The 61,385-nt window shown below is 41.8% G+C and overlaps 2 protein-coding genes across 6 annotated transcripts; one reads left to right on the top strand and one right to left on the bottom strand.

Moving 5' to 3' along the window:
• Positions 1–2,194: 2,194 nt before the first annotated feature.
• Positions 2,195–9,033, bottom strand: rchy1 (ring finger and CHY zinc finger domain containing 1). 3 transcript variants are annotated; one of them, XM_052067044.1, is made up of 9 exons: positions 8,921–9,033; positions 6,080–6,199; positions 5,567–5,682; positions 5,263–5,341; positions 5,114–5,158; positions 4,958–5,016; positions 4,810–4,839; positions 3,429–3,549; positions 2,195–3,263 (listed from the first exon to the last, which is right to left on the bottom strand). In XM_052067044.1, the coding sequence occupies exons 2-9, from the start codon at positions 6,134–6,136 to the stop codon at positions 3,075–3,077; spliced, it is 696 nt and encodes a 231-aa protein (XP_051923004.1). In that variant the 5' UTR covers positions 6,137–6,199; positions 8,921–9,033; the 3' UTR covers positions 2,195–3,074. The 3 variants fall into 3 exon arrangements, with proteins under 3 accessions (XP_051923004.1, XP_051923002.1, XP_051923003.1); XM_052067042.1 differs by lacking the exon at positions 8,921–9,033 and adding an exon at positions 8,620–8,888 and having other exon boundaries at positions 6,080–6,216; XM_052067043.1 differs by lacking the exon at positions 8,921–9,033 and adding an exon at positions 8,133–8,280.
• Positions 9,034–9,086: 53 nt separating this feature from the next.
• LOC127601608 (cytotoxic granule associated RNA binding protein TIA1-like) lies at positions 9,087–26,819 on the top strand. Of its 3 annotated transcripts, none has more exons than XM_052067025.1 (12): positions 9,087–9,243; positions 9,901–9,997; positions 12,726–12,824; positions 13,864–13,918; positions 15,398–15,485; positions 16,338–16,413; positions 17,766–17,874; positions 17,960–18,058; positions 18,929–19,013; positions 19,288–19,426; positions 23,303–23,451; positions 25,559–26,819. In XM_052067025.1, the coding sequence occupies exons 1-12, from the start codon at positions 9,218–9,220 to the stop codon at positions 25,695–25,697; spliced, it is 1,161 nt and encodes a 386-aa protein (XP_051922985.1). In that variant the 5' UTR covers positions 9,087–9,217; the 3' UTR covers positions 25,698–26,819. The 3 variants fall into 3 exon arrangements, with proteins under 3 accessions (XP_051922985.1, XP_051922984.1, XP_051922986.1); XM_052067024.1 differs by having other exon boundaries at positions 23,300–23,451; XM_052067026.1 differs by lacking the exon at positions 9,901–9,997 and having other exon boundaries at positions 9,097–9,243; positions 23,300–23,451.
• The last annotated feature ends 34,566 nt before the right edge of the window (positions 26,820–61,385 follow it).

Here is a 61,385-nt window from a genome sequence, read left to right as displayed (position 1 = left end):
GGAGCAGAATTTGGTTTGGCATCGTCTTGCTGAAATTAGTAGTGTCCATGGAAGACGTTGCTTGGGTGGCAGCTTATGTTCCTCCAAAACCTGTCTGTACCTTTTCGCATTAACACAGCCCCCATACCATCACAGATGTTGCCTTTGAACTTTGCATCCATAACAGTCGGGATGGTTCTTTTTCCTCTGGCCTGGAGGACATGAAGCTCACCATTTCCAAAACCATTTTGAAATGTGGACTTGTCAGAACACTTTTCCACTTTGCATTAGTCCATTTTAGATGAGCTCTGACCCAGGGTGTTGTTTATAAATGGGTTTTGCTTTGCATAGTAGAGTTTTAAGTTGCATTTCCGGATGTAGCGCCGAAGTGTATTTACTGATGGCGTTTGTTGGCCTTACAGCTTGCATGCATTGATTTCTCCAGATTCTCTGAGCCTTATGGACTGTGGATGATGAAATTCCCTTAATTTCTTGCAATTGTACGTTGAGGGACACTATTCAACTATTTTCACACACAGCTCTTAAAGGTGAACCTCACTCCCACCTTTGCTTGTGAATGACAACATGTGCCCCTTTAAGTCACAACAGCAACTCTGATTCCGAACAGCTTCTGGGATCTGTGGCAAGGTTGGTCATTGTATGGTTTTCATGTTTGTGCTGTTTTGGAGTCGACTAAGTCATAGAAGGCAGCCCGTTGGTTGGCGTGTCGACCTCACAGTGCAGAGGTACCGGGTTCAATTCCAGCTCCGATCTCCCTATGTGGAGTTTGCATGTTCTCCGCAGGCCTGCGTGTTTACTCCGGTTTCCTCCCACATTCCAAAAAACATGCATGGCAGGCTGATTGAACACTAATTTGTCCCTAGGTGTGAGTACGAGTGTGGATGGTTGTTCATCTGTGTGTGCCCTGCGATTGGCTGGCAACCAGTTCAGGGTGTCCCCCGCTTACGGCCCGAAGATGGCTGGGATAGGCTCCAGTGCAACCCGACCCTTGTAAGGATAAGCACATCAGAAAATGGATGGATAAGTCTTGGAATGAGCGTTTAATTTGGCAATGCATTGGTAGGTTTGTACATAATTTTGAACCATTTATAATTTGTATAGCTCTTTGGTAGCTTAGAGGTAGACTGGTGTGTGTGTGTGTGTGTGTGTGTGTGTTATCACATATCTCCACATAAGTGGCATAGTAGTAATGCATATGATTCCTAATTTGGCAATCCTTGGTTTTATTAAAGATCTAAAAAAGGAATAATTTGACACATTTTTCATTATGGTGAGGAGCGCAAGTATACACTATCCATTTTCTGAGTAAAAGTGCATATTAAAATTCAAATCTGAGCAGATTTACATTTGCTTAAATTACATTAAATGTATTTAAATGTCAACTAATGCTGAGGATGACAATAATTACACAGCTATTCACCCAGATGTCTGCCACACCTGAAGGCCTTAACCATTAAGCACTGCCTCTGGGCAGCAAGTCTGTATCCAGACCGAGGGATTTTTCTCCTTCTCTGCAGCTTGTTCTTTACTAATGAATAATATCTCGTACATTAAAATACATTTGCAGTGTGCCTATTTTACCCCTTTTTTACAAATATTGCCAATTGTATAGTTTTTGGCCTGAAAAAGCCACAGTGCTTCTCTTCCTTCTCCTTTACCCAAGTGGCAGCCAAAATCATTACAAAAGATTCGTGGTTCACATGAATACAAATACTCAACAGTAGAGCTTTAAAAGTACTCCATCTGTCCATTTTCAACACCGTTTACACCGAAGAGCGTCAGGTTGTTGCAGGATCCTATCCCAGCTGACTTCGGGCAAAAGGCAGACTAACCAACCCATGAACTGGTCGCCAGGGCATATATATCAACCACGAACACCCACATTCACACCATCACTGAGTGGGAACTGATCCCACGCTGCCCGCACACAAGTGAGGCGAGTGTACCACTATACCATCAATGACACAGTAATGCATTCATCAGACAAATCAAAATACAAGTTTACAACTTGTTGAGCCCATGCCATCAGTCTTTCGAAACACAAAAAAAGGTAGGTTACACTTAAGATTGTTGCAGCAGACTCGCTTTTCAAATATACATTTATTTTCAATTTATACCGTGTTTCTTAAATTCAAATTGTGTCCCGTTGAGTACAAATTACTCAATATTTATTCATGCACATTCACAAAAGAAATCCTTCAAAACAATTTAATATTTCACCAATACGGTGATCAAACTTAGCAATTATAACCCCCAATTAGAGCCCCCCCGTCATGTAACAGTAAGGGGAAAGACAGCGTACAATGAAATGTTAATGTACAGTTATTATTCATTTGGTTTACTAGAAAAGTGAAAACAGAGTAGCTCTCTTCTTACCAGCAGAGCAAGTGTGTCCAAACCCGGTGCTCGAAGGCCGCTGTCCTGTGTGTTTTGTCTTCCCGCTCCAGCACTTGATTCAGGACGGCAGCCCTTGAGGACCGGAGATGGACATACCTGCGTTAGGAGATAAGCGGCAACAAAAGTAACCGGGAACTGTACAATGTACCAGTAAATATTTACTCACAATTTTACAATATCCATCTATTTTTCAATCACATTTAAATTCAGGTCAAATGATTGCTAGAGCCTACAACAGGTGGCTCCCTGGACTGACCACGAGCCAATGGCAGCGTTGACAACCAAAATAAATGCAAACAAAAGTGTAAAATAACACTGGTCAACAAAGTTTTACATTTTTAACAACGGATGCAAGTAAACCTTTTTTTGTGCTGATCCCGACTCTGCATTTGGGGAAAAAGATACTTTATGCATTTTTAAAAATTGTCCAATAAGCTGTATTTTTTTTCTACAAAAACTCAACATCTGCTTTTAAAAATATTGATCAGGCCCTATAATATATCATCACTGTCCTGTGAAAAACACTTTAAATTTTACTGTTAATTGGGTGTCCACAATGCATGGTAAAATTCAGAAACTTTTAAATCAGCCTAAAAAATACATTTGGGATGCATAAAGCTATTTCTGATGACAATTTGCTGTTGAGCAGTGTGATATCGTTGTCATGTGGTTTGTGGTCAAGGTGACTCAGATTGATCATGTTGGTGCTCTGCATTTGTCTCTGGCTCATTGTCATTATCATGCTCTGGAGGCTGCTGGATGAGACCTCCATCCTGCGCAGTGTTGTAGGAGCCGCAGCCAGTGCACTTCATCCCCAGGATATGGAAAGGCACTGTACAGTGGGCTTGACAGTCGTTACACATAATCTTAATCACAGGGAAAAGAAATATACATTACAAAAAATATCCATCAAAGGAATGACTCAAAAAGGTTATGCTGTATTTATTTTTAATAGCATGTGTGTGCGGCATATTTTTGTACATATCGGTCACTTTTTAAACAGTAAATCATTTAAAACAAATGCACCGTACTTTGACAGTGGTACCCTGGTATTCAATGGGCATTGGTGACTGGGCAATCTCTTTGTCTATCTGATTCCAGTGTTCCTCCATGTTCCAGGCAGAGTGCATGCAAAGAGGGCAGCGATAAGCACTGCAAAGAGCAAAGGGTAATGCGTTATACAAAAAAAAAAACATTGACTGGAATGTACTACCAGTACTAGGGCTGAACAATTTTGGAAAATTATGGATACTTTTTCCCCCTTATAATTGCAATTATTTTTGTCAAGGTCCTTTTCTAAGGCATTTTTCAATAAATATCTTTATTAAAACAATATCAGCTCTTGTTGCATTATACGATACTAAGATAAAGGCAAATGAAGCATGAATATGAAAAACAGTTTATCCACTCAAATTACAGGTATAAACTTAATACTGTACTTTGACATGCAGTGTAGTAACTGTTGACCATGACACCGCAATTCTGCGACACAGGTGTGATGTAAATTTACCCTTAGTATATAGAGTAAAACACTAAATTAAGTACAGATTATAACAATATTGCAAACAAACATGGGGCTTTACCACTATCTACACATCACATGAAACATGAAATGAAATTGTCGACTACACTTCTTAATCACCCAATTTACCATATAGACCGATAAATGAATAAAACAGTCTTCCTCAACTGGCGGACCGCGATCCACGACGGACCGCCGACCTCCTCTGTCCGGACCCTCGGCAAATTGTATAAAATAATCAATTATAAAGTGATTTTTACGTTATACATTTTATATTTTTGGACTATAATCTGCGCATTACCGCGATCGCTTGTAAAAATTATCAGTTGTATTCTTTGCGTGCGCTAACAGATGTACTGCAGAGGACCGCAGCAAGGCGACTTGTGTGGATAATGTCTGACTAAATGGAGACCCTGGCTGAGCAGGGCAGGTTTGGTTGGGGGGGGGGGGGGGGGGGGTATCGACTTTGAAAAAATGTTCAGTCCACAACATCCCGGCAGACAAAATATTTTTTCGAAGGCATCCAAAACAGCCAATAGTTATATTTTCTAAATATGACACACATCAGACACCTGTAGTGTCTCACACACTTGCACAAAAATACACAAAACACTTACTACGTTTTTCTTTTGTTTAACCTTGCAAGGTGAAAAGTCCATGTTAGATTCTCACCTCAATGTCTCTTGAGACGGAAACCTCACTGAAAGTTAGCGACGGCCAGTGTTACAGCTTTGCCTTCTCTGAAACTTCTCTCCCTCCGCTCCCCCATACAGTAATGACCAGTAAATTGCAGGTTTGTTGATTATCAAATCGCAATTGCAATCAATTGTTCAGCCCTAACTTGAAAAAAAAAATAAATACCACGCAATTACAGTGCAGTACATACATACCTAGTTCTGACCATGTCATCGAAACAGCTCCTGGAAGGGCAAATGTTATTTTGTAGCTTCAAGTCACAAATGTTCTTTGCTGATGCTTAAAGTTATAATTAATTATTAAAACAAAGAAGAAATTGAATGGAAGTGTTAAGTGTTTTACTTATGAAGAAGGTGACCACAGGGAAGAACGTGCGCTCCAATTCGAGAAGTGTGGATATCCTGTGAATGCACATAAAATATGATGTCAGTAACTATCTATGAATCCACATATCCAGCAATCCTTTCTTTACTCTACCCATTGAATATATTTCTTTACCTCCATACACACCGGACAGTTCTGCCTGGAAACATTCTCAACACACTGGAATACAGAAATGATGAGAAAAAAAATTAATATACATTTCCTCATCACCAAAAGATATTTCTTATTTCAAATTGTTCAAGCAGATGCACGCTGATAATCACTTTGTGGTTCCCCAGCAGGTCCTGCGCTAAACACAAGTTGCACTTGTCACAATGGAAATACTTCTCTCTTGGCCCGATCCTGAAGGGATCAAAAGAGAGTAAATTCCACTGATCACACAAAAAAAGTAGCCACTAACACAGTGATTCCCAACCAATGTGTTGGGGCACATTAGTGTGCCGCGATAGCTCGAAAAGTGTTCCATGGGAAATTATTTTTAAAAAATAATGTATCTTTGTCCATCTTCTATTGGATGGTAGAACACATACAATTGACATGTGTATAACTTGATTTGTAACAACTCACCTACATATGCCACAGGGATGACAATGGTACTGCTTCTTATCCTTGTCAAACAAGTGACAAATGTCACAGTAATACTCCCCAAACTGCACGTGACACTGTTGGCATGCCTGTTGTGCCTAGCAAAGGGTGAGAGACTGGATTTAGACAATGCTCGTAAGAGATGCAATGCAATGAACAACTTGGTACAATAAATTTAAATAATAAATAAAAAATTGAGAGGAAAGAAATTTCATCTGTGCTGTATTTTAAACATACAGCACAGATGAAATTTCTGTCAAATTTGCTGTATGTTGCACATAGAGCACATTTGACAATAAAGTTGTATCCAATCCAAAAATGAATGTATGTTCAACAAAAGACACTTAATTTTCAAGTCCTGTCAATTTTGGCATTATCAACTCAAAATAAAATTCCATCTCCTTTGATTGTGCAAGTGTGTTGTACGGGCAAACTATAGCTAATGCGCTACAGTTCATCAAGAAAGTGCTCATAAAAAATTATCACGCAACTTACCTGTTGTAATGTTTGGCATTCGGAACATTGCACCTCTTCCACTTTAAATCTGTCCATCTGGTGGTTCTCCTCTGCATCATGGCACAGCCTACATACATACAGTTTACCACAGCAAGGTGCCTGGATGACAGAAAAATCTTCCTATTATAACCATTTAGTAGTAAGTACAACCATAATTACGCCTTAACTCAAAAATTTGATTTTAAAAAATATGTGATAAAATCAATTCAAGCTTGAAATGTGTATAAGAATAGAATACTTGGTTGGAATGTAATGTTTTAAAAACAAAATTAATGAACAACACAGTTTGTTCAACCAAATCCCTCCCAACTTTACCCGAATGAGTTCTGAGCATCCCTGCATAGGGCAATATGATGCCTTCGAAAAAGCAGTCAAGGTGTAAGTACCCTGGCTTAAACCAGTATATGTGATATGTGAAACATTTAACTTTTACCACTCAATACAAACACACTATTATCCAGTGCTGCCAAAATGAAGAAATGGCTTTCCCACGTCAAGGGTCACCTCCATGATATATACGTTTGGCACAGTTTTTACATTGAATGCCCTTCTCGATGTAACCGAGCCCTTCTTAGCACCGGCAGTGACTGGGATTCGACATGCAGCATATTACCTCTCACACTGTATGGGATTTGAACCCTTGGCCCCATGTCCAATAGCTTTGGAAGGAGAACGCCAATAGACATTTTCAAAGGTTTGTAAAATGTAGAAATGTACAGCATAGTTATATAATAATCATGTGTCCGACATCAGAGGCAAAGAACAAGAGCCTGCTTTTAGTGATCTACGTGACTAGCAAAGGAGCGTCAGACCATCTTCAGCAGGTAATTTGGGGAATAGTGCTATGGGCCGAGACACAGATCCGAGAAGATTGTCGATTCTGCATTTGCAGCATCCTTGAATTTTTGAGAATAAGCTTTGGAAGTACTGCAAAAACTGTGTATAGAACCAGCCAGTAGGAAAGGTCACAGCATCACAACGGTCTGCCTCAAGTCATCAATCTACTTATGCGGCAAATAGGCCTAACCTAACAATTAAAAACATGTAAGATGAGCATTGGAGCACGAAAGAGCGACAGCAGCACCAACGAAAAAGTGAATGCATGCATGAGGCATACACATGCTGAACGAAAGTATGACTTAACTTCATTCAAATACATGTCCAGTCGACTCAGTACACATCTTGCAATAATTATATTATGCATATTAACCTGATCAAACACATCCAGAAGGACAAATACCTGTAGTTTAGCAGTAAAGGAGTTCCCCGTCTTAGACATCCTATAGCGTATGTGCTAGCCAATGACCGCATCGAGATACTTTTTTCTGTTTTCTTGTGAAATGTCTGTTTCTTTATTTTATTTGCAACAAAATAAGATTGGACTAGGGAGAAAATACACCACAATTCAATTAAAAACAAAAATTTGAATTTATATTTTCATTATTTGTGTGTCGCAAAGTCTAGGTTGCAAATATTTGAGTACTACTTCACAACACAACAGTTCTTAAGAATAATGGGATATTTCAGAATAGGCCTAAATTAAATACCTTTATTTCTTTTATATTTTTGCACAACACTTACTAATGAGTAGCATTATGAATAAAAAAAACAATGGCTTACACCCTCTGTCTGAAGCGCTGGAACATTGCTTGGGTCTCAACTTTGTGAAAATTACGGCAACATCAGTGCTTTGCCAGCAATGAGTCTCTCCTTATCCGACCGATTCCATTGTTTTGTCATTGACATATTGAGCAATATCACACGGTATGAACCTAAAATAAAATGTTACCTATCTGAATATGAAGCACTTGCGATTTCAGAAGATTAAGCACCTGAACGTACTGATGAAACGCCCATTATTATTTTTTACAGACCTGCGTAAAGTAGCAAGCGAAGGCTAACAAGGCTCCCCGTTTGCACAAGTCAGCACAAATAATCATTGAATCAGGAGTGCATTCGTATATTTTAATTGTATTTGGTGTTCAAGTATGAGGTCATGAGGGGGGGGGGGGGACTTAAAACGCGAACTTACTTTTAATAAGCAGCTCCGCGCATAATGTTCACAGCCCACAAGCGCCGCCATGTTCAACACACCAGTTTCTTCTTCGTCTCTGGTGTTTAACGGTATCCGACAACTTTTTACTTATACTGCCGACCCTGGGATACAACCCGCGAGTGTCCTACTCCTGACTCAAGACTCATACACGACTCGTATGAATGAATGAAGAAGTCAAATGTATTTGACTAAAACGACAATCATACATATAATTAAACGAAAGTCTGCCGTGTTAATTGGTGATGTACATCAACGGGCGTTGCAAGTGAAGAAAGCAATGAAGTCTATATTCTGCTCATATTTAGTCATGCGATATAACTTTCCCATGCCCGCAGTGTAGCTTGGCGTCCTTGTAACAATCATCACTTGAAAGTGGAATACTGTACTCCCTCTGAAGACGCACAAACATTGGAATGCGCTAAACTGAGTATCAATTTAGGAGAAACGAAAGTTATGATATCACACCTTCTGATGATATAAAATTGATGTAAATCTCTTCCTGCTTCGCACTCGTGACACGCAGCCATTGTCTGCAATTCACTGGTGCCCGGAATATTCTGTTATTAAAAAGCTTCGAAGAAACTGTTCATTTTCTCCCGCCTTTATTTGGATTACCAACATTCTCCTTGTCCGAAATTCAACGAACACGCGGGAGAAAGAATGCCCCCAACGGCAACTAATCTAAAGTTGCCGAAAAACAATGTTGCTATCAAAGTTATAGGTTTGAATTTGATGGCGTCTGGGTGTTGTTATCTCCTTTTTACCGTGGGAGCGCTTGAATAAGCTTCGTGTCATCGCTGTCGGTGCGCTTGATTTTGTCTCACGAGAGAGCGCTGTTTGACGCTGCTGACGCCTCTCTTCCGCCATCTTCAACTTCCTATTGTTTGCATCAGACGGAGGCTGTCTGAATGTGCTGTGTGCGTGAGCCGCGGTAACCACACCGACATTTTCAGAGAGCTTCGGCGCTCCAGACTTTCCCCTTCAGTCGCAGAGGTCACTGCAAGCAATTTGTATGTCACTGATTTAAGGACTTCTCAGGACCCGACCACGAAACTTTGATAATGGAGGACGACCAACCAAAAACGTTGTGAGTACAAGGGCCTCGTCTATCTCCTGGAATGTGAAGGCTGCCATGTCGGAAACGTCTCCACGTTTTTAGTTCAGATTTGCGACACCGAGATTCAAGCACGGTCATTATTTTTGCTTGCATTATATCGTTGTGGCTTTTACATATACATTGTGAGATACCATAATTGAGGCTCCGGAATCAAGATTTTTGCACATTAAACCGAAGACGAGCTGATACTAGCTTGCGTAATGAGCGTTGAATTTTTGGATTTCATTTGTCATGAATCATAATTAACAGAGACCGGTCCTTGTAACGACATGGCTTTTCACGAGTACATTTATATTGGAAACATTGTCCTGTAAATGATCAATGAGGAGAGTTTCCAAATACCTTAGCGTGAGGCCCGTTTCTGCCGGCTATCGCTATCAGCTAGCTGAAAGCCAAGCCACGTCAACGCTCGGTGAGACAGCCCGGGACAACTCCTGTAAACAGACAATCCTGCGACGATTATCCGCATACTACAAAATGGCAACATTTCCATTTGAGATTCTTTTTTTCCACATCGCGGCATTCAAGTCAAGTTGACGAAAAGCTAGCCCGGTTCCTAGCCTTTGTTTGCATGCTACTTCCTGTTTGACAAAAACTTGATTTTGCACCTTTTAACTTCTCTTGTAGGTATGTGGGAAATTTGTCCAGGGATGTAACAGAGCCCCTCATTCTGCAGCTCTTCCAACAGATAGGACCCTGCAAAAGCTGTAAAATGATTTTTGATGTGAGTGTTGTCCTTGGTAATATTATGACGATGGAAAATGGGCCTTAACATGGGCACGTTAGGGTACACAAGTGAACAAACCTGTTTCTACTCCGACTGTTTATGAAAGGAAAATCTACAGAAGTCACAATAGTAACATGAAGCAGTCGAAATTATTAATATGTAATGACAATAGATTAATAAAGAAAACTAACACTGCATTTTTGGTGCAAAAAATGACGGTGAAACTTGAGTTGCAAGCGACCTTTTCACACGCTTTTTAAGTTGCACACGGTTTTTGTAAAGAATCTGCCTCTGGTTACATACATGTTCAGTTTTGTGAACTGTTTCAGCATGGATAAGTGATGACTCAGTGTTTGTGCTTCTCACGCTATTTGACTATCATTAGCATATGTGTCACTCATCGCAATATTTATGCAGTTCCCCCCCCCCCCTTTTTTTCATTTGAACTCTTAATGAGACCTCGGAATGACTTAAAGGTTACTGTTGGGTGTAAAAGTGCCAAAAATGTAAAACCATTTGCTACTCTGCAGTAGCAAAATGGAAAGCTGTTGTATGCGGCCGTAAGTTCCATTTAGATGACGATCAACAGCAGTCTAGATTTCTGATTAATGGTGCCAAAAAGGTTTGACATAATTTATGATCTGTACAGAAATTTGAGTGTCTCTTAAATTGGGGAAAAGTAAAAATGACACACAACTTGGATGTCTTTTCTTGTGGCATCAAGCTGCTGTTTGTGCAGCCACAAGGTCCATCTACACACACTTGCTTCTTCCAACCCCAATTCTAACAGCGGCCGCCTAGATTTCTGATTAACGTGGCAAAAAAAGTTTGACAGTATGTATATGTGCAGTATTCATTGTATTAGTACAAACCTGGGTAACGTACAGCCCGTGGACCATAAATGGCCTGCCCGCAGTCCCTTACCATCACTTACAGCGAACATGAAGTAAAATGTAAAATATGCGGCACTTTTCCCTTAAAAGTTCTACTTTTATTTTAAGTGCAAATGCATAGACAACAGTACAAGTGAGGCAGCTCGAAGGAGCTACAACTTGTCCGTAGTGTTGCAAACTAGTGACGTTTTCATGATGTTTAGCGAGTTTTCCAACCCCCAGCAACTATTAAAAAAGAAAGGGCGCGAGAGAGACTAGCAAAAATGACAATGCTGGTACTGAATGTGAGCAATATTCTTATTTCCTGCACGGTGGAGGGAAAAGGATAGAAAGGACTTGGCCTGGTAATACTGTACGTTAGAGCTAAGCGCTATATCTTTATTGTGTCAAAATCAAGATATTAATCTCGAATTTAGGACGATATTAGTGACCTGAATTTACCATGCTTGTGTTGCATGTAAATCTCAGTTCAACCAACCACGTTCCTCCTTGCAAGTTTGGTGTTGATCGACAGACAAAAGCAGCAGATGACAATCATTTTGCATTGGCCAAGTGGGAAGAGGGACGCACGTGGAGCGAGGGAGACAGGCAGCAGTTGTGTGGAGATACCGGTATATATAGGTGCTGTCAAGAGATTAAAAAATTTAGATTAACTAACTAATTATGATCCATAATTATGATCTAATTAAGATATATTTTAATCTCATCTAAAAATTGCTGAGAAAACCCCTATTTATTTTAAATTCATTAAATTATTGAGGCTGATCAAAACTGTCACAAAATAAGTGGCATTATAAAGTCTTTTATTGTTGTTAAACAGACTTGAACAGATCCAGTCCTAGCCATTTACTTTCTGCTATATTTGAGACGAGTCCCAAGTCCTACCTGCAACCTTTAGTTTCGACCACCAGGGGGAATATCACTATTTTGTTTTATTTTGTAAATCTCCAAATAATTACAAAATAAAAGGTCCGTAAAGTTGCTTAGGTGAACATATCTAAAACAGTAAGAAGACTTTTCTGAGCAATAAGTACTGAACACCGAGATTGCTTCAGATAATAAAAACAAAAATAAATAAAACATACCCTTAAATCACAGTGCTGTAAGTTAGCAGAAATAACTGTTCATCAGTACAAAATAAAGCGCTAAAATAAACATCAATCACTTCTAGTAGGCTACAGAGGAGAGTACGCAGGGTGTTCTTGAGTTTAGTTTGGCGAAGAGCTTTGCTATTGCTTGCTATATTGCTAACACTTTTGGTGCTAACGTCAGCTGTGGCTGCACTCGTGACTGGGTGCTTTGCATTGATGTGGTAGGCTAAACTTGAGCTTTTCGGTGGTAATCAAACTAATTCCTACAAATTAGGCACAACACTCTACCTTTATCAATAGTCCTGTCAATGGTATTTTTGGAATATACATTTTGCATTCATTGGGCCGAGAAATCTCACATGCTCCTCCATGTTCACCTTTCCTCTCCTCACCGCTGCTTACCTGGCCCTCCCAACTCCATTGGGATCCTATCAGTTTCTGCTAAACTCGCCCAAACATAATGACAGCCAATCAAGGTCCGCTTCAGGCTGTAACCAACCCTTCGTTTCCCACCCTCAACCACTATTTTATTTATTTCTGTGACTACTGTGGTTTTTTTTCATTGATTAACATCTGTTTGTCAACAATCTTGTTCACTTATGAAGGTTTTCGAGAACAGTTGTATTCGACTGATTTCTGTGCATCAATTTTCAATGATAACACTACAAACTGCATTGCATTATCAGTTGACAGTGATACAATTGCTTGGATTTATTGCCAGTTTTGTTTTCCACTTTACAGACAGCTGGAAATGATCCCTACTGCTTTGTTGAGTTCTACGACCACAGGCATGCTGCTGCCTCATTGGCAGCCATGAATGGAAGGAAAATAATGGGTAAGGTAAGCTATCGTAACTACAGGGTGAGTGGGGTTTGGGTGGGCTTGGGCTTTAACCGGGGAGTTAACCGTTGTAAAATCCACACACACAAACAATTGATCCACCATATCAAATATCTCACTGTTTATGTGATGTGCTGATTAGGTCTGAAAATGTATCACGATACACATTGCATTATCAGTCTGTCAATAAACACTGATCTTTGTCTTCTTACCAGATCAAAGTATAAAATGGTTTAAAGATAAAATACAATATAATACATCTAATCAGAGGAAAACTACCATTTGAAATATCTAGTAGCAAAATTAATTCATACATTTCATTTAAATAATTTTCAAGTAATGGACTCTGTTATTCTGTTTGTACAGTTTAATGTCGCGTAATGTGCAACTTTGTTTACATTCATGCTCCCAGAGCAGTCATTTAACTGCATATTTGTGGAAACTGTAAAGATGTTTCCCAAAAGCCACAGCATTGATAGTTAAATTAACCTTCATTCATTGATAATACAATGCTCGTCTAACCACACACACACGCACACGCACACAAAATGAACCAAGAGAAATAATGAGTGCATGCATTTCAGACCCACAGCCTTTGGTCTAATTTAACTTAACCAGAGCGCCAATTTGAACCCATGACTTCAGAACTGTGTGACAGATGTCAGCAGTCAGCCACTGTGATACTTTGAGTTCAGTCTTCGAAAAATCTATTTTTTTCTTTAATGTGAGCAATGAATACAAAACAACAGTCCTTCCTTGGATGGTGTTTGTACATGGTTTTACTAGATATTAGTTGTATCATGGATCTTGACTCACTGAACTGATGTTTTGTGGGCACTTTCTTTCTTAATAGCCCCATTTAAAAAATACAATATATATATATCAATTACATTGAAAGCTAATTTAAAGCAGTGGGTCACACAATTTGTGTGGTCAAGCCATGTCTACTCATTGGTCAAAATGTCAACTGGTGTGATCCTATCACAGGTCTCTTGTTGTAAATCCCACCCCACCTGGCCTTTTATTTGTCCCTCTGCAGGAAGTCAAAGTCAACTGGGCCACTACACCAACAAGCCAGAAAAAAGACACGAGTAGTAAGTACAAGTTATTTAATGGGTCTCATTTTCTGTATACAGATCATCCATCCATCCATCCATTTTCCTAACGGCTTATCTGATACAGTTTTATTTGTAACTTGTTCGAATGATATGTGTCAACATCGCTGTAAAGACCTCAACGTGCCACAAATCAGGAATGGGTGACTTGCCTCGAGCAGGACTCAATTTGCCATTTTTAGATATTGCAACTTGCTCAAGAAAATGTGGTAAAGACTTGACTTTGACTTGAAAAGCTTGAATTTTTAGGAAGGAATGAAGGAAAAGAAGAGCAAAAGAGGGAAAGAGAGGGCGAGTTGATTCATTCGCCCCGATTTGGCAGTACAGTCAGCGTTGTATGCACATTTAGGGACCGTTCCAGGATTTTTTTCCTCTCCCAGGGTGAAAGTTAGGCTTGATCGATAAATATGGGGGCAGACAAAATAATTGATAAATATGCTAGAGGGTATTCACCGGAGCAATACAGATTTCTGACGGGTCTATACCCTCTCCCCTATTCCGATGGATGTGCCATCCCTGCGCACTTGTTCATGTGAAGTGGCTAGCTATCACTAACAGTAATGACAGGTGCTCCAAAGATCATTAATTTGACTCAATGAATTATCTTTTCGATGACGTTGGCCCAAATACGATGGGAAAACACATAGTTTGCAACTCACTGGAGGAGACATATAAACGACATCAAGTTGTCATTATAAAACACACCGACAGGTAAGCTCACGTCACAATTTAGCTAGCGATACGAATACTGATATATCAGCAGTAACAACTGAGTGATTGTGCACATCTAAGTACAGCTAAGCAATCTAACTTGGGGTTGATTTATGAAAACCGTCCAAACCATTCAATTAGACTTTTTGTGGTTCGATTCACATACGGGTTCAATCGAAACGTCCCACCACCATTTAATGATGAAGTGAAGCGATGTGCACCTAAATCATAGGTGTCAGACGCTGAATGCAAAATAAGTGAAGTGGACTCTGTTGTGGAGAGAAAAGGTTTGAAGACGTTTGCCTGCATCACGAGTGGAAAGGAGTCAGTGCTTGATGGTGCACAGCCGCATTATACAGGCCTGCTGTGTTCAATCACTTTGCATGATGATCATGACTCAAAAATCATGTCATTGACAAAAGTGCTTTCCACATCGAATAAGTACAGTACAGATTGAGTTGTACGTTACTCAGATGGAAGAGTGCTCGTCTCCCTACCTGAAGGCTATTCACACATTATAGGTCACAGTAATGGGGAGAAAAAAGGTTTGTAATGTTATAGTTAGAAATAAAGTTCAGGTAAATTAAGTGTGAAATGCAACTTTAAAAACAATTTAGTGAAATAAATTCAATCAATCATCACTCATTCCTTGAGCACCATGACAGTCTGTATCAGCAAACTATTTTGAACGTGAACATTTCTGATTGTGTCTTGCTTCCACCCCCCCCCCCCCCCCCCCCAAAAAAGATCATTTTCATGTCTTTGTTGGAGACCTCAGTCCAGAAATATCTACAGAAGACGTCAAAGCTGCCTTTGGACCCTTTGGAAGAATATCGTAAGTAATATCTATTGACATGATTACAGTACAGTGATCCTTCGCTGCTTTGCGGTTCACTTATCGCAGTTTTCGTGCATCACTGATTTTTCCGAAATACTGTATTCAGAAAAAAAAAGTCTGAATGACTCTGAGGATTTGTACATGCCTGCACTGTATATGCCGCGGCCACTCATTCAAGGTGCATGATTGGTTTCTGGTGCGACATCGACCAATGACAGCACCGAGTGGATTTATCCCATGAGCTGGTTGGCTGCAGCCAGTCCCAAAGCAGCAGCACATCTCTCTTCGCCTCCTTCTCATCAATACCGATTGTCTTATTAACATATTGGCTGCGCGGGGATAGCTGGACAGGAGCTAGCTGGAGGCTAACGGTGGCTACACCGTCAGAGCATCAAATGAGGGCCGCCTTGTACACGCCACCAGCACAACTCTCGTCGCTTCTCTCAGAAGGCAATGCTGATGAATGTTAATTACTGTATAAGATTTTATAATTAAAGATTTCAGTAAATATGTGGACTGCTATAGTCTTTGTCTCAAATATGTAAAGTATAAATACTGTTTACATATTTAAAACATGCTGGTACCCACAAAAATTCCTGGTAGGGGTTGGGGGGGGGCCAACCCTACTTCGCGGATTTTCCTCTTTCGCAGGGATCTCGGTCCCAATTAACCGCAGTAAGTTAGGGAACACTGTATTACAATAACGGATAGGTGATGGAAGAGAATACAGGTGGCTGATTAAGAGAGATCAGATTATTCCCTCATCAATCTCCGAGCAATAAGAGCGAACGGGATTCAAACTTGGTGTGTATGAGCATTCATGATATTAAGGTTGGTCTTTTTCGATAGAGATGCACGTGTTGTCAAAGATATGGCTACAGGGAAATCCAAAGGCTATGGATTTGTGTCTTTCTTCAACAAATGGGTAAGTTGTCATGTTCAACCTTCCTAATCAATGTTTAGTGTTACAGTGCACTGCGCTTAATAGAACACCATTGGGCCGAAGCGCTTCTGTTCTACTAAGCGGAGTTTCTATTAACCGGAGACACTTTATTAGGTACACCTTCAGACACGTCGACGACCAAGTTATGCACGCAGAAAAACCCCTGCTGACGAGTTAGAAGAGATATTTCGACTGTGGACGTCCATATCTTTAATCAAACAACAAAACAACAACTTTAATCAACTTCAGTCAAACATCTCAAATCACGAGAAAAATTTCGTTACTTTTGTCTGGAAACAGGAGTCCGTAATTTTGCGGTTGAATTCCCTCTCAATGCGCTGGATAAGAGGGAAGTCCTGGAAACCACGGGCGTACCTTCTGAGAATCCGGCAATGCATCGTATCGTCTGAGTATGTCCTTATCCGCAGGTGATAGCCCTCGTCTCTTGAATGAAGTTGAAGCCATTATGACGTGCGTGTGTCTATGTGTGGAGTGACGCGTGCTACCTGTTACTGTATACGGCTAGAACTACCGCGTTTTCTCGCGATAGTGGTACAGTATCGCGATAGCTACACTTCGAAAACCACTAGTTTACAATGTTCATTGCTTACGGCCTGTTCTATTAAGCGGAGATCTGTTCTACTAAGCGGAGTATCTTTATAGGAAATTGCATTACGCAAATCCGTTCCAGAGCCTTTTGCTCTATTAAGCGGATTACTCTATTAACCGGTGTTCTATTAAGCGGAGTGCACTGTACTCATTCGGTGTGGGTGATACAGCCTCATGATGATGTGGTATATTTAAAGAATGTTGCAATAACAATACAAAATGTAGCTTGGCTTGGATGTTTTTCTTCATAAGGTAAGGCTTTCGTCTTGCCACCCTACGACACCATACCATAGCTCGGGTTTTTCTGACAATCGGGTACACTCTGCAAATGCCGAGTAGACCTTTAGGGCTAATTACAATGCTATCTCCCCCTCACCTTTTCCAAACAGCTCCTGGAACATGTGTGGGACCCATTGGTCCATTTTCTGTATAGACAGTGAATTTGACCATTTGATGATGGGACAATTGTGTTTTGCAAGCAACGTGCAAAAAATGAAAATAGAAAAAAAAAATCCTGGTGCACGACATAATTGTGATGTTGACAGCGCAAATACCTAAGTAGAAAAAAAGTTGTAAATCACAACAGGCACAGCTGCACTGCATAACAGTAATGCCACATTACTCACTGTAATACTTCTACCACCTCTAGTAAATATTTTTTTTCTGTTTTCTTTGCAGTCTATTAAAACGTTTTTTGCCCCCAACCCCCCCCCCCCCCCCCCCAGGAAGCGGAGAATGCCATTCAACAGATGGGAGGCCAATGGTTAGGAGGCAGACAAATCAGAACTAACTGGGCTACAAGAAAGCCCCCTGCGCCAAAAACCACCTATGAAAGTGTGTGATCATCAAAGTGCACCTTTTGCTCGCTCACATTAGCGGTTTCATGTATGAAGAGCAGTATTGTCTTGTTTCCTCTCAGCGAGTAACTCCAAGCACCTGTCTTTTGATGACGTCGTGAACCAGTCCAGCCCCAGTAATTGCACTGTCTACTGTGGTGGCGTCAGCACAGGACTGACAGGTGAAAAGGCCTCCAGCAATTTTAATGACAAAGCCTACTTATGCAATGTAGTCACAAACCTTGTTTCTTTTATTTGACTGCACATTCTTGGATGCAGAAACACATGCACTATGTATCAGGCTGTGGTTCTAACGGTGATTATCTGCACTGGATTTATAGAACATTTCTAGTACAACAGTTCATGGCTCATGGTTTCATATTCCTTGGTTTTTACATTCATGTGCCTTTTTTTTAACCATACATTGTGAAATGTCCTAAACACAAGCCCACCATGAAATCAGATTTTCCACAACAAATCTTATCATATTCAGAAGCAAGATAATTTAGAACAAAAGATCAGTAAAACGGTTGCAACAACGAATCAGACATAGAACATTTAATTGTTGTTGAACAACTTTTTCCCCCCATGCACATAGTGTCATAGTATGTCGTATTTCAGGCATTTTTTATTGTCTTTGTTGTATTCATTTCAAATGCTCCATATGTATAATAAGTACACCCCTGAAGGCTTTCGGAGACCTTGAGTTTGCTGTTAGAGTCAATACTTTGTGGCATGCAGTACTACAGAATACAAGAAATGTGCTGTATGTCATTGAATCAAATTGATATTTGTCAATATTTAGACAATGTCATTTTGACAACAGTTAAGACAACAATTTTGGTCTTCATCATCCAAGAAAGTCTAGCACAGCTTATTTCGAGATATCTAATTTACAAAAAACTACAGCTGATTGTCATGAAAAATCTGAAAATTGCTTCATAAGAAGAAATTACGCATTTATGTTGAGCACTGTTTGATATAAAGTTATAATTTCTTGTTTGCAAATGTGTGGTTTGATATGCTGCTTCTTCTGTGTGCGGTGTGTCCAGAACAACTAATGAGACAGACCTTCTCTCCTTTTGGGCAAATTATGGAAATCAGAGTTTTCCCAGATAAAGGCTATTCATTTGTAAGGTAGGTTTGAAAGCATGTATTCACTCCATCAAGAATACAGCCCATTTACTGAACCAGACAAGTGAAACGTTCCTTGTTTTTTTTGTTTTTTTTTTCTACGTGCCATAAAAGAAACCCTTGAATCCCTCCTTCCATAGCCCAGCTATCAGTGCCACACGCTGAGGGATTCAATAAAGCGGAATATTATAATTCTGGTTGAAGTACTTCATGGCAATGGTTCTGTTATCATTCGGCGTTACTTGTGTGTGTTTTTTAAAATATTGTTTTTCTCTAGATTCAGCTCCCATGAGTCAGCAGCCCATGCCATTGTGTCCGTGAATGGAACTGCATTGGAGGGCCATATAGTCAAGTGCTACTGGGGTAAAGAGAACCCAGACATGATGAACCCAGTGCAGCAAATGCCTGTACCTCAGGTAAATCTCGAATATTTTTATACTTTTATATTATTTATATTTGTACTTTTATACTTCCATTGGTTACAAGAGACAAGGGGAAAGAAGAAGATGTGACCACGATGCAGTATAGTTCTACACCAGTCACTCCATCCATTTTCTATACAGTTTATTCTTACTAGGGTCACGGGTGAGCTGGAGGCTTTCCTAGCTGACTTTGGTCAAGAGGTGGGATACACCCTGGACTAAGTGCCAAGCCAATTGCAGGCCGCAAATAAACAATCATTCATACTGAAGGACAATTTAGAACCTTCAATGAACTTAATGTTCATGCGAAAGCAATAAAGAACATAATTTTGCTGCTGTGCTGAACCCTTCCAACTTCAAAGCACAATTTTAAAATAATTAGATAATCAGAAAAAAACAGCACCGTAGACCGCATTGTTAAAGTAGGTATTATATCTTATACGCTGTTGTGCAGACACATCAACTACCAGTGTAACAAAGCGCTGCTATCTTGGTGAAATCTTTTAAAAAGTACAGATTGAGCACTTATAACACCTCCAAAGTCCTCCATAACAGACACATTCATGAGAATTTTGATTGAATTTTGGCTTTGCAAAGTGCACAATTTACTTTAGATTTCCCCAACAAGCATGAAGCAAGTAAAACATCCTGACACGTCTCTTTGTTCATCTTCGTGCTGCTGACTCTTCTAAGTTTGGCTGTGACCAGAGGTTACAGGGCACCACAGGCAGTTAACAAAACCGACTTACCGTAAATTTCGAACAAGAAAGCGCACCTGATTAAAAGCCGCAACTTAAAAACTAAACTTAGCCATAAAAACAAAGCTGTACATTTATATTGACCACTTGTTATTTCTAGCTGCGACTCTCAACTTTATAACATGGGATATTTGCAAAGAAAGAGGCCACACAGATTAATAAAAACAAAAGTTACCTGAAACATCAGGAAAAAAAATCAAAACAATGTGAAACACAGCTTCGTTATGCAGTAGTCACCCAGAAAAAAACAGTGATTGCTCTCATTCCTCCTCTCCTGCCCACTACCCACCAAAGCCCTCTTCAACAGCCCCAAAAGTCCTTCGTGCACACATTCTCAGCCTGCCTTTCATTTTTGCTTGTGTCAGTTACATCATGAGGCAAATTCACCGCTGCATTTGAGCGCTCCTCTTGAAAATGCAGAAGTGAAGCCTTTCGAAATCCGTGGGTAATAGTTGTTGACGATACGCTGTTATGATCCACTGAAAAACTGCAGCAAAAGTTGCTCTTGTAAGCATTACGCTTCATTCACTCTTCGCATGCAGCCAGTTTTTATAAAAGATTGTCTCATTCAAGCTACGCACTGAACTACGCAAATAACTTCATTGAGGGCGGACTCGGACGGTTTCACTGGTCAACTGTGTTTGTTAATTAAATTGGTTGGTTTTGACAAGATGATCAGTAAATCTATAGGCTGCATGAAGGCTCATCAGTAAAAATTAATAACCAAAGTGTGTAACATTAAAAGCCACAGGGTACAAAGCATAGCAAAAAAGAAGCGGCTTGTAGTCCGCAAAGTACAGTTGAAAAAGAAAATCACTTTAAACAATTTAATCTCCAAAGTTAACTTTGATAGCCCGAGTACAAACACATTTTGATGGACAGTCATTGAAACAAATGATTAAAAACACAACTCCTCATTGCCCTGATTGTAGTTTTTTTTTTTTTGTGAGTGTCATGCATATGTTACTGTTTCACAAACCTGACGGTCTCCGCTTGTGTAACGCTGAATGTTTGGTATATAATGCAACAACGCCTTCCCATGTCTGCATAGCTGAGAGTGAACGAAAATAAGATATAGATAAGTGAGAATCGCACTTCGTGATACTAGCTTCAACTATTCTGATCACTGCTAATCTGATCACTGCTAATCTTAACATTATTGCCATCAATACTTGGAGATGGGCGGCAAGGAACAAGAGCAGGGGTGAAAATTGAAAGTCTTTGTTACCAAAATGTAAACATCTTTGTACTATTGAATATTTTGGTATCCAGATATTCAAATTGAATTATCGGCTTAATTGGGGGAAAAAATATTTCTAGCTTCATAGTGATATTGATGGCTGAAACACAGTTGAGTAAGCCTAGTTTATCAAAATTTGATCGACATAAACAGCCACTGTGTCAGACTGCCAGCATCAAAGTGTGCAGTTATTTAGAATGAGTAACTTAAGTGCTGCCCGCCCTGCTAGCATGGCTAGCGCCGTGCTAGCGGGGAGGTAGAAAACGTGAGTTGGCGACAGCGAGTTAGCGATAACATTATTTCAGGACAATGTTTTCGTCCTTGGAGCAACAGTTTGTGACTGCAATAAATGCCCCCCCAAACAGTCTAGAAAATGAGTCAAGTCAGACGATGACGAATAACTTCTCAATAAAAGCATACCTCGGCATCGATGTCCATATATAATCGATGTCACATATAGCACAATTACCACGACTACTTCTTCCTGACACGTAAATAAGCGGGTACTCAAGGCAGAAAAAAATCCCTTGTTTTTTTTTTTTTTTAACCGAGGTACTCAAATTATCGGGGACCTGTTTTAGCCATCAGAATACAGTGACCCCTCACTATTTCACAGTTCATTTATCGCGGCTTCAGTGCATCGTGGATTTTTTCGAACATATTCATTAAAAAAAAAATCCCGGTTTACTATACATGGAGTACAGTAGTGTATATGTTGCTCCATGTGACTCGCTGTTGTTTTGCAGCTTCTCGCAGACTTTTTTGCGGACATTAAAAAAAATTAATGTTTATTGGTCACTACTTTGCAGATTTTCGTTTATCGTGCGTGGTTTTGGTCCCCATTAACTGCGATAAACGAGGGATTACTGTAATTTTTTGGGGCCAAGTCATGGTGCTAACATGAACTTTCACTCATAATCGTTGTTCGCTGCAACACACAGCTAGCAGCATGGCAACGTTTGTCACTTCATGACGATGTTGCTTGCTGCCGGTCCCATTCTTGGTGAAATATTTCCACTCGCTTGTCGCATTCATGCGGTCCTCGATTACCCGCAAATTATTGCGATGTTGGTGTATGTTAGAGCAACAGCTCTCCCTCACTTGGCATATCAAGTGTTGGTTGAGTTGTATTTACAATACTCTTCTTGACTGAGAATGTTTGTCAAAGAGATTAGGGTGAAAACTGATACTCATGAACATTTTCTCACCGTTCTTTGAACTTTATTTGTCTTAATAATAAAAGCGGTGTTAGTCTCTGTTGTATTATATGTAATGAATGCTCTTTGTTTTTCTCAATTAGTTGTGCTTTCATAGGGATGTCCCAATCCAACCATGCGATTGGAAATCAGGGCTGATCACGTGATTTTCACGTGAACTGATCTGCCATCGGGTGAAAAAGATCGCTTTATTCGTTTTCTGAATATTTAAAAGTCACAAAGAAAACACAATGTTCCAAATGTGCAAATATTTTGCCAGATGGAACCAAGAGTTTAGTTTCATATGACACAATGTTACATTTCCGTTTGAAATAAAGAATGAACATACGAATGTGTATTCGCACACACAGGCACACGCAGATCTCCTCCACTCCGCTCTGTTATACTGCAGGCAGAAAGCGCACTTTTGTCACCATTGCTTGATTGGAGAGAATGGCAAGCTGACTTATACTCCGATAGAAGGCTCCCTTCCCCAATGTCTCCTCGCTAATCACATCGTCCAACAGTTTAGTGTGACAGACAGTTTTCGCAACTTAAAACAAAAGACACCGACTCTGTGCCAAAAAAACGTGTGATCGGGACATTCCCTCTCAGGGACATTCTGCATCAAGCCATTCTAATAGTGCTGTGCATGTCTTTCTTTGGCCTTCAGCAGAACAAGATTAGCTTCCCTGCAGCTCAGCCCTACAACCAGTGGGGCCAGTGGTATGGCAATGGGCCTCAGATCAACCAGTATGTCCCAAATGGGTGGCAGGTTCCCAGCTACGGTGTCTATGGTCAGGCCTGGAACCAGCAGGGCTTCAAGTAAGTAGCTTGCAATGCACAGGGCCCTCCTTCACCGCCTACTTCTACTCCAGCACCACCAAGATTGTGGCATCACAAGCCCCCTCTGGCTACTGGATGGGAGCTGTGAAACTTCTCTCTTGTCTCTCACTCAACTCCACATCCATCTACTTTCTCATCAGCCCTTCACCTTGACCATCTTGACAGGATGAACAAAGTTAGATTTGTTTTGTTGTATTTTTTTTCTGTGTGTCATCCCTGAGCATTTCACCTCATGTGGGCAAGGGTTTATTCCAATGTTTTTGCCATTTAAATTGTGTGCTTGGATGCCAGAGTTTCTAAACAATAAAATACGTGTTTTTAAAAAAATGTTAAGTGCTAAATTTGAATTTCATTCACTGTCCAAACCCAGAGGTTGCTTTATCATTACATTGAAGGATTGTAGTATTTTAGACTGTTCAAAGCCAGGGGAACACTTAATAACCTGCTTTTTAGTCACACCTGAAAATGAAAGTATGAAATGTACATGATATGGCAGCAGCGGAATTGCCACTACTATAATGGCTGATTGTTCGCTTCACATTTGAGAAACATCAGGCTGCGGTATTGATGCCCTCATGATCAACGAACCCCTTAGAGCGGGGGTCAGCAATACTCGGATCCAGAGCCGCATGCGGTTCTTTAGCGACATCTAGTGGCTCCCAGGAGCTTTATAAAAAATAGTTGAAAATGAAAAATATTTTGGTAGTAGGCTAATATAGCTCAAATAAATATAGAGACATGTTACCGCCCCGAAAAAGGAGAGCTGTGGTGTTGGTTTTTTAAAACGTACATTTTATTTATGCTTTTAACAGTCTCGACAAACAGGCACGTCTGCGTCCGACTCTGTGCCTTCTCCTTCTCGTTCGACTCGAGAGGCGTTCAAAGACAGCCTCAGAAAAATGGAAATTAATGCTCACTTCACTGACCCTAAGAAACGAGAAAATAATGCACCAAAACAAAAAATCAAGCAAGGAAATTACAAAAAAAATTCTGTAGCGTTTGTGAACACACAACAAAGGAATGAATAACAAAAACAATTCTGAGACGGTCCAGTCTCCTACGTACATACAGCATGTGTTTCCTTCATTGTAAGTTTTATAGAAGGCTTTTATTTTTTTGCGGCTCCAGACATTTTTGGTGAAAAGAGAAATTGTATGTAGTGACTACAGCTTGTCAAGCTGTCACCTCTCCTGTCCACAATTTGACCTTTTAATTTACCACCAAGTGCTGGTGCTGCACCGATCACCATTCTTGGTTTTCAATTGTGATGATCGTGTTGCGCTTTAATTTAATTTTAAATGTGGTGGTTTTTTTTGTTTTTTTTTTGTTATTCATCACTTAGACAACTGTCACCATGCCCACTTTTGTTTCATTCCCCCCCTCCACCTACCCATCAAAAATACACACATCTTTGAGACTGTATGTGAATGTCAGACATTTGTTTGTAGGTTCTATTCTGATTGCAAGAAATGTTCGGTGATATTTTGTGTAAACTCCTCACCCCAATAAAACACAATTTTTTTGGACAACATAACACAGTCTAAATTCTTGGTGAATCTGGATACAAAGGGGTAACAATGTATTTCAGAGTAGCATAGTTGTATAGGTACGTTTCCTGCTTGGACCTCCCGCGACTTCGAATTTGCAGAATTCACCCTGAATTCACTGTTTTCTCTGTTGTGGCCAATTTTACTGTAGGAAATTGTGGCACGCTCATCTTTTGTTAGTGTGGCTAACGGAATAGTAACTTGTCATATTGCTGGTTCTTAGTTAGGAAGTCAGGCAGTCGGGATGGGCGAAACCAAAATATGCTTACCTCGCTTAGCCTTATGCTTTTGGTCTGCTTGTCTACCGTGTTTAATCAATTGAAACCTTTTGCCATCGCTCATCTCTGCTTTTAATCGTTTTTTTTTTTTGTTGCTTCGTCTGCCTTACAAACTTTAATCTGTACGCTTTCCTCAATCTAGCCTGTCCAGATTCTCGTAGCTCTAATATGTATTGGTCTCCTTGGCCCCCCGTTTCGACTCATCTCTTCTAACCTACTGGCATTTTGTCTCTCTGTCTTGTCTCTACCTCCTTTTTGCAGTCACATACCGGCCAATGCTGGGTGGACTGGCATGAGCGCCATCAGTAACGGTGGGGTTATGGAGCCCACACAGGGAATGAATGGGAGTATGCTTGCCAACCAGCCTGGTATGGGAGCCGCAGGATACCCCACACACTGATAACGGGGAAGGGCAGGAGATATGTCAACCGTCTGCCTTTTATGGCTTTAACATACTCACTGGGGCCATTACCTCTTGGCGGCACTAAGACTTTTACTCGGATGTGGATCCGATTGGGGTGATTGACTTCTTTTGGAGGTGTAAAAGGCATTTCTTTTTGGGGGATTGGGGGTTGAGATCACAAGATCCAGGATGGAGCAGTTTGACCCACGCAGGTATTTACACCCTCTATTGGGGCCAAAAATGGCTGAGATCCTGGGCCCGTACAATTTTTTAACTGTCACAAAACTGTAAAGGAGAACCTTTTTTTCTGGTTTTTACAAATGGCTTCCATGGTAGTTCCTCAGAATCACTGGGTGTTGTCTTATTTTTGGTTTTAAATAAACTGTCAAGGTCTAGAGTTTTTGCTGAGTTATGAACCTGAATTCTTTGAGGAATGGAAATCTGTTTCATTTGTACACATTCAAATCTATTGCAGGGATTGTTTGCCACTGCTGCTTCTCTATAAGGCAGGTAAATATTTGCACAGTCATCCCCTGCTTCTACTCACTTGACAAATTACGTTTTTTCCTTTGCATTCCATTTTTCGTTCATATATTTTGGACAGCCTCAAAATCTTTTAGCCACATGTAAATAACTCCCTTTGATACCATGTAAGTACGAATGCTACAGTTAACTGTGGGTGCTTGCTTTCATTTTTGGTTCAAACCAACTCTCCAGTTAACTCCCGTAATGTGAGTAGTAGTCGCAGCACGGACACAGTGCGACATGATTCTTTCATGCAGGGACAAAGATGGCATTGCTATGCAGTGCACACGTAAAACGTTGGACGCAATCCTGATGTAAAGAATTTTTAATGCCTCTCCCCCATGCAATTTTTTTTGTACAAAAGCTCTTAACATTTACACCTACTCTGTTTGCCAGAGTTGGGGAGGCTTACATTACTGTTGCCTTATTAAGCTGGTTTCTTTTAGCTGATAAGATACTTTTCACTTTGGCAGTGCCTACAGTTGTTTTCAGACCCTTATGTTTTGAAAGGTGTTAAATCCCTGAGAACCGATGACTCTGCTACTGTAAACTGTTTTCTTGCATTTGTCCTATTAAAATGCTCATGAACACAGATTCCGTTGCTTTATTTATTACAGGGAGCGTCCAAACACCGAACCTAAGATGAACGGGAGTTCAAGTTCATCTTAGGTTCGGTGTCCTCAAACGGGAGTTTGAGGACATTAAATATTACATTTAACTAATGTAATTATTAGTAACCTTAAACCTGCAAGCCCGAGTTCCCACGTTTTTTTGCATTCTTAACTCGACCCATACTTTATCCATGGATTCACTTCGAATGCAGTATTAATTTTTGGCAGCAGATGGCGACATCAGCCTATTACAGACTCCCGCTCGTACGCTCCCTGCAACTACCTTTGGAGATATTTTGCACCACAAGTGAACGGTTAGAATGATTAAAATGAAGGGTTTTTTTTCCCACATCGAGTTCTTTGGCCTGAAATTGATACCTTGTCATCTCGGATGAGCAATTATTTTAAAATACTCAACGGTACAGAATAGCGTTATTCGGTCTGGACAGTCGATTTTGCTGGTCTAAAAAAAGAAGACAATTCTGACAAGCTTATAAATGATTTGTCTCCTGATAGCTTTCTACCAGGACTGGCCCGGACCAGGCTTCAGTGAATCTGTCAGAGAATTAGCGATGTGCACATGAGAGTTGGAATCCATTCAAGTGCTGAAGCTTGCTGTCTTTGTCTCAGGTCATTTCTTGTCTCTTCTTTTAAACAAACATGACACAGTACTGCACACACACAGTCAACCCGTGCTTGCAGTTTCTTCTGGCAACATAAAATAGAACAATAAAATCCAAGTCTAACATGCTCAAAATATAAAACAGCTCAAGAATATCCACATATAACTGATGCAATCACTTTGCAATATCTTCTTTGGTGTGACTCGATTTTTTTTCCGCTCAAGTTCAAACATATCTGTTTAACGCACTTAAGGATTTCCCAGGTGGTGATGTCGTTGTCTGTGACAAGCTTTTGTATATCTAGCCTGTTTTAGGGGGCTGTCCAGTCATGCAAAAGAGGAAGCGGAGAGCCGGTGTTAGATGGGCCCCTTAGAAAATGTAATAATTCAATCAACATAATATGTACAAAATAAACACATCTAGTAGGGTAAATAAACGACGCAAGAGTACAATGTTGTTTTTTACGGAACAAAATGTTTTATATATTTTTGTGTGTGTGTGTGGGGGGGGGGGTGTCAATGAAATGTACTACGACAGACCTGCACAGTGGTTCATCGATGGTCTCGACTGAAAGGAATTATGATAAACATAATAAATATCGCAGCATTTTTGTATCACAGGTGGCTGAGAGAGTTCAGTAAGAGTACTGATGCAGAAACAAATGAGCTGAAGAAAGTAGTGAGAGCTTGAGATACATCGAGGTACCCTGCAAATTGCTTGAGTGAACAGCATTTGTGTGTGTTTTCTGTGTTTCCCGCGTCAAGTGACAGCTTGCTGCAGTGGCTGACAGCAAATATACATGTTCCAGTAATTAACCTTGACAGACCCAATGTGTTGCCAACAGCAGAAAACCTGCTAATGACACAATTCATCCAGAATTAAGGCGTCCTGTCAGACTAAAGCCACACAGGCGCCGAACATTATGTGCGCTCATGTCGGATGGGGTCATTTAAAAGAGGTGAAAATGTGTGAAAGCAAAACATAAGTGTGTGACTTAACAGCATTTTTCTGGTTGAATGGACAAAAATTCCTATTGATGCACTTTCAATGAACATCTTATTGAAAGTCTTCCCAAATTAGTGATTTTTCACATAATCGAATAGCAATAAATATGGTTTACTGCATGAAAAGTGTATTTGCGTATTTCTTTCTTCCACTGGTGGGAAGCAACATATAACATTTTGTTTTTTTACACAGTACTTTTTTCTTTTGCTTTTGCTTAAGGAAAATGATTGAATCAGTACTTTAAAATGTTTTAAGATAAGATATCCTTTATTTGTCCCACACTGGGGAAATTTACAGCCTCCAGCAGCAAGAATGTAGGTAGAAGACAGAAGAAAAAAAAAACAACAAACACCGTTCAATTAAGTGCAATATAAACACAAAATGGATAAATCGCAGTGCTATTTACAATTATCTTTTACTTCTACTTACTGTAAGTACAGAGTGTGAGTACAGTTCTGCCCCCTCTGCTTTCTGCAAGCAATAAATCCCGCACTGACAGATGTGTGTCACCTCAGTATTGAAGCTGTCAGTGGTGCAGATGGACATGAGGAGATGAGTCTTTGATCAGGGATGCGGGTAGGCCTGTTCTTAAGCTAATATCACTTCCTGTGTGCACAGATGCATAGTTTGGAACCAATCTCAGAAAAGTCTTATGTCGGACAAAGTCAGCCTGCGGCTAACTCACCATATTACTACATATCTGTAATACGCCAAATGGGGAAGACGAAAAAAAAAGCCCTCCATCTGACTTGACTCAACTCACGTCACTGTCGTAGACTAAAGAGAACACCATGGATCAAAGACTGTATGTCACATTCCCACCTCTTCCCTAAATTCATATCTGAATATTAAAAATTAAAAAAAAGCCAAAGTTAAGACTGCGCGTGAACTGTGTGTTGGATAAAAGAAGGCTGCCTAGCTCCTTGCCTTGAAGCATGTTTATGTACTTTGTCACTCAGGGAAATGAAATGTGTAAATCCAAATGTCAGCAAAGAAGAGGACATTTGTGACAGTACAGAGCATCATGTTTCAATTTCCCACCCCCTTCTATTTCTTCAACTCCACATAAAAATGTGGTCTTCTGGCTGCACTGCTGATGGATTCATGGCACATACAGAGAGATGACAGAAGACCCCAAAATGAATGGAACAGAAAAGAAAGAAGGGCAACGGTCTCTAGAATAGATGCACATTCAAACTTACATGTAAGGGACAACCAAGGTCAGCAATAAATGTCTCTGTGTCTCTGTCGGTGTGAGCATAACCAAGACCAAGGCACTTCTGGAGTGACACAGTAATGGAGGGTAGGATATGGATGTGGCCTGTGTGTGTTTGTCTGTCACCGGCACTCAGTGGCTCTGCCATTCACTTGCACATACCCAGAGTTGACAGCCCCCGCTTAAATGTGTCACTCGACATTACTACACAGGCAGATATTAGGAAAGGGAGGGCTCGGGTGGAGGAGGGACAAATGGGAAGCAAGCAGCAACGGAGCTACAAAATAAGTTAGGTCAGATGCTCAAATTTAGCAACAGAGATGCACTCATGGGCCATGAGCTGAAATGTGGTTTGACTAAAACATTGACACATCGTAGGCACCTGTGCAAACAACCAGTAGCTTCGTTCTGATAACATTTCAACAATCATGCAATCTTTCTGTTGGAGGTTTAGCCACATCTTAAAAATAGATGAATCTATAGATTCTATAGATAATAAATAGAATCTTAAAAATATTTTATGGGACAATGCTGTGGGAATTAATGACAACTATCTGCAAAGTTGGGATGATTTATACAGTGTATTAGATTTAAAAAAATGAACATATGCCATTGGAAGACATGCATTCTCCATCCATCCATTTTCCAACCCGCTTTATCCTCACAAGGGTCGCGGTGGGTGCTGGAGCCATCGCAGCTGTCTTCAGGCAGTAGGCAGGGGACACCCTGAACCAGTTGCCAGACAATCACAGGAGTACAGTATCATAGAAATAAATGATCTACTTGTAAGGAGACTATTTCCCTCCCTGCATAGTTAATGAAAACGTTGGCCACCTCTCATCCTGCCTTATCTCATGGCTGGAGAAAAATAAATCAGGTCAAATTGATGCTATCTTGTTTTTTTGTCACAGTATATTGAAACTTACAGTAGTTATTGAGCGAATCGGAGAGTGTTGCAATGTTCTAGGTAAGGGCCACATGTCAAAACATATCCTTCAACCTGCTCTGGGGTGCTGCAATAACAACAACGACTGTTTGAAAGTGCAATCAGCACCATTCTTCTCATGTCACTCAGTCCCAATCTAGTGGCACAATCAACAAAAACTGCCTCAATTTCCCGACAATGTGCATACCAAACAGAGACTCAACTATGCATAAGAGCTTGCAAACAAAGGGTTATATCAGTCACTGGCAGTGACTCAAAACCTGCACAAAGTTGACATAGGGCATGCATGTGTGTGTGTGTGTGTGTTTTGGCAATCAAATAGACAGCATGTTTGTTTTAATGTTATTGTGAACGCATGTTGGGTTTGCAACTAGCATAACCTCTGAAGTCTCGTTTTAATTTGATGTTTTATACTGCGTTTCAAAATTTTAAACCTCTCACTGCTCGTCAGTTCTCTGATGTCTTTGATGAATGAGGTGTTCCCTCAAATTAGCTTGGTTCCAGTCATGCTGCTGTAATATATTGGATTCTGTGGCTTCATTAAAAACATACAGCACCATGTGGGCATTAATGGTAGCGCTTTAGAGTGGTTTAGATCTTATGTGGCAGGCAGGACTTTTTGTGTTAGCCTTTGTTGCTCTGAGTCCCACTCTTTCCCACTGATGTAGAGTGTTCCACAGGGTTCTATTTTGGGGCCACTGCTGTTTTCACTGTTTCTGCTGCCCATTGGTTCCTTCTTAAGAAAGGATGGTATAGTGGTACCTCTAATTACGAACGTCTCTTCATACAAAATTTTCAAGTTACCAAATGCCTCAATAGGAAAATATTGCCACTTGTTACAAAAGAAATTTCAAGATACAAAAAGTAAAAATACAGTACAGTGTGGGCTGCTCCTTGCACCTCAGAGTTTCCTGAATGCAACATACTTATAGCTGATCTGCTACAGGCTATTTTCTAGCATCTTCCTGGCTTCCCATTGTAAGACGGACCTCTTACTGAATGTGTCTGTGTGTAGATAGATAAATAGATATGTCAAGTTTTGCATGGTCGTAGTTGTAGGACCCCAAAAAGCAGGGAGGCAGGGAGGAGCAGGGTGGATTGACCAAAATGTATTTAACAAAAATACAAACAGGAGTACAATGGAACAAAGCTGCTGTGAATCTGGAATTTCTCCATTGCGAGACTAATAAAGGTTTTCTTAAAACACTAAGCAGAAGTACTCAAATGCCTGGAAGTCACGAGGAACCAAAGTAACAAACAAAACTATGAAAGGAAACAAAACATGACAGGAGCGCACGTATACTCACACTCACAATGACCCAACAAAACCTGACAGAATTGAAGGAACTAAATTTAAGCAAAGTGACGAGACAACGAGAAACACCTGGACAAGACACAAAGGGTTGAGGGAGCCTATTGGTTCAACACAAGGGACACTGACGACGAGTACTGGTGGCGACAAAAAGGGCACATGAGGAAAGAAAACCAAACGTAAACCAGACAAGATCATAACAAGATATGTGTCTAGCAGCGTTCTTGTCGTTCGCCTCTCGGGCCATGAGGCGTTACGATATTTTTACGTAAATGTGAATCATAGAAAAACTGTTCACCAGTCCAGCAATCGCTCATTATGTTGAGGTTTGCCTTGGACATTTTCAAAGGATTGTTAAAAGCAAAAGCAAACGTCCTTGGATCAGTTCTTTATAAAACGCCACGCAAAAACCACTTCTGAGAGAGAACATAAACTAAAGAGGGCAAAAAACAATGAGGATAGTTAAATGATTATCTTTTTTTTCTTTATTTTTTTCTTTTTCTCTAATTTATTGAGCAATAATCTCATTATAACATGTATTTGTTACATCTTTCGAAGCATTTTTCTGCTTTAGAAAACATTTGTCAGGATTTTTTTTGGGGGGGGGGGTACTTGGAACGGATTAGGGCATTTACGTGGAAAATGCGTCTCTACTAACAATATATTCTAGTTTATGAATTTCTTCCAGAACCAATTAATATCGTAAGTAGAGGTACCACTTTATTTCCTTTCACGTGGGCAAAGAAAGTGCGACCTGGAAGGGCGTAAATGGGGGAATAGAACGCGATACTGCAAGGTCGGTGAGTAACCACCAGGCCGTAGTGATGCCTAAAATGCACATCGTCATGTGAAACATTACTCAAAGACAAATACCACTCCTGCTTACTACACAAGTTGCTTGATACAAAACATACTACTTGTTTTTTTTGTTTAAATTTTTACATTTCCATTTTAGGTTTACATATAGTATCTTATGTTTGAATATTTAAAACAATTTGTTGCTGGCATAAAATCCCCATGCAAGCAGCATATAAATGTAACAAATAGGTAGCTGTCGTTGTTTCCCCAAAGTTAATTTGCTAACTTGAGCCCCCGGGCAAAAACACAACAGAAATCACCAGGCACCAGATTTTTTTTCAACATCACAGAAGGATGTGGTCTTTTACATGTTTTTGTTCGTCAACTGCAGTACTTTTTGGCTCTGCAGTCAGGATAAAAATCCATATTATATCCAAGGCTCGTCCCAGATTGCATTCAATCTGTTGTTTTATTGTTGTTGCTTTGATTGTAAGGTGTCCTTGAGTGTTTTGAAAAGCGCTTATAAATAAAATGTAGCCTTATTATTATTATTAATAGACTGTTTGTAAGATTACATGATTGTTTTAGGTGTAATTCTCTTTGCTTGATTTTAAACAATAAACAGCCTGAAGCCTGTTGTTTGAAGAATTGTTCACTATCTGCTAAACCAGGGTTCGCCAACCTTTTTTGCCTCACAGACTGGTTTAATGACAGTATTTTCAGGGACCTGCCTTTATAGGCCGGATAAATACAACAAAATAATATGATATGACCGGCATGAAAACTGTGGTGTTTTCGAAACATAATAATAAACACGAATCACGACACGAGGAACGTCCTATCTGGCCGCAACACTCCCTGCTTGCTATGGTAATGTTTACACGTGCCTTCAAAATAAGACCGCAAAAATAGTGCATGAAAAATACGACTCACAATCGCTGGGCTTGGTGAATGGGAATCTCCTGTTGTGATCAATCCATATTTTAAGTAGGACTCCTGACATTTTCTATTAAATGAAAATTGTAGACTCCTCCTCTGTCTCCTGGCTGGGCCTTTCCTCCTTCCCAAAGAGACTTTCCAAAGACCTTTGTTTTTTACTCATTTTGGGAGCTCTCGGTTTTCATTTTAGCGGTAACCTATCACGTGACTGAGAAGCGCGCCTTCACCTGCGTCAAGAGTGACATATTGTAGACGGATGTAACAGAGGATCCAGTCATTTTTTAAAATAAAACATCTTTTTGATTCCGCAATGAATAAAATGGAAGTAATATAAATTACGGTATGTATTTTTCTGTGTGGCCCGCTTCCAAATGACCCATGGACCGGTACCGGTCCGCGGCCCGGGGGTTGGGGACGTCTGTGCTAAACTACTGTTTGTTGTGAAGTAAATTGGATTGACTGTCACCATATAGTGCTCGTATCTCAAATTTTTTGCTTCAGGTCCAGGCAAATAAATAAATAAATTGCCTGAACAATGGCTCGTATCTCGAAAATGGGTCACGTGGTGATCTTGTTGGTTAGCACATTTGCCTGACAGGTTTAGATTTTGAATTCAAATGTTCAGCTCTGCGTCACGTTATCCCTGTTGGTTGCGTGGATTTCTCCCGATGCCCCTGCTTCCTTCCACATTCCTAAAACAGACATGTTAGGTTAATTAATCACTGAGAAGAACATGTAAGTCACATTTGCCAAAGGTCAAGGAAGCAACTCTCAGGAGGGCAGCTTTATTACAAGCGTATGCATTCATAGCACTGGGAGCCACTTTGGATACAAATGAGAGAAATTGATTCCATCTCACATGCTGCTCTTGTTTAAACGGAGAACAAATTCTACCTGAAGAGGAAATACTTCAACTTTCATTGTGAAAGATGGGAGACATTTGATGGACAACACATTGAGTGGATATTTGATACCGCTTGGACTGCAAGGGATTATAATGTGACACACAGCTTCTTAGTTCGCCAAAAGCCACTGACTGACACACGTCTGTGATATTTGGAGAGCCTCAACCATTAGGAGTCAGATAAGTCAATCAGGCTGAGTGAAGAAACGTGTCTGACACTGTCACGATGAATTTTATATGAACCCTCCGCTGCGCTGGTCGAAGGGAGGGGCAGAGTTGCTATTTATTGACTCCGACTGAAGCTTTTCCTTCCCAATAACCCAAGAACCTTATGAATTGTTTTAAATCAGTAGTAAATAAGAAGCCAGGGAAGCCGGTGTCATAAAAGATTGTACAATACTGTCGTACACAGTATAATGACTTTAATATTTGATCATCTCAGTGAGGTTTATCATCGAAACTCCAAACTGATAGCAGCAGATTTTATGAATTAGTAATACCATCGCTGGGGCATATCCTATTTATTCAACACGAGAGTGTGCCAATTGTTTATTTGAAGCAGGCCTTTATTCGTACAAATGTATATGTTAGGATGGAGCTCGACGAGAGGGTGTCTGTCCATGGATGGAGGTTGACACAGAATGTCCTCACATGAAAAAAAACCAGCCTCTATTCCTTCCATTCTTTGTTCTTATCAATAATGCAGTGCAGTTTGGGCTTGAACAAATGATTCCCTGTTTAAGTAGCTGCATGTCACATGTTATAGGCAGATGTGCGTAGAAACCCAGCTAGCATAGAGGACAAGTTCGACACGCGCTTTGGTGAATCTACAGAGCATGTCTGGGGTTGAAAGAATTATCTTGATGAAAACGTCAGCTGCACCGTGACATCCGGATATCTCAGATGTCCCTGAATAGGGCGTATGGAGTCACGTGTGCACTTGCTGCATAGTTGTAAGATCACACTGATGTGCATTTTGTGTTGTCAGCGGTTCTTTTGTACAAACCTCAATACAGAGACATTTTTTTCTTTCTTTTTCTTTTGGAAATCAAAATATAGTCACATACACAATATCCCTCTATCCATTCATTTTCCAATCCATTTATCCTCACAAGGGTCACAGGTGTGCTGGAGCCTATCCCAGCTGTCTTCGGGCAGTATACGGGGGACACCCTGAACCGGTTGCCAGTCAATCGCAGGGCACACAGAGATGAACAACCATTTGCGCTTACACTCACACTCACACCTAGGGACAATTTAGAGTGTTCTATTAGCCTGCCTCATATGTTTTTGGCATGTGGGAGGAAACCGGTGTACCCGGAGAAAGCCCATACAGGCACGGGGAGAAAACGCAAACTCCATACAGGAAGGCCGCAACCAGAATCGATCCCTCCACCTCTGCACTGTGAGGCCAACGAGCTAACCAGTCGGTAAAGGAACTTAAAAAGCCAAAATGGTACTTTTGTGGATCAAAAACTAAAGAAACAGAAGTTCAAAGTGTCAAAATAAGCACAAGGAAAAATGACTTTGCCTTGACTGGGACAGCAGACAAACACAGAGCAAACAACTGGTGACACTCACAAAAGGACAATGAAACGACAAGGATTGAATCTAAAGAGGGACGTGAATAAGCTACCTGGCAAGACAATGAGGAATGCCTGGACAAGACAAAAAGGGTTGCAGGGTGCTGATTGGGTGACAGGGATCAGGTGAACAAGCAAAGGTGGACACAATAATGAGAGACATTCACACACGGGACCCCAAGAAAACATGAAACAATTCGAATTCAAAACCAAATCAAAGACAGATCTTGTGCAGAAATAGTGTGTTTTTTCTAATGAAAATTTCCCCATTTACGGTAGGCCTACTTGTGGAAGCTATCCAATGGGAGGAAGAAAATGTTCTATTGGAAAGATGCAGTCATCGAGTATAGAGAGGATTTTAACTTGAATGCGTTTCTTGTTGTGCTAGGTCCATTCACCGGTGGCTTACATGGGGATGTCACTGATAATGCATTATTGACCGAGCCATCAGATTCACTCCTGTAGCAGAAATGCCAATCCAATCGTGCTGTAGTATATTTGACTGAAGGAATAACGTTTACTGCCCCAGTGGGAAATGCACCCGGTAACTATTGCTGGATTTACACTACGGTATGTGGTTCAAGATTCATTGCTCAATTTGGACATGGGTGGAGTAAGGAGAAAACAACATACGGAACAGTATACAGTAGGATAGCTTAAGGTTCAGTGACAATTTTACAGTTTAACCCCGGGACTCGCTGATCAGAAAAGTATGAGTCCCATTATGTATTTACAGAGTCCCAAATTTCGAATTCTGAAATGGTCTACTTATTCAATTGCATATGATAATAACACAAACAACAACATTGAGTCCGAGTGGACCATGTTCCGTGCCTCTATTGTTGAGGCGGCCAATCTGAGTTGTGGCCGTAAGGTGGTTGGTGCCTGTCGTGGCGGCAACCCCCGTACTCGCTGGTGGACACCAGCAGTAAGGGATGCCGTCAAGCTGAAGAAGGAGTCCTATCGAGCCTTTATGGCCTGTGGGACCCCAGAGGCAGCTGACGGGTATCGACTGGCCAAGCGGACAGCGGCTTCGGTGGTCGCCGAGGCAAAAACCAGAGCGTGGGAAGAGTTCGGTGAGGCCATGGAAGCCGACTTCCGGACGGCTTCGAGGAAATTCTGGTCCACCATCCGACGTCTCAGGTGGGGGAAGCAGTGCACCACTAACACTGTGTACAGTGGGGATGGGGCGCTGCTGACTTCGACTCGGGACGTTGTGAACCGGTGGGCAGAGTACTTCGAAGACATCCTCAACTCCACCAACACGTCTTCCTTGGAGGAAGCAGAGCCCGGGGACTCTGAGGTGGGCTCTCCTATCTCTGTGGTTGAAGTCACCGATGTGGTTAAAAAGCTCCTCGGTGGCAAGGCCCCAGGGGTGGTTGAGATCCGCCCGGAGTTCCTCAAGGCTCTGGATGTTGTGGGGCTGTCCTGGTTGACACGCCTCTGCAACATCGCATGGTCAACAGGGAGAGTGCCTCTGGACTGGCAGACCGGGGTGGTAGTCCCTCTTTTTAAAAGGGGGGACCGGAGGGTGTGCTCCAACTACAGAGGGATCACACTCCTCAGCCTCCCTGGTAAGGTCTATTCAGGGGTGCTGGAGAGGAGGGTCCGTCAGGCAGTGTGGTTTTCGTCCCGGCCGTGGAACAGTGGACCAGCTCTACACTCTTAGCAGGGTCCTCGAGGGTATGTGGGAATTCGCCCAACCAGTCTACATGTGTTTTGTGGACTTGGAGAAGGCGTTTGACCGTGTCCCTCGGGGAGTTCTGTGGGGGGTGCTTCGAGGGTATGGGGTACCGAACCCCCTGATACGGGCTGTTCGGTCACTATACCACCGATGTCAGAGTTTGGTTCGCATTGCCGGCAGTAAGTCGGAATCGTTTCCAGTGGGGGTAGGACTCCGCCAAGGCTGCCCTTTGTCGCCGATTCTGTTCATAACTTTTATGGACAGAATTTCTAGGCGCAGCCGAAGCGTTGAGGGGGTCAGTTTTGGGGGCCTCAGTATTGCATCCCTGCTTTTTGCGGATGATGTGGTGCTGTTGGCTCCTTCAAACGGGGCTCTCCAACTCTCACTGCAGCGTTTCGCAGCCGAGTGTGAAGCGGTTGGGATGAAAATCAGCACCTCCAAATCTGAAACCATGGTCCTCAGTCGGAAAAGGGTGGAGTGCCCCCTCCGGGTCGGGGAGGAGATCTTGCTCCAAGTGGAGGAGTTCAAGTATCTTGGGGTCTTGTTCACGAGTGGGGGCAAGCGGGAGCGGGAGATCGACAGGCGGATCGGTGCAGCGTCTGCTGTGATGCGGACGTTGTATAGGTCTGTCGTGGTGAAGAAGGAGCTGAGCCAAAGGGCGAAGCTCTCAATTTACCGGTCGATCTACGTCCCAACCCTCATCTATGGTCACGAGCTATGGGTCGTGACCGAAAGAACGAGATCCCGGATACAAGCGGCCGAAATGAGTTTTCTCCGCAGGGTGTCCGGGCTCTCCCTTAGGGATAAGGTGAGAAGCTCGGTCATCCGGGAGGGGCTCAGAGTCAAGCCGCTTCTCCTCCACATCGAGAGGAGCCAGATGAGGTGGCTTGGGCATCTGATTCGGATGCCTCCTGAGCGCCTCCCTGGTGAGGTTTTCCGGGCATGTCCCACCGGGAGGAGACCCCGGGGAAGACCCAGGACACGCTGGAGAGACTATGTCACCCAGCTGGCCTGGGAACGTCTCGGGATCCCCCGGTGAGAGCTGGAAGAAGTAGCTAGGGAGAGGGAAGTCTGGGCTTCCCTGCTAAAGCTGTTGCCCCCGCGACCCGGCCCCGGATAAGCGGTAGATGATGGATGGATGGACAAACAACAACAATATACATTGATGATAGGTTTATTTCTTATAAACAAATGCTGCAAAAATGTTAATTCAGGTATACAAGATTTGCTGAGAAATAGGTTCTTATTTCATCCCATGGTTCAGTCTTTGAGTTCATCAATTCTCTTCTCTTTACTCTGCTTCCAATGTTGCAAGACTTTCTCAAAGTCAACTTCTCGCAAAAAACGATCCAACTTTAGCTGCTTCCTCTGTGATATCGCCACAATCGCAACACTTGTTCGCAACACTTGTTCGCAACACTTGTTTTAACGTTACACAACTTGGCAATCGTCTGCCTTCCGCGAAGTTGAAGGCCGATCTCGCCAATCTCGTCTCACGTGAACGGAAATCTCATCACGCGAGATTACTTAACGTGAGATCAAAACAACAATGGCGGCGCTTGTTGAACTGCGACACTGCGTTGCTGGAAAAAAAGATGTACGGTCGTTTTAATTTTTTTTGGTTTGTTTTGACTGAGAAATTTCCTTGCGTCCCAGAAACGCACGTTATTCGGAATTGTGCGTCCCACGGGAAAATTATGCGTCTAGGACGCGGAACGCAGAGGTAACGAGATGACTGAAGGTTCCAATCAGGGATTTAACAAATGATCCAAATCTGATCCTAATCTTGCATCTGCCAATACATGGTCAAATGAGAGCTATACCGTCAATGAGAGCCTGATGAAAATGTGTAATTAGTGTGGACTAACTCATCTTACGCGTCGGGAATGCTGAAGGGGAAACCTATTTGTAAACCATTAACCATTATTTTCATAAATTAAAGACTCTCACAGTACATGACAGTATATTAAAGCTGCATAGTAAGAAAGTGGGAGAGGTCTGCTTGAAAATGAAAAGCATCTGTTGATCGGGAGCTGATTGCAAACCGCTTCCTGTTTATGACTGCTAGTCAACGCTGTTTTTAAAAACATCACGTCCTGACCCCAATCAGAGGTCTTCTGCCACTGGCATTTACGATATGCACCCATGACTTTGGCCGGAATAAGTTCAAAATGATCATAATAACATTTTTAAAATGTGTTTGGTTTCATATCTGTGCTCGGTGGATGTGTGTGGCTGCAGATTGAGAAGATATGTCCTTGTTTGTCATATGCAGATCTCAGGTATGCCATGTTTGGGTGTGAAATGCAATCATGGGGATCTCATCGGACCCAGACACAACACACAAACACACAGGAACACTGAAACGTATACGCAAACACATTTGTGCATACAGATCTTGGCCACCAATATGATATATGTTGAGACTTTCTTGCACACATTTATACGAGAATTTCTTCCCTTAATGTGTTCTATCATCCCTTTTCTCCCTTCAAAACTCTCTTCTACTCTCTCCTTCTATCTCATCATCTCTGTCTGGTATTAATGTGGGAGTGATGGAAGAGGTCTGTATAAGAGGCCTGACAGTGTTCATCTTTGGCCTATGATGCATTGCATCCCCGGGCCTCCCTGCCGCCCCATTAGACCCTGATTAATTGGGCCTGCTTAAGTCAATAACTCATCCATTCAAAAACAAAAAGCTCCAGTGGTGAGCACAAGGATGAAGAGGGGAGGAGTCGAAAAGAGACTAGAAAGGACACAGAAAAAGGGCAAAGAAAAAAAGAGAGTGAGAACAAGTAATGGTGTAAATGTACGTTTAAAAAACAACAAAGGCAAGCCCAAGGTCACGACTTATGTTAATTACACATTCTTGCTTGTGCATAATTGTTTTGGTTTGATACAGGTTTCACTATTTAGGAATACAGTTCTCAAGTGTCTTCATAAAAATGTCTGTGACAAGCAGGGCTGGACTGGCATTCTGGAATATAGAGCTGATACCCGTCATCATCTTTTGGTGGCAAATGCAATGCTATTTTACCCCAAGAGACCAGCCCACAATTTTGAGGGAGCAGCCCATTAATCCATTGTAGACAGCAAACTGAACCAAGCAACATCAGTGGCAGTGCTACATGATAGCCAAGGTTGTTCAGCAGTCATGCCTAAATCCCAAATTTTAGTAGTATATGTCTTTAGAATATATTCTTGCCGTCAAAGTCAATTACCGGTATATTTATTATTGTCACAACGTAGAAAGCAAACAACATGGCTGAGAAGTCATTGACTATCATAGCTTTTATGACATCCTGTACATCACCTGGGTGGATTGACCTAAAAAATGAAAAGTATATTAATATTGAGGAGAGGCTACAGGTATTCAGAAAATGGATGCATATACTACACTGAAAGCATATAAGATTTATTTCAAATGTGATTTGTTTTCACAATGCAGCAAGTTTTCAGTTTGAAATCTGCACATTAAGAGGTGACAACATTACATGACAGTAGAGCTCATCTTATTATTTTATATTTAAACATTCAGAAACATTTTAATGCCTCTTATTTAGATTGATATCTACATCTGTGCAAACATATGTAAACTCCTTTTTTCTGTTTATATTTGATTCTTTTATAAAGCAGCACTGCTGGATGCATTTCTCATTTGAGTCAGGTCAGTTTAATGTTACTTCAAAATAAATTGAGAATAGGTAAGCAGTCATTTTGTTTTTCATATATTTTTAAGGAGAATAACAGAAACTATATTGTGTTATATTGTTATTGTGATATACCGTAAAATGGTCGATATTATGACAGAAGATTGTTTTTTTTCAATTTTGGCAAGCACTACTTGCACGTGTGCCAGTGAGTCAGCATTGATTTTTTTTTTTTTTTTGGTCAGTCCTGCCCTGGTGGCATGTTTTCATCAAAACACACGAAGGACCAAGAATTCTAAACATTTTTGCAGCATATTTCTTGCCAAAGTGAAATTGTCATGTTGCGGGGTGGATCTCTCATGCCACCTTCCATAACTGCTAAGCCAATGGCCAGCTTGAGTATCTTCAAAGTGACAATCAATAACCTGGAGCTCGCTGGTGCATTCAAAACAGCTTATGGCTGTCTGCTCTTCCACCTCGCTTGGAGTGCTTGGGGTGGCCGAATGCTTTCTTCTACAAGCAGAAGCATACCTCTGAGTGAGAAAAACAAACGAGCGCCAAAGACAATGATCAGATTTTTGTGGCGCATGGACACATCATCAAACACAAACACCTCTGTGCCCTCCACGCTTACAACAATACCGCCAACATTAAGTACATTTCTGAATCTAACGTTATCTCACGCTTATCTGTGGATCCCAGAAAACTCCATGCAGACCTGTTTACTGGGTGCGGAGCCAGCAGCAGCTAATTCAACCATATTGCCCTACCTCACACACTTCAGGCAGCATTCCATTGCCATGCTACTGAAATAAACTTGTCAACCCCATCTCATCATTTTAGGCAATCAATATTACTGTATGACATTATCTGAAACTAATGCTGGTGACGCTGTTAGCTAATCCTCATCTTTGCAAGTGTTCTGCTTAGCTTTGACATGACAGCGCTTTGTTTGTAGAGAACTAAATTTGTCATGCTGTGATGTATGTAGCTAAAAAGTTAAGATATTTATACACCACTGCAAACTATAACTACAGACATAAATAGATTAAAAAAAATATTTAGGAGTGAGGTGCTTATTGTAGTCCAAGGAAAAGAGGTATGATAATAGAGGAGAAAATAATTTAATGTTCTATTACAATTTCTATAATCTGGCTCTTGCGGTTTTCCAAAACGTCAGAAAAACATTATGCAACCTCCCATATGATACTGCCATTTGGGAAAAATGTACTCACAAAGAGTACCCCAAAAGGGATTGTATCATACACTTTGTGTTGAGACATTATGTGGTCATGATTTTTTTCCCAATTGTTAGTCTAACCCAATAGCCAAAACAGATGAAAAAAACAACAATAATGGACCACATGTAGAAAGAACTCAAGTCCAAAAAATTCTTGGCAATAGGTTTTATGTGCCCCCACTAGTCTCAACACAGTATTCTATTTAATATTGAATTTGTGGAATAAGCATTTAAGAGATTAATGTATCTTTTTCAGCCATCCAAGGAGGCTGACATTTCCAATGGCACCACCCCCTAGTGTCGACTAAATTTGACATCAAAGTGCCCATGGTCTGACTGTACAAACCTCACTTGACCAAACCACCAAAAAACAGCCATGACGTTCGCAAGGTGAGCCCATCGGCACTTTGATGTCACTTTTCAGTTGACACCAGGTGGCAGTACAGAACAAAACAAACTCCCTGAAATAGATACAAACAACAAAGTTAATTACTCTTAATTTTTATTTCACAACGTATTAAAGATCAGAATACCGTCTTTACGGGAGTGGGTGCACATAGAACCTGGGTGTCAAACTACCGGTAATTTTTGTCGCGGGCCACTTTCTGAGTTTCATCTTCCCTCGGAGGGCCATTATGGCAGAGAAACCAAATCAAAGTTTAATCATCTCATTATCATATTATTTGTACACAACAAATTGATGGATCAGTAGTTTTGAAATCAGTCAACTCCAATAGTTGGTTCAATTATTGTTGGAGTGTCAACAGGATGACCAAATTATTGCAAAATCTCAACATTATTTATTACACACTACAATTGTTCATTTCGATACAGATTTCAGCAAAGATCTTGAAAGTTGAGACTCATGATTTGCTTCCGGGGGCCTTATAAAATGATGCGGCCGGCCAGATCTGGCCTCCGGGCCTTGAGTTTGTACGTATTAATAGCGGCATCACAGTGAGTTTCAATCACGGTTTGTTGCGTTCGCGATCGGCAGTTTAAATAGCGTGTAAAACCTTTCTGTAACAGTGGTGTCTTTTATTTAGTTATTTTTGCACAGTCGTCACGTTTGTGTGGTGGCACTAGAATGTTTGTTTGAACCAAGTAATTTGCGTTACAGCTGGAGTCAAGAATGTCGGCAGGTCACTTCCGGGTTTGGCCGTTGGGATTTGAAGTCCTTTTGCTCGATTCCAGTTATGTTTGCTGAATGCTTTTTCATGTTTGGAATAATGAATATTGATAATACATAGTACATACAATTAAAATCGTGGTTGATTTAATTATTTATTATTATTATTGTGAAGTTGAAGGGATTAATTAATATAGTATTGGTGGTAGTGGTAATACTAGTAGTACTCAGAGAATGGTTAGAGATTCAGCCATCTCGTTACCTCTGCGTCCCGCGTCCTTGACGCATAATTTTCCCACGGGACGCACAGTTCCAAACAATGTGCGTTTTTGGGACGCAAGGAAATTTCTCAGTCAAAACAAATAAACAAACAAAAAAAACTACGGCAAGCCTGAGGATTTCACAGTAACAAACGTTACCGGAAACGTGTCGTTTCCGTGGCGTCATTTTCACAGTACCGAAAAATAGTTTAGGGTGGGGCACAACAGATGAAACAAACTGAGGAATCGCGCGGATGAAAGTTTGAGATCGGGGCGAAAAAAAACTCACCAAGGTCTACTAATTACGATATTTAAGAAATGGGAATGCTTGTCTGATTTATCTTATGAATCGTCCAAAGGGCGTATCACTAAACTCACCTGTGACGTATGCACAGAACGCAAGAGCGAAATACGACGCGAGGCACGATTACGAGGCAAATTGGTCATTAGATTTGTAGGCTAATCTTTGTGAAAAATATGATGAAACAGTATTGGTTATTGTATAATTTACCGGTTGTAGCATGGTAACTTTATGAATAAAACATTCGTCACGAGGTGTAGTAATGCTAATGTTAACTATTGGTAGAACAAATGATGACGTGTGTTAAATTCGTAGATTACACATGCATCGTCTTGGGAAGAGGATGTCAAGCCACATCAATACTTACCTGTATTAATGATTACCAGTCAATTAATCTTTGCAGTGTGAGATTGGAAAAAATACTCTGATGATGCCACATGAGTACACCAGTTTTTGATCCATTTATTTTTTTGAATAAACCTGGAGTACACAGCTGCTGATGTAATGTTCATTGTTAATGCATCGTTTTCAAACATTGACCCTTGAAACATTATTCTTTTGAGTTTCGAAATTCTTAATTCTTGATTATCAATATCAGTCAAAATAGAAAAGTGGGTTCCCATGATGAACGTTTACGTAACCCAACATTAGTTACCGTGGTTTCCCATTGGGTAATCCGACGGAACCGAGAAACGGTTACCATGAATTTCCGAAATCCTCAGGCCTGCTCCTGAATTATTTAAATTTTTGCAGCATTTTTTTTAATCATTGTATGCATATGTTGTTGTTTGTGTTATTATCATATGCAATTGAATAAGTAGACCATTTCAGAATTCGAAATTGGGACTCTCTCAATGCGTAATGGCACTCATACTTTTCTGATCAGCGAGTCCCTGGGACTCACTGTCGGTAAACTGTAAAATTATCACTGAGAGATTACCGCTTTTACTGCAGTCACTAATTAACTTCTATGCAAAGTCATTTCTCAACTTGTGTTCCGTGCCACCTCATGCCTGTTGAGTGTTGATTTACTTCATATTAAGAAACTACTGAACAAAAACATGAATTCATAAATTTATACCATATGCTTTAATTTTTGTTTTTCTCAGTATAAATAACATGTACCCTGACTGTTCTACTCTTTAAATAAAAACACTTCATTCAAGCGTTAGGGAGTGCAAGGGGTTATGATGGAGGGGTGTTGGAACTCATGAAGACCCGCCAAGTGATATGATAGCATTGTTTTATACATGTCCTCGGCTAGGCCTCAGTTTCAAAATCAGTCCTTGGCCTTGGCCTTGGCCTCGGGTTGCCGGTCCTTGGACACAACACTGCTACCTTGACAGTTTCAATTTAAACAAAGCATTATTAAATGCTGTAAATAGTAACAGCTTGACTTAACTCTGCTGACTCCTGTCATTTTGTTTTACTGTCATGCTGTCTGCTCCACAAACACACACACACACACACACACACACGCGCACACAAACATTCTCCACATGCACACATGCAGACGCACACATCTTCTGCATCCAGCTGCAGACCATAGATCATAGCCTTGGAAAGCAGATTATGTCTAATCACTACAAACACTTGGAGCATCACTCTGATCAGATAACAACTCAGATATGAGGTCAACAGAAACACACACACACACACGCACACACACACTCATGGATTTGAGAGCGCAGTCCAACTTATCATTTGGTTTGAAGAGATGGCATGTTTGACAGCAGTGACTGTCAGTAGCAGTGTTGTGACATGTCTGAGCCACTGTGAAAAAGGCAGACTAGTGTAGGCCCAGCAGATAAGAGGGAATAAAGGCAATGAACTGTAGGCCTTCATTGTCTGGCAGCTGAAGAGGCTTTTGTTAGGTGACGTCTCTGGATTTACAGACCTGTGTGTACTTGTGTACTATACAAGGGAGAGACAAAAATGTGAGGGGTGATGGCAGGAAGATTTAACAAGTTAGCAGATCATCTTTCCATCATTTAATCTTTCCCCTTCAGGAGATAACACAGACGGCCTGGCTCCTTCCTGCTCTGCACTCAGAAGGGTCCTATAACATACACACACACACGCATACACACAGAGTGGAGCTGGAGCGGAGCTGTCAAAGCACACATATGAGTCTGGCTTGGCCTCTGAGGAAACACGGCCCAGCTCCAGTCATAAATAATAATGGGATTGGCTACATGACAGGTTGAGTGATGGGGCCCCTCTCAGAACTCATTTACATGGCTTTGTGTAGCAATCATCGGCCCCCTAATGTAGCGCTAAGCAAATGAGCCTTTCAGAATATTGTGCAATTTATCGCAAGTCAACTGGCACCAGGCGGGTGCTCTATAAATCACATTGGAACACATGCCCTCAATGACAGCTAAATCAACATGGAGTAATTGCTTTGGAAATGTGGAGGAAGTGTGCTAGCTTGCTGGATGAAACGGTGCGGTCAGAGGAGTTCCGTAGCTAACCTCACTTTGACTCTGGGAATGTAATATATAGATGGGTTAGACTTGTGGAAAGCAAATTTCAAAGTCAGGTGAAGGCCCGCTGACACATTTGTATTAAAACTACTGTGATAGGAAACGGGATGGACAGATCAGCAAAGGGAATTACCGCAGACTGACGAGCACGCACACAATCATCTGCACACAGATATACTGTAAAGATGCAGAGATCTGTTTTGGGGATGACCACCAGACAGTGTGGAAATTGGTTCAAGGGTTGGTTTGTGTCTCCCTGCATGTTTGTGTGTGGGGGCGAGGGTGTGTTAGCGAGCAAACATAATCCTGTCCATCAGTGTCCATTACCTTGACAGCAAGTGAGATTAATGACCACAGGGTCAGAGGCACACAACCCCACCCGATGAGAACACATGCACGCACGAAGGCACGCTCACACGCACCCTGAGTGGGATAGACATTATCCACCATTTGCGTTTCATTCCAAATGAAAAATCACAGATTGTCAAAGCCTTGTCATTAACTGCTCATTTCTCTGTCTGTGCTGTGGTGTGGTGTTTGGTGGCTGAAGTGTGCTGCTTCTGGGAGCGCATTAATACAAAAAAAAAGATGGCCTGAAAGACGGAATTTTTACTGAAAACTAATTATATGCAGTGCCACTTTGACTATTCATTTTCACAACTGTCATTTTGAAGACCAAGTGTGTGACCAAAATGACACAAGACATATTGCTACCATGTAAACAAAGAAATCAGCGAAATCAGCATGTGCGCTGGTCAGAATTTATTTTTTTGTATTCGGGACAACGTTCCATCGCTGAATTTTATTACATGTTGAATAGTGTAGTGTATTTTACACTCAATCCACACATATAGTTAAGTATGACGTGTATTCTAAAGTCTTTTGGGTAATTCTGAGTGTGCATGTGTTTTTTGATATTGCCAGCTGTTATAGGCCAACAATGCATATTACGGCACTAGGTAATTTTGCTGGCCCATATGTGCTGACAATGATATCTGTATAAATTCCAATCATGAAATTATGAAATATACAATATATAATACACTGTACAATGATTTGCAAATTATGTTCAAACCATATTTAATTGAACACACTACAATGACAACACTTTTAATGCTCAAACTGATACACATGATTATTTTTAGCAAATAATCATTACATTAGAATTTTATGGCTGCCACGTGTTCATGGGTGTGTACATCAAAAGCACAAAGACAAAACCTCTTTTAATTACATGGTTGTTGTTTAACAAACCCTAAATGAGCCTTTTTATTGCCCAACATTAACAAGCACAGTCACACAGTCATATACTGTATTTATCCTGCCTCATGTATTTATACTATCCCTTAAATACTACTACAGTACAGTACACTACATGCAGAATTGACTATTTACAAATTATATGCTCACACAACTTAAACAAATGCACATGTGTAAAATCGCACATACATTTGTGGATCTGAGAAACTTGAAAAGCATGGATGTTTGTGGATCTTAAAAACGTGAATATCGTAGCTACATTTATCGATCCTAAAAAGACACATGACAACCCAAGTATTTGTGTGAATACTTTTGAAACAATTTTCTCCCCAGAGTAGATATGGTTGACATCTCAGGTGACGTCACAAATTAGAATTACAATTTTGTTTGACTTGTCCCTCCCAGAATGTTATATTTTAAATTGTATGACTTTTGAGGCATTGGACTTGGGCTGTTGCATCATATTTCACTGCATATTATTAAGCACTTATAAAGCACTTTCTAATTTTATGTACCGCATTTCCCGCACTATAAGGCGCACCTAAAAGCATTCAAAATCGGATGCGCCTCATATGGCTCAATATTCGGATTTCTTGGACGTAGTATTTTAAATCTTCGGTAAAACGCTTAGTTACAGCTGTGGCGGTTATGAAAGCGCTATATAAATAACGGTGTATTGTATTGTAATGTAATGCCTTTCGCGTAGCTCTATCTAGTGGATGCATAACACAATCGAAGCCGCTATTGTAGCTTCTATTCTGTGTTGTACCCTATATATGAAAACAGGCCATTCATTGAAAGTGTGCCTTATACTCCAAAGCGCCTGATAATGCGGAAAATATGGTATATCCTACAGCTGAGTCCACTTAGATTCCTTAGCTTATGTGAGAGAGCAGCAATATTCATTGATTTATTTTTCCCCACTAATCCTGTTCAAAGTTTGAGTGAGCAGGGGCTCCAATATGACTTCAGATGAGTAAAACAGCCTAGACCGAACACAAGTCAATCGCAAAGGTTTTAATGCATTTTTGGCTCATCTTGAAATTTCACCTGAAAGACAAATATCCCTAACATTTTGTGAGCATTTTGTGTATGTGGATCCTCCTTGAAACTTTATCATTTTCAACATTATGGGGGCCGTTTTTGGGGAAACGTTTAGTCTCTGACAAAGAACAAAAAAGGCTCAACGTCTCTGTTATTAATGACTCAGGCGGCTCAGATAGCTTAATACCATTTGCATAATGAGCCAGAGCTGATAAGTCACTCATCAGAGCTAATGGAGTGTCTTTCATTTATTAAAACATCTCATTCCCACTGCTTCGCCAGATGGTTGTCATTACGCTGCTGTTTGTCACTCATGACATCACATACTCGTATCATAAAATATAATATCCAGATAACACAGCCAGGGAAGTGGTGTGAGGTTGCCTTTTCACGGACATTGTTCAGTTCGTAAGCTCACTCTGAACCCACTTCACTGATAGATGAATACATAATTTGAGACGTCCTCCTGTGGGTTTGTGTCACATTAGTGACATCATATATTAATTTACAAAATACTAGAAAACTTGTATTGGCTACCATTCACATTCAACCCTCTAACGAGCTATTGCTGATATAACAACAATGAGCGCGTAGTTGTTTCTTGCTCAATGTGGATGTCGGGCGGGGGGCCCTAAGAATGCCTTCCATGTTCGCTGCATGTATTCCTTCTCACTGGGGTTACTAACATAGTAAACATAGTAGGCCTTGCTCTTGTTTTAGTAGCCCATCTCTCACCAGTGCATTGGCTCCCCAACACTTAACGCAGACCTTGGTGTATCCAACCTGATACAATGTTGTAATTTTTTGTATTAGAGTGTAAAGGGGACAAATATGTTTTCCGCATACAAAGTAAATGCTATCATTTTGTTTTCTTGATACAGTAATTTTATCATGATTCATAAAGTTAAAAATATGTCATGCATTTTGTATCGTAATTTTTTTATTTTCAAATTAAAAGTAAGTGAATTAGAACATGAAGCAACTTGTGAACTCCTGCCCATTTAGTTCAGTGAAAATTACAATTGGTCCCCAGTATTGATGGATCGCGCAACACCGATGTGCTGACGAACGCGCTGAGCTCACAGAGCAATCCCTGCGCCGGTGCGTGGACCGCTTTAAGACAATCACATGACCGATGCATGAACTGCGTCGACTCAACAAAAATGCGCCAAGCTGTGTATCAGGAAGTGTGTCTGTTAACGCGATGTACCTGCTGGAACGATCTAAAGCTCACGGTTCCTTGTGGACTTCTTTGTGGGTTATGGAGCATCTCCAGGGGAAATGAAAGTTGTCTGCTGTGTGGGATCATCTTGATCTGCTTTCAGAGAACAAGGTATTTACCTGCATTTCATCCTCTTGTTTCACCCTTTCCGTCTCAGATTGTCTTATACCATTCTCATTCAAATAATTTTCAAGGTAACGCTTAGTTTACTATTCACATTATTATTATTTTTTAACCGTCCTATATTAACAAAAGCACCACCTCTATGCTGAAGCATTATTAGGCCAAGTAAATGTCATGAAACATGGAGCAAAAAAAAAAAAAGAAGTCAACTCTTATTTTTTGAATGATAAACATTGAATGGGGTCAAAATTACCCCAAGGATAATGGGAGGGTAAAACACGACAATGAATAAACATAAAATGTACAAGATCAAAATACTGTATCCCTCCAAGTGTACACACACACACACACACACACACACACACACACACACGCACACACACACACACACACACACACACACACACACACACACACACACACACACACACTCTTTTATGCTGACCAGAGTATTTTTGACTCCCCCTTTGGCCTCCTCTCGCAGATGAAGACCAGCACTGCTCACAATGCATGCGGATGATGCAACTGCTCTCAAGCTCACTGCTCCGAGGATGAGCGGCTCCAATTAGCCCGTAATGGGCCTCTGCTCTCCTCGGTTTCTCTCCCTCAAGCTCCCCCTTTTCCACGTCCGATTGCCTGGATCTGCTGTCACAGATAATCGCGCTGCAACCACCTCCCACCACCACAGACAGGCCTTGTCACTGGCGCTCGGCAAAGGTCACAGCCTGGCAATTAAAGCCACCCTCTAGGGGGCGAGGACGGGAGGCAGAGAATGGTGACACTTGCAGAACTGTACTAACCGCTCAACATGATTTCCAACAGGATTAGTTGTTGGCTGCTGCGAGCGAGACACCCGCGCACACATGCTTCCCGATACTAAAAGAAGAGCTGTGTTTGGTAAATGATGACTAGCTTAAAACAGTTTGTGTTCAAGCAGATTCTACATGTCATCAGCACGAGCTGGACAGCGACGTGTTAAAAAAATGCCCACTGATAGATCTTTTTATGTCGTGCTACGGTACTCTTCAACATGAATGTTTGAGAGCATCCCCTTGTTTAATAGTCCACAAGCCTCTGTCCTTGTGCTTCTTACCTTTATTCTTCCTCTTCATGCTCTTGCAGCAAACACCCCACCCCTCTTTAAGAGCGCCATCATTTCCAGCCACACTAATCTGCGCTATTGGCCCCTCCTCTGCCATCCGTCAGAGTCCTCACATTGTTTTGACGTCTAGTTAATTCTGGCCCGGATGATTTATCAAACTCTTATTACGGTCTGCTGAAAGCCTCATTTATTGTCCTGATGTATGGTAATGATAGCCTCGCTCCACTGCCTGCTCAGAATCCTAACCAAAACACTTTTGTCCTCTCTTCCCATCCCCTCCCCTTTCTCCGGATCTTTTCTTTCCCGATATATGGATGACGGATTAAAGGAAAAACCAACCTTGTTTTAGTAAGGTGTTGGCCCACAAAGAGTTGGCAGTCTATTAAGATTCATGATAGATACAACCCTCAGCACCACATGGACAGCAGACCTCTACCAAGACCGAGCAATCCTAAACATGTCCGTCAACTGAGCGTTACCATCATGGGTATCGACTGACACACTCAACATTTTACCCTGCAAACGTTATCTACATTTACTGTCACTGGCCCACTTGATGCATTGCCAGCACAAGGGCAACTAACCAACTAACAAACTGACTAACATATAGAAAGTGGTAAGCGCTTAGACCACCAGGTCTTCCCCCGACTTGAGACATAACAGATACTGGAATGAGGCAGAGTGGTAAAAAAAAAAAAACAAACAAACAAAAAAAAACAACAGTCAGAGCCCTCCCTCAACCTGATACCAAATGATGATCAACATGAGCCAACGAAAATCAGATTGACAGTTACTGGGAAAATAGCCACACTGCTACCTTGGGAATAGACATTTTACTCCTGCAGCAGATCATCAAATATCACCAATCTCAAGTTACTCCACAACCTTGACATTAGAACAAAATGCTCTTGCTGAATAATTCAGACCATTTCAGGATCCAAGGCATATTAGACATCAACGGAGCACAATAAAAGCTGGTGAGAAATCAATGGAGTCAGAGTACACCAGTTGTCCAAAAAGCAAGAAGACGCGCTTTGTGTTTGGAATTGTTTAAGTCAGGGCTGGCCAACCAGTCTGAGACTAAGAGCCATTTTTTTTACTGTGTTCCTGCATAGAGCCATATCACACGCGCGCGCGCACGCACGCACGCACGCACGCACGCACGCACGCACGCACGCACGCACGCACGCACGCACGCACACACACACACACACACATACACACACACAAGCTGCAGTGGTTACTTACTACTTCGGTCAGCTTGCTACATATTTGACCGAAGATCGACTTTTGAAGCCTCCGGCGATCGACCCGATACCCACGCACGGACACACGCGAGCGACCAAACCATGTACACGTGCGCATACGCAAGCACACACGCACGCCGAGATGAACGACAGCCTGAATGTCACCGAACAGAATGAATTTGAAATACAGAGACACACAAAGTTTTTTTCGCCCCTATTTACTCCTCCCAACGCTCGCGCACGACTTGGGAACAGTCCGCTCGCTCCCGGTCGATAGCTCTGTGTGCCCTGCGATTGGCTGGCAACCTGTTCAGGGTGTCCCCAGCCTACTGCCCAAAGACAGCTGGGAAAAACTCCAACACGTCCCGCGACTAGAAATGAAACAATTTAAAAAATGATTATCGTATTCATTCACCCAGTTGCCTCTTGAATCATTGTTGCCAAACTGGCTCGTAAATTCATATCAACACCTACCCAAATAATTTTGAATCCACACTTAACATAGGACCCTGGTTGCTGCTATTTTCATTGTAAATCATTTATTTACATCTTTGTATATCGAGAAAAGCTTCAGATGAAACAGATTTATTTTTAAGAGTTTTAGTCATCAAGGAAGTCGCACCGAAAGAAAGATGTGGGTTTTGTAACTTCCCCCAGTTTTTCAACACTGACATGTTGCCCCCTGCCACCATTGATTTGAAAAGACCATGACGGGTTGTATCAAATTAGCTTTTTACATACGGCGCGGACTGCCAAAAAAGAATTACCCCTGGCCATAGTTTGGACACCCCTGATTTCGATTTTGTATGGTTGGAGCACACATCGACACGTAAAGAGTGGACGTCAAATTCTGGCCTTTCTTTCACCCCATGTCTCCAGCCTCCACTATCCTCTTCTCACTTTCAATACTTGATTGACCTCAAGCGTTATTTCATGTCTGCTGTCATCTCACTCAAGTAGTAACTAATGAGGAGTGAGGGTCCTGTCATGTTCTGCTTCTCATAGCAATGCAAAACACATGTGGCTTCAGTGTTTGCCTCAGGTGTGTTTGCTTGTGTATACGTATATCCGTGTCACTTTATAATGCTCGTGCATGGGTGTAGGCATTAGTGCAATTGAGTGTGTAAACATGCTCTATGTATAACATGTACAATAACTTGGGGATCCTTGGTGATCTTAATGGCTCCTGACAAAATGAGAGGGACTTAACAGGAAATTGAGTTCATATCGGCAAACACACACTGGATACAAGCAGATGCGTGCACACACACACACGCACACACACACGCGCACACACACACTCTCTCTCTCTCTCTTATATATATATATATATATATATATATATGTGTGCTCCAACCATACAAAATCGAAATCAGGGGTGTCCAAACTATGGCCAGGGGTAATTCTTTTTTGGCAGTCCGCGCCGTATGTAAAAAAATATATATATATATATATATATGGAGAGAGAGAGAGAGAGAGAGAGAGAGAGAGAGAGAGAGAGAGAGAGAGAGAGAGAGAGAGAGAGAGAGAGAGAGAGAGAGAGAGAGAGAGAGAGAGAGAGAGAGAGAGAGAGAGAGAGAGAGAGAGAGAGAGAGAGAGAGAGAGAGAGAGAGAGAGAGAGAGAGAGAGAGAGAGAGAGAGAGAGAGAGAGAGAGAGAGAGAGAGAGAGAGAGACCGGCTGGATAGCTCAGTTGGTAAGGCTACGGTTTGGCATACGGGAGACGGTGGTTCGAATCCCGCTTGGGGCAAAAAATGAGCACATAACACCATCCAGTGTGGGTCCTTGGGCAAGATCCTTCACGCTAATGCCTACCTCATACAATGATGAGAGACAATAAAACGAATGACATGCCGGATCAGACGTCGCCCGGCCAAACAAGGTCTGCGTCAGGTGCTGGGGAACCAGAGCACCTTGATAAAATATGGGCTACTGGAACAAAGCGGAGATGGGCGAGATGCGATAACATGGCACTGTTGGAATGCTACTACTCAAGCAAACCTAGTCAGAGGGGTTACATGCAGAGAATGTGGGCTAAATGGTTACTTCGAAACCCACAGTCACGGTTGACCGCGAAACAACTAGTAGCTCAGTGTTCCAACATCCACAAACGGCAACTGCTGTCACAACTTGAGATTGATGAGGTACAACGCAGGTTGCATGGTGAAGGGCCCCAGGATGCCAGATCAGAGGAGGAGGTCATACAAGAGATTGGGAGGCAAGCCCCAATGAATGAAATGCTGAGCGAGGCAGCAACTGACCTGAAAGCTAAGATCATGGCGAGAATGAAAGCTGGGCAACCTAGAAATCGATTACAACGGCTATGTGAATTTCCATCTGAAAGTCTCATAGAAAGTGTGAATGCAGCACTGAGGGCGATCCCTACCGTAACGATCACAGAAACCTGATATACGCTTCAGCATCAGTGATCCTTGAGATGCTTGGCTATAAGAGCAACCATGGAAGCCATGAGATATGTTACCCACCATGGAAAAGACGGTTGGAGGCCCGGAAAGATGTGAGTCAATTGACGGAGGCCCAGAGAGGTGTGATGAAAAGGCCGATACCCGAGAGGTACATCCAGATGACCATACCTGAAGCACTCGAAACTGCCAAACATAGGCTCCAAGCCTTGTCCAGTCGCCTAAAGCGGTACACGAAAGAGAATGAGGCCAGACGAATAAACAGGCTGTTCGCGACACAACCTGCGAAAGTGTACGCTCAGTGGCAGGGTCCTAACAACAGAGCTGACCCACCAAGACTGTAAACTGAAAGGTACTGGAAAGGCATATGGGAGAAGGAGGTTGCACATAACAGCAGTGCACAATGGCTGGTGACCCTGAGAGAGGAGCACAGCAACCTCCCTGAACAGAACCCAGTTACCATAACAGTGGCAGACATACAGGAAAGAGTCTCAGATATGAAGAACTGGACAGCACTAGGCCCGGACATGATCCACACCTACTGGCTAAAGAAACTCACAGCACTCCATGAGCGCCTAGCAGCACAAATGAACCAGCTGCTGAGGGATGGGACTCACCCAGGATGGCTAACCTAAGGGTGAACGATCCTGATCATGAAGGATCCCTCAAAGGGTGCAGCCCCATCCAATTATCGGCCAATAACCTGTCTCACCACAACATGGAAGCTCATGTCAGGCATCATTGCGGCTAAGTTAAGTGGACACATGGATCAATACATGAGCGAAGCACAGAAGGGCATTGGTAGAGATACCAGAGGAGCCAAACATCAGCTCCTGGTTGACAGAACAGTCGCACAAGACTGCAGGTCGACGTACCAACCTGTGCACAGCCTGGATTGATTACAAGAAAGCCTATGACTCGATGCCACATACATAGATCACTGAATGCTTGGAGTTGTATAAGGTGAACAGGACCCTAAGAGCCTTCGTTGCGAACTCGATGAGGATGTGGAAAACCACACTTGAAGCCACTTACCCAAATTTCCATCAAATGTGGCAGATACCAAGGTGATGCACTCTCCCCACTGCTGTTCTGCATAGGACTGAACCCCCTAAGCCAAGTAATCACCAAGACAGGCTATGGATACCGCCTGAGAAATGGAGCTACAATCAGTCACCTCCTCTACATGGATGACATAAAGCTGTATGCTAAGAGCGAAAGGGACATAGATTCCCTGATCCACACAACCAGGATCTACAGCAGCGACATCGGGATGTCATTCGGGCCTGAGAAATGTAGTCGGATGGTGACTAAGAGAGGAAAGGTAGTCCGCACTGAAGGGGTCTCACTCCCTGAAGGAACAATAGCAGACATTGAGGACAGCTACAAGTATCTTGGTATACCACAAGCCAATGGCAACCTCGAACTGGCAACAAGGAAAGCGGCTACGGCCAAATACCTCCAGCGAGTGAGGCAAGTCCTAAGAAGCCAGCTCAATGGCAAGAATAAGACCCGGGCAATAAACAGCTATGCCCTGCCAGTGATCAGATACCCTGCAGGAATAATAAGGTGGCCAAAGGAAGAGATTCAGACCACGGACGTTAAGACCCGAAAGCTCCTAACCATACATGGAGGGTTCCATCCCAAATCCAGCACCCTGAGACTGTACGCAAGCCGAAAGGAAGGAGGCCGGGGACTAGTGAGTGTGAGAGCCACTGTCCAGGATGAAACATCCAAGCTCCATGAATACATCAAGGAGAAGGCTCAAACGGATGACGTACTCAGAGAATGTCTCAGACAATGGGGAACAGAAGATGAGGCGCTGGAAGAGGGACCATCATGGGAGGACAAGCCCCTACATGGGATGTACCACCGGACCATAACTGAAGTGGCTGATCTAAAGAAGTCCTATCTGTGGCTAGAGAGGGCTGGCCTGAAGGACAGCACAGAGGCACTCATCCTGGCTGCTCAGGAGCAGGCCTTGAGCACCAGAGCCATCGAGGCCCAGATATACCACACCAGACAAGACCCAAGGTGTAGGCTGTGCAAAGAGGCACCTGAGACGATCCAACACATAACTGCAGGGTGTAAGATGCTGGCAGGGAAAGCCTCCATGGAACGCCATAACCAGGTGGCTGGCATAGTCTACCGAAACATCTGTGCGGAGTATGGACTGGAAACCCCAAGGTCAAAATGGGAAACACCTCCGAAGGTGGTGGAGAATGACAAAGCGAAGATCCTGTGGGACTTCCAGATCCAGACTGACAAGATGGCAATGGAGAACCAACCAGATATCGTGATCATAGATAAAGGGCAGAGGAAAGCCGTTGTAGTGTATGTAGCGGTCCCAAGTGAAGGAAACATCAGGAAGAAGGAACATGAGAAACTCGAGAAATACCAAGGGCTCAGTGAGGAGCTGGAGAGAGCCTGGAAGGTAAAGGTGACAGTCGTGCCTGTGGTGGTCGGAGCACTCGGGGTAGTGACCCCCAAACTAGATGAGTGGTTTCAACAGATCCCGGGAACAACATCCGACATCTCAGTTCAGAAATGTGCAGTGCTGGGAACAGCAAGGATACTGCGCAGAACCCTCAAGCTTCCTGGCCTCTGGTAGAGGACCCGAGCTGAATGAGGGACGGACACCACCCGAGGGGTGAGTTGAGGATTTATATATATATATATATATATATATATATATATATATATATATATATATATATATATAAAAAATCCTCATCTCACCTCAAGTAAATATTTGTTCCAAGCTTTGTAGAAAATAATAGTTGAAAAATGCGAGTACTGGTAATTAGGTTTTTTGTAACCCAAAAAAAAATGACGATAAATTCGTTTAAAAATCATAAGACAGCAGCCACACACACTCACTCACACACAAGTCATCCCCAACTCTACACTCATTCACAGAGGAGCTGTGGTGAAATGACGGGACTCTGTTGGCGACTTCATTAAAGAATATGTGTGATGCCATTAGATGTCAGCAGGTCACCTTTAGTGTCTCAGCAATCCCAACACAATTTCCTTTTCCACATTAATTCAATCCACTCTCTTTCATCCTTTTACTCTCCCTCTGACTTCTCCCGTTATCCTCTAAATCATCCATCAGTCCGTCTCCATGCACTCCTTGACCTAATTAAGCAAGACACCTGATCTTTCACCTTTTAGATGATGTATCTCACCATCACTGCACCCCCCCCCCCCCCCACCCCCACCTCCTCCTGCATTGGCCATCTACCACTTTCTCGATCCCTCTCCCCGCTTCGGTCTTTTCTTTCGCCTCAATCTCCCTCCTGCCCGCCGTGCCGTCCATTCATCTTCCATGCTGCAATCCTCTCTCTCTCTCTCTCTCTCTCTCACCTTGCCCTCCTCCCCCTCAGCTCCACTTCTCATCTCTCCTCTCCTCAGCTCCTTATTGCTCTATCAATCTCTCTGACAGAAGATCAATATCTGCACAGCGGCCGCTTTTCTTCCTCTCCTTCTCCGCCTATGCTATTCTCACTTTCAGGCCCACCTCATCGGATCCTTTTTAGTCGAAAATGTGGCTTTCCATTAGCGCTCTAACTTACTGTCTTACTGTGAAACACTTCTATCAACCGTTTACTGTTTTAATGGGTGGGCTGCGGCTTGAGCCTGTATTTCTTGTGACATGATTAATATCTACTTTCAATTAAAATCTTGCGCATTAGAAAATGGATGGATTATTAAAATGTGCAACAAAACAATAGGGGGCAGCCTATGACCAGATTGTTTTTGTGTCTATGTGCATTAAATTGCAAGCGCTTTCTGCTCGTATCTGTTTTTCCTGGCTTGTTGTTGCCAGTGATTTCTGTTTTTACTTTATACTTTATAAAACATTTTTTGGAACGCATTTGATCTGAGTCTACATTTTTGGGATCAACACTCCACCTGGTTCGTGTTTCCTTGGATGGTAGAAGGGGTTAAGCTTGCGAGGAATTTATGTGTGGTCGGGGCCCGCATGAGATTGCCCGCCAGTTGCCCGTCACTGAACTACATAATGAAACTACAATCTTTATAAAGCGACTGCATGCAACACTGTCCAGCACAAGATTTTCAGGTGTCTTGTTTGTATTTTTTCCACTATACTGTGTTTAACACCACATTGAGATGCCCACTTACAGTGTCTCAGTGTTAGATCTTATCAAAGTGAATGAAATGACCTGCGATCAGCATTCGATTAGGCAGTGTACTGTGGACAGCCACAAAGAATTATTAGAATTAGAATCTTCGAAATGAACTTCAATAAGCCACCATTTAACTTTCAAACTGCATTTCTACAGGTTATAGCTTTCCAATGTTCACACGGTTGATTAAAAAACCTGCGGGCTACAACATTAGATCATTTCCTGCTCTGTCAGTTAAACATGATTTTCGTGTTTCATAAACAAATACAACACTTCCATGTGTCAACATTCAACAGCGGCGTAGGACTGTAGGTCATTGTGAATATGAGCAAGTACCTTGTAAGGTGACCTCATTGGTGGTGTGCTGTGTCCCAAACAGCAGAGACGGCCTGCAGCATGTGACGTGATGTCCATACTAAGTCTTGAGTCAGCGTGCCCTGCCCTGCCAGTCTTTCCAATTACTCAGACATTAGCAGGCAGTGAGCGGCGGCTAATTTGACAAGAGGAGATGATGCCCATTCATATCCAGCCTGCTTCAGTGGCCCAGAGTAAATATTTCCCCAAGCTCAGTTTAAATAGAAAAACAATATTTGAACAGCTGAGAGCCCAGACAGGGAGTGCAGGAGCGAAGAGGGTGGGGATGTACTGAAACTCTCAATCCTTTATTATGGATGCAATACATATTTATAAAGTAGCTGGTCCTTAAGGGTGAACTAGAGCCTGGGTACACAGGAAAGGAATGTTATTTGACACAACAGCCTTTTGGGCTAAAGGACATTTATCGGTGATGCGGGATTGTGGTTGTTTGGATTACATTTAGTAAGTAGGAAAAGCACTGATCCGGAACAGAACCTCTGTCTCACGTTTTTCCTGAAATGAAAAAAAAAAGGTGCACTTCAGCTAAGATTAGATGAAAGAGCAGAGAATCAAAGTGTCCTTTCACCAGTGGATCTGAGAAATGTGCTCACGTCTGCTCCAAGCTAAATTTGAAAGTCAAGGAGAAGCTGTAGTGCGCATTGACGAAAAAAGAGATTGATTCACTTCTCCTTTCCCATGTAAATCCGCTTCAATTCCAAGCTGTGACTCTCAGTTCCAAATATGCATACGCGCTCCATGCCGATGCTCCTCTCTCCTCATCCTTGGCTCCACAAGCCATCCATCCAGCCGCACTAATGCAGACTGTCCAACAGTGCCGCCACGACGTAACAACAAACACCATGTGACAATTCAAAAGAGAAAAACAAACAAAAATAAACACACACACACAAAAAAACCAAAACCAAAAAGCAAGGCTCTTGAAGAACAGCGGTTGCCTCCTAGGATCTTGGAATAAAATGGGTATATGAGAGTTTGGACGTTTTGACACTGCGGATTCTCTGCAAGTACTGTATCCATCCCAAACAAAATGTGGTATACACAACGTACGGTTGAAGCAAAGATATTACCCACAAACCTTTTCGCTGAAGTTAACAAATCATTTCCCGTGTAAGGGTGCGTAATAGAAATGCTTTATTGTAACTTAAGTTGATTGGGCAGATGATGTAAATCCTTTTGCCCATTCACTCGCGTTCTTTACATAAAAAGGTGATTGACTGCCCATATGAAAGGATGACGCTGAAAAGAAATTATGAGTTGGTAATGATCACCTTCACTATAAGGAGCGTGTCCCTCGTAATCCTTTGACTGTCCTTACAATGAGAGACAGATTTTTTAGGACTGTATTACGCCGTGCTCTTCTATTGTCTTGTCATGTAGATGAATGAGAACCGGGTGAGACCAGAGGCCGGAGCCAGCTCCATTATGGATTACAACCTGCAAGTGCTGCATCCTCTGCCTCTGTATTACACTCCTCTTATTGGCCTTCGTCTGCCATAGGCACATCATTGTTGCCCGCGGGGTG

Source organism: Hippocampus zosterae, chromosome 6 (assembly GCF_025434085.1).
Source record: "Hippocampus zosterae strain Florida chromosome 6, ASM2543408v3, whole genome shotgun sequence".
Taxonomy (NCBI): Eukaryota; Metazoa; Chordata; class Actinopteri; order Syngnathiformes; family Syngnathidae; genus Hippocampus; species Hippocampus zosterae.
This window is presented reverse-complemented; position numbering and strand designations above follow the sequence as displayed.

What these genes read in the sequence shown, in the direction of transcription:
- LOC127601608 (XM_052067024.1), top strand. Translation starts at nt 9,218, where the DNA reads ATGGAGGACGACCAACCAAAAACGTT. An exon ending in GGACCCTTTGGAAGAATATC is followed by an intron (nt 15,486 to 16,337) that starts GTAAGTAATATC and finishes CTTTTTCGATAG; the next exon opens with AGATGCACGTGTTGTCAAAG. An exon ending in AGCAAATGCCTGTACCTCAG is followed by an intron (nt 19,427 to 23,299) that starts GTAAATCTCGAA and finishes TTTGGCCTTCAG; the next exon opens with CAGAACAAGATTAGCTTCCC.
- rchy1 (XM_052067042.1), bottom strand. Translation starts at nt 8,683, where the DNA reads ATGGCTGCGTGTCACGAGTGCGAAGCAGGAAGAGATTTACATCAATTT. An exon ending in CATCCCTGTGGCATATGTAG is followed by an intron (nt 5,342 to 5,566) that starts GTGAGTTGTTAC and finishes TGATCCCTTCAG; the next exon opens with GATCGGGCCAAGAGAGAAGT. An exon ending in TGTGGTCACCTTCTTCATAA is followed by an intron (nt 4,840 to 4,957) that starts GTAAAACACTTA and finishes TTGCCCTTCCAG; the next exon opens with GAGCTGTTTCGATGACATGG.